A 72,089-nucleotide genomic window follows, 5' to 3' on the forward strand; every position below is an offset into this window, starting at 1 on the left:
TCACAGTATTCAGGTTTAGCTGATGGTCTACACTGCATCCTAAAGCAAAGCATTCTTTTTTTTTTTTTGAGACGGAGTTTCGCTCTTGTTACCCAGGCTGGAGTGCAATGGCGCGATCTCGGCTCACCACAACCTCTGCCTCCTGGGTTCAGGCAATTCTCCTGCCTCAGCCTCCTGAGTAGCTGGAATTACAGGCACACGCCACCATGCCCAGCTAATTTTTTGTATTTTTAGTAGAGACGGGGTTTCACCATGTTGACCAGGATGGTCTTGATCTCATGCAAAGCATTCTTAAGATAGAAAAGGTATTTTTGTAGAGATTCTAAAGTTGGGAGGTCTAGTTTATCTTAACAGCCTTTGTTTCTTAATAAATGTTAAATTCATGTTTTAATTATATTGTTGGTAATTCTGTAAAATGATATAATAAGAAACAGATTTTGTTGGAATTTTCCTGAATTATTTTGTGAGAAAAAAGCACTTATGACAAAGATTGGTCTTTTAAATTCTTGTTGTTGTTTTAAATTCCACTTGTTGTTTGTGCTGTTAATGAACTGCTCTTCAATGACATTCTGTTTCATAAAATTCTTCTTAACTGAAGCAAATGATATGGTGGAAGGAAAGAGCAAGATGTTTAAATTCCCAGCACACCTTAACAGAAAAACATGATATACCTTCCTAAGTCTCAGATGGTGAAATTGACTGTCTAAATTTCAGATGTCGAAGTATACATTACGGTGGTTATCAAATTAAATAATGCTAGACCAAAATCTACTTTGCAAACTGAATTTTGAGAGTTGAACATCTACTATATGTTGTTTAAATTAACTCAGTACTGTACTTGCTCACTTAAATAGCATTGACTTTGGAGTCTGACAGAGCCAGGTCCAAACTCCATCACTCTCACTTAATTGAGTGTCATCTGGGTATTTAACTTAATCTTTTTGGCATCTAACTGTACATTTTATGACTGTTATGAAAACCAAGTTAATAATTAAATAATTTCCCAAGCATTCCCAAATATATGTTTCCATGTTCAGTAAATACTAGTCAATCTCTCTCCACAGTAAACTTACCAAGTTTGTTTACAGACACACACAAGCTGCATACATAGTTTAGGTGAAGATTTTAGCATTATGAACTTAAATAAACTAGAACGAGTCATAAATATCTAAAAAGAAAGAAATTTCAAAAAATATTTTTTAAAAAGATAATAGTTGAGGCCGGGTACAGTGGCTCAAGCTTGGAATCCCATCACTTTGGGAGGCCAAGATGGGTGAAGCTCTTGAGTCCAGGAGTTTGAGACTAGCCTGGGCAACATGGCAAAACCCCAACTCTACAAATAATGAAAAAATTATGCAGTGAGCTTAGATCATGCCACTGCATTCCAGCCTGGGTGACAGAGTGAAACTCCATTTCAAGAGAAAGAAAGAAAAGAAAGAAAGAAAGAAAGAAAGAAAGAAAGAAAGAGAAGGGGAGAGAGAGAGAGAGAGAGAGAGAGAGAGAGAGAGAGAGAGAAGGGAAAAAAAAGAAAGAAAGAAAAAGAAAGGAGAAAAAAAAATTAACCTGGTGTGGTGGCAAGTGCCTGAAGTCCTAGCTACTTGGGAGGCTGAGGTGGGAGGATCACCTGAGCCAGGAGGTCAAGGCTGCGGTGAGCCATTATTGTGCCACTGCACTCCAGCCTGGGTGACAGAAGGTGCGTAAGTGCTCACAAGGGGCTAAACCCTGGGATCTGATGGCAAACTAGTTATTTTTTTTTCTTTTTAAGAGTCTTGCTCTGTCACCCAGGCTGGAGTGCAGTGGCATGATATTGGCTCACTGCAACCTATCTCAAAAAACAAAACAAAAGAAAAAAACAGTTGATATTTACACAGGGCATATTTTAACATCTTTCGAATTTAGCTTCCTTTAAGAATGAACATTAGGTCAGGCACAATGGCTCACGCCTGTAATCCCAGCACTTTGAGAGGCCAAGGTGGGCGGATCACAAGGTCAGGAGATGGAGACCATCCTGTCTAACATAGTAAAACCCCATCTCTACTAAAACTGCAAAAAATTAGCTGGGCATGGTGGCGCACGCCTTTAGTCCTAGCTACTTGGGAGGCTGAGGCAAGAGAATCTCTTGAGCCCAGGAGGCAGAGTTTGCAGTGAGCCAAGATCATGCCATTGCACTCCAGTCTGGGCAACAAAAGCGAAACCTCAAAAAAAAGAATGAACATTAATCGGCCAGGCGCAGTGGCTCATGCCTGTAATCCCAGCACTTTGGGAGGCCGAGACAGGTGGATCATCTGAGGTCAGGAGTTTGAGACCAGCCTGGCCAACATGGCAAAACCCGGTCTCTACTAAAAATACAGAAAAATTAGCTGGACATGGTGACACACACCTGTAATCCCAGCCACTCGGGAGGCTGAGGCTGAAACATTTCTTGAACCTTACAGGAGGAGGTTGCAGTGAGCAGAGAACATTCCATTGCACACCATCCTGGGTAGCTTAGGAAACTATGGACTAAAACAAGATTAAATATGAAATTTTAAAAGAAAAATGACTATGTGATTTTATTTATTTGAGACAGAGTCTCACTCTGTTGCCCAGGTTGGCATGCAGTGGCACATGAACCCGGCTCACTGAAACCTTTGCTTCCCACTTCAACCAACTGTTCTGTCTCAGCCTCCCGAGTAGCTAGGATTATAGGTGGGCACCACCATGCCTGGCTAATTTTTGTATTTTTAGCAGAAATGGGGTCTCACTATGTTGGCCAGGCTGGTCTTGAACTCCTGACGTGGTGATCTGCCCACCTCACCCTCCCAAAGTGCTGGGATTACAGGCATGCCCAGCTGAGTACGTGATTTAAATATATATATATTTTTTTAATTAGGCATTTGGATATGAGTTAGCATATCAGGGGATAGTAACATGAACTCTAGTAAACTCTAGTCACTCCCTTGGACCACACCCATATATATAAACACAGGATACCAGTGGTTTATCCAGATCAAGTTCTGAACTGATACTTTGCCTAGAACCTTTGTATCATTTAAAAGCAACTTACGGTAACACGGTATCTTAGGATCTGAAGGCTTTTACAAAGTTACCATTTCATGCATAACAAACCAATGTAAGTTAATCACTTGAGCTGATAAACAGTTCAGGTATTTTTCTAGGTAATTCCAAACATGCTTGGCATTAGCACCACAAATTTCATGTCAATTGATTTTAACTTTGTTTATGAAACTTCAAATTTACTCCATTTCTGGAGCATCACCTTGTTTTCACCTTATTTTTTACGTTTATATAGGGCTGAAAATTTATGGTATACCTATCTTTTAAAAATAACACATTAACCACCAAAAATTGAATTGTGATTTTTTAAATGTTTATATGAAAATTCTTTATAATAATGATAAAGATGGAAAATACGTCTGATATTGAGATGAAAATTAAGCTGTTGACTGTCAAGTAGAGCATGGGCTTTGGAGTAGGTCTTTGGAGTGTGATTAGTTGTTCTAATATGTAATTACTCTAACTCTTTGGCTTAATTTTATAAGATAAAGGAGGAGGTATGGGAGTTAATGTGTATTCTTTCTTACAAAGAAAACATTTAAAAATATTTACAGACAAAGGAGAAAGCTAAGGAATTTTCTCCAGAAAATTTCAGAAATCACTGAAATTTTTCCAGTGACTTTTGTCAATAGATAAACATTTTATTTATTTATTCATTCAGTCAACAGATATTTATGTGCCCACAAAGTGCTAAACCCTGGGATCTGATGATAAACTGGTAATTTTTTTTTTTTTTTTTTAAGACAGAGTCTCACTCTGTCACCCAAGCTGGAGTGCAGTGGCATGGTCTTGGCTCACTGCAACTTCTGCCTCCCAGGTTCAAGAGATTCTCCTGTCTCAGCTTCCTGAGTAGCTGGGATTACAGGTGCCCGCCACCATGCCCAGCTAATTTTTGTTTTTTGTAGAAATGGAGTTTTGCCATGTTGCCCAGGATGCTCTCAAACTCCTGGGCTCAAGCAATCCTCCCAGCTTGGCTTCCCAAAGTGCTGGGATTACAGGCCTGAGCCACCTCGCCTAGCCACAAACTGGTATATCTTATTCAGACATTTATAGCATTTCCAATTTTATACACATATTTGTATAAATATGTATGTAGAACACCTTTAGTAGTAAACTCATTAATTATTTAAAGACTTTACTTTTCAGAGTAGTTTTAGGTTTACAGCAAAACTGGGCAGAAAGTACAGAGGGTTCCCATATACCTCCTGCATTCCCTCCACCAGCCTCCTTCACTATCAACATCCTGCACCAGAGCACCATATTTATTACAACTGATGGACATTTATTAACACACCATTATCACCTAAAGTCCATAGCTGACATTAGGATTCACTCTTGGTGGTGTATTTTCTATGGGGTTTGACTTATATATGACAGGTATACACTATTATAGGATCATACAAAATAGTTTCACTCACAGTCCTAAAAATCCTGTCATCTATTTGTCCCTCTTTCCTCTGCTCCATAGCAACCATGGATCTTTATACTGTCTTCATACTCTTCCCTTTTCTCAAACTGTTGTTTTAAAACGAGGTTTGGGTAAACATAGTTTAACCAGGGTCAAGTATAATATAACTGATCTTTAATCTACTGATTATATTCAATTTAGCAAATTTGTTAACTCTTAAGAATATCTACTTTCACATTTTTTTGGCCTCATTTTCTGTGTTCTTATTTATCATACTGTATAAAATCCTTCGTTGTAAGGTTCCAGAAAACGTTTTTGAAAAAAATGCAGAATATAACAAAATGCTTAAATTAAGCAATTGGTGTAGTTCCTCAAATCTAACAGGGCATTTAATTATAAGATGTAGCATTATTTTATATATCACTAAGATGCACTATTATTTTATATTTGAGTAAGAAAAAACACACGCCATTGGCTGGGCGCAGTGGCTCTCGCCTGTAATCCCAGTACTTCGGAAGGCAGAGGTAGGCAGATCACCTGAGGTTGGGAGTTCGAGACCAGCCTGACAAACATGGAGAAAACTTGTCTCTGCCAAAAATACAAAATTAGCCTGGGGTGGTGGCACATGTCTGTAATCCCAGCTACTAGGGAGGCTGAGGCAGGAGAATTGCTTGAACCTGGGAGGTGGAGGTTGCGGCGAGCCAAGATTGTGACATTGCCCTCCAGCCTGGGCAACCAGAGTGATTCTCTGCCTCAAAAAAAAAAAAAAGAAAGAAAGAAAGAAAGAAAGGATGAAAACGCATAAATAATGTAAACTCACCTAGGCTGAAGAAACAGTCCTAGCATCTTGTTGGAATGACTTAAAATGAGGACAGATAGTTACCTTACTACCCAAAGTGACATTTCTTTCCATTTTAGAGCTGTACAATTAAAAATTTCTAGTAGCTAGCCACAGTTAAAGTATTTAAAAAGAAAGGCCAAGCGTGGTGGCTCACGCCTGTAATCCCAGGAGGCGGAGGTTGCGGTGAGCCCATATTGCACCATTGCACTCCAGCCTGGGCAACAAGAGCTAAACTCCGTTTCAAAAAAAAAAAAAAAAAAAAAAATTAGCCTGGTGCTGTGGCAGGCACCAGTAATACCAGCTACTCGGGAGGCTGAGGCAGAAGAATCCCGGGAGGCGGGGGTTGCCATGTGCCGAGATCGCGCCCCTGCACTCCAGCCTGGGTAAGAGTGAGATTCCATAACAAAAAAAAAAAAAAAGGAGAAATTAACTTAGTGATTTATCTAATTTAATGTAATATGTCCAAAATATTATCTATTCAACATGCAATCAATATAAAATTTACTAAGGAGATGGTCTTCCATCTGGTGTACTGTTTACACTCAACTCCAAAGAGGGGCCAGCTGCCTTTCCAACCGTCACTTAGCCACACGTGGCTACCGTATTGGACAGCAGTCTTAGGGGATTTCAATATCAACGGATTCTTTAATTCTGAGTTTGAGAATTTCTTTTTATAATACACACGGTTGCTAAGGCGCTTAGAGATCTGTGAGGCGCATGGAGATTATTTTACTCGCGGGTCCGTTTTGATCCAAGATACCACTGCATTAAAAGCAGTTAAGAGGGAAGAAGGCAATGGGCAACCCTCGCGCCCAGGAACGTGGCCTGGAGGAGGGCCTGGCTGCTCCGATCAGTGCCGGGCGGGGAAGCTGCAGATACCGCGTTGGAAGTTGGATTTCGAGACGAGCTCCGGCAGTTGCCCGGAATCCGTGTCTTTTTTCTGGGGTACTCGGGAGCAGCAAGGCGGGAGGCAGGGAGAGCAGCCTCCCGGCCAGACACAAGGTCCCGAGCCGCCACTGCTGCCGAGGCAGCCGGGCCCAGAGCTGCAGCGCTTCCCGCCTAGGTGGGCGGCAGCGGGAGGTAGGAGCAAGAGGAAGCCCGGCCAGCGTCCCGCCGGCAGCTGAACACACTCTCCCCGGCGCGCTCGCGCCGGCGCCGCAGCGGGCGCGCGGGCGGCAGGGTGGGCGTGGAGCGGTGGGGGTACCGCCCCTGGGAGAGGCGGGCGCCGCGGTTCCGGGGGCGGGGCGCGCCGGGGAGTGGGGCGTGAGCCGCCGGTTTTGATTAGTGCGCGGAGCTGCGGCGGCGGAGCCAGGCGGCGGGGCTGCTCGGCCGGGATCCCGGCGGCGAGACGGGGAGGCGGCGGAGGTGCGGGCGCGCAGGTTCCGGCAGGCGGCCGCCGGGGTCGGAAGAGGCGAGCCGGAGCGCGGGGCCGCGGTCGCCCGGACCGGAGCCGGGAGACCGCAGCGCCCGCAATCTCCCGCGAGCGCGGCGAGGACAGCGCGCGGGCGAGAACGCGCGGGCGGGGGCGCGCAGGCCCTGCCCGCCCCTTCCGTCCCCACCCCCCTCCGCCCCTTCCTCTCCCCACCTTCCTCTCGCCTCCCGCGCCCCCGCACCGGGCGCCCACCTTGTCCTCCTCCTGCCAGAGCGCTGTCTGTGTTGGCAGCCGGAGCGGGCCGGGCCGGGCCGGCGGGCCGTGGGATGGCGCTGCTGGACCTGGCCCTGGAGGGAATGGCCGTCTTCGGGTTCGTCCTCTTCTTGGTGCTGTGGCTGATGCATTTTATGGCCATCATCTACACGTGAGTGAGGGACAGCAAGAGGGGCGCGGGGCAGGGGTCCGGGCCTCGGGGACAGGCGAGAATGGGAAACGTTTGCGCTTTAGAGGGGACTGAGCTCGGATGGGGGTGGAGAAAGCTGATCCTCAGGCTGTTGTCCCCGTTCCTTCACCCCTTGGACCGGCGGTGGCGGTGGGCTTCGCGGGGGAAAAGTGTCGGGTGACGGAAGGGTTTGCTGGGTTGCAGGCGACTCCACAGCCCGGCGAAAAGAGACTGCTCTTACGTGTCAGGCGGAAGGTGGTGGCTCGGTTTGACTGTGCTGGGGATTCGTGTGATTTTCATCTGGGCCGAGATGTATGGTGTATTGTTTTTTTTCTCCCGACCTGGGCCACGTCTCTGTTAGGGTGTTGATTGTGTCCACTCTTCTGGGAGCTGCTCACAGCTATCTGGACACCTCCCTGTGGATTTTCTTCTTCCTGGAAAGGCTCTATACGCTTAGGTAGGTGTGAAGCACCTGTCCGCCCTGAAAAATGTCCACAAAACCTCTGAGCTGGCGTGATAGCTTTGAGTCCTGTCAGTTTGGACATCTCAGCGTGGTTTTCTTTCCTTTTTCCAATTCCTCGTTTTATCGTTTTATGTGGATTTGTGCTCTATTCTCCGCCAGCCACATTTTTTCATTTTTGTTTAACAAATACTTCTTGAGGCCTACTAGATAATTCACTGTTCTTGGGCAGGGGACACGGTGGTGAGCAGGACAGAATTCCTGTCCTCATGGAGCTTACATTCTAGAATGAAGAAGCCGATAAAATCCAAATAAGGTTATGAGATTTTTAATTTATTTTTTATTTTTTTGAGGCGGAATTTCGCTTTTGTTACCCAGGCTGGAGTGCAATGGCGCGATCTCAGCTCACCACAACCTCCGCCTCCTGGGTTCAGGCAATTCTCCTGCCTCAGCCTCCTGAGTAGCTGGGATTACAGGCACGCGCCACCATGCCCAGCTAATTTTTTTTGTATTTTTAGTAGAGACGGGGTTTCACCATGTTGACCAGTATGGTCTCGATCTCTTGACCTCGTGATCCACCCGCCTCAGCCTCCCAAAGTGCTGGGATTACAGGCTTGAGCCACCGCGCCCGGCCTAAGGTTATGAGATTTTGATGACAAGTGTAAGTAAAATAGAACTGGGTGATGGGATGGATGGAGACATGGGGTATGTGGCTAGTTTGGTATATCCACTGTTGAAGGTGAAATCTTCCTTTGTAAAGAAATGAAAGAATTATAAAGAGCACATTGCTGATGTTGATTCACTTGGATTTTTAGTCTGGGAAAAAAAAGAACAATTGTATATAGTAATTGTTACTGTGAACTAGAATATAATATATGTTAGTGGAAGAGACTTTAAAAAATTAGTTACTTTTAGGGTTTTTTTTTTCTTTATTTTTTCATTTTGTTTCTCATCTGGTAGACAGTTGTTTTTTTTTTTTGTTTTTTTTTTTTCCTTTTTACTGTGGTAAATGCGTGCCTTTTCTTTTGGAAACAGTGTATTTTATTAGTCTCGTGTGGCATTTCCTGGTACTGAGAAAGATGCTGCTAGGTACAAGATACATTAATATTTCTTTGAAAGTGAAAGAAAACGTACCACTTGGATATTGTTGACTTTAGTTTTTGGAGTTTGTGACCTTAGTCACTGAACAGATTCCAGAGTTCATTTAAAATATATGAGTTCTTTAAAAAATTGTTAGTTTTTACAGTCATGAATTTCTACGATGTAAGGAAATTATGCAATAGAGAGAGATAAAGAAGAAAATTAAAACATGTGCACACCAATACTACATTACCATGTTAACCTTTTGTGACTATCTTTCCAGTTACATTTCTTTGTGTGTGTGAGAGAGAGAAAGAGAAGGAGAGGGGAGAGGGGGAAGAGAGAAAAGGACTATATTATGATTATCATTCTGTAACCTGCTTTAAAGTTCATCTATTTAATAAATGTTTCTAGAGAAGCTGTTTTGTGCAAGGCACTGTTGTAGTTGCTGGAAGTAAGAGCGAAGAACAAACATCCAAGGCCCCTATTCACATGGAACTGTCCTGTAAAATGTCATGACCATTTTTTTCATGTCAATAATGTATGATCTCTGTATCATTTGTAATAGATGCATGATATTTTAGTTTACCGGGTACTAAGATTTCCTTATTATTAATGATGGATGTTTAGGTTATTTCCAATTTATCTAGATTGCAGACAACACTGTGATGAATTTATATGCATACATCTTTGAGAAATGATCTCATTAGTTTAATTTCCAAAAGGGGAATTACTGGGCCAGAAGTGGTGCACATTTTAAACTTTGATATATATTGGCCCCGTAGAAATGTTATGTATATTGACAGTCCTGGTAACATTGTATGATGGCCCCATTTTGCCTTACAAACACTAAGTAGCAGACATTTCACTGTTTTTTGTTTTCCATTCCTTTAATTACTAGTTACATTGAGCACTTTTTAAATATGTTTATATGCTAGTTACATTTAGATGTAAATTACATACTCATAAGCCTTTGCCTGTGCTGTCATCTGTTGCTAAATTCATCTTTGTGATATAAAGGTTGTTTTTCTGTTACCTGTCATATATAGCATTCTTTTCCCCAGTCTTCTTTTTGTCTTTCAACTTTGTACATATATTTGACATGGAGAAAAGTGTGTGTGCATGTGTGTTTTAGACAGACAGATCTTTCTATTTCTTTTACATTTTCTAACTCTGTTACAATTTTTGTATCTTCTTTATTCCTCCAAATTATTATATATGTCAGTCTCTGTTTCCTTTTATTTTTTTCTTAATTTTTTCACGTATTACTTTTTTTGTTTTTGTTTTTTTGTTACATATATTACTCTTAATTCACCCAGTATTTTACTTTGTTATATGAGAGCCAGAGCCCTAATTATAGTTTCGTCTAAATATTTAGGTGCTTGTCCAAAATTACTTATTAAATGATTATTTGATTATTCCACTATTTTGAAATATTTTTATTACAGACTACATTTTTCTTTATACTTGGCTATGTTTCGAAGCTTCCATTGCCATTTCATATATGTACTAGTTTTTGTACCAGCATCCATTGTTTTTGATTTGTTTTGTTTTTGAGACAGGGTCTCACTCTCTCACGAAGGCTGGAGTGCAGTGGCACAATTTTGTTTTTCCAGGCTCAAGCCATCCTCCTACCTCAGCCTCCCAAGTAACTGGGACTGCCACCACACCCAGCTCATTTTGTTTTTGGTTTTTTTTTTTTTTTTTTTTTGAGACTGAGTCTCGCTCTGTCGCCCAGTCTGTTGTGACCGTGTGCAGTGGTGAGTGCAGTGGTACGATATCAGCTCACTGCAACCTCCACCTCCTGAGTTTAAGCAATTCTGCCTCAGCCTCTTGAATAGCTGGGATTACAGGTGAGTGCAACCACACCCAGCTAATTTTTGTATTTTTAGTAGAGACAGGGTTTCACCGTGTTGGCTAGGCTGATCTCAAACTCCTGAACTCAAGTGATCCAACTGCTTTGGCCTCCCAAAGTGCTGAGATGACAGGCGTGAGCCACCGTACCCGGCCCATGTTTGTGTTTTTTTGTAGAGATGGGGTTTTGCTATGTTGCCCAGGCTAGTCTGCAACTCCGGAGCTCAAGTGATCCACCCACCTCGACCTCCTAAAGTGCTGGGGTTACAGGCATGAGCCACTGTGCCTGGATTTGATATCTTTCTTATTGAAGTAAAAATAATTCCCAGTTTAATAGTGAGTTGTTTTCAAGCAGAGACAAAGCATTTTTCCCTCTTCTTCTCTCTACCATACTTGATAAAATTGCAAATTTGACATTTCAGCATTTTGAAAAGGAAGGTTAAAGAACTTTGGTAATAATGTTTTGGTTAAAGAGTATTTTATTAAAGAATATAATTTCTGAATACATGTCCTATGTCTTGTCACATTTTTTCTTGAAATTAGGTGAAGTATAAATATATTAAAATTAGCTGATATTAATACTCTCCTAAAAACTTAAGCTGGCAATTAGTGGAAATGGAGCCTATTTTCAAAAATTTATATAGCTCTATATCTGGTTGTCAGAGTAAAGAGTGTAATCTGGCCAGGCACAGTGGTTCACACCTGTAATGCCAGTGCTTTGGGATGCTGGGGCGGGTGGATCACCTGAGGTCAGGAGTTCTAGACTAGGCTGGCCAACGTAGTGAAACCCTGTCCTTACTAATAATACAAAAAAATTAGCTGTGTGTGGTTGCACATGCCTGTAATCTCAGCTACTCGGGAGGCTGAAGCAGGAGAATCACTTGAACCTGGGAGGCAAAGGTTGCAGTGAGCTGAGATCATGCCATTACACTCCAGGCTGGGCAAAAAGAGCAAAACTCCATCTCAAAAAAAAGAAAAAAAAAAAAAAGGAAAGAAGAAAGAGTATACTTTGGGAGGCTGAGGCAGGTGGATCATGAGGTCAAGAGATTGAGACCATCCTGGTCAACATGGTGAAACCCTGTCTCTACTAAAAAAAATACAAAAAATTAGCTGGGCATGGTGGCGCGTGCCTGTAATCCCAGCTACTCAGGAGGCTGAGGCAGGAGAATTGCCTGAACCCAGGAGGCGGAGGTTGCAGTGAGCCAAGATCGCGCCATTGCACTCCAGTCTGGGTAACAAGAGCGAAACTCCGTCTCAAAAAAAAAAAAAAAAAGAAAAGAAAGAAAAAAGAGTATAATCTATGGGCTCCTAGTTTTTAAATATGTCTATATAAATACTGTAATACAATTGCTAAGAAAAAGTGTAGAATATTTTAAAAACTAACTTGTTATTTAAAAAAATTAAATACAGCGTCTAATGGTATCTCGTTGATTCAGTTTTTTAAATTGCATCTTCTTAAAATGAGATAAAGAGATAACTATTGACCAGTGTTTTTAAATGGAACTGAATTTTATTAATACAGTGAACAACTCTTGTTCAGTGAGATTATTTGTTCTGATTTCACAAATGTCTTACAATTCCTGTAAGCCTACAATTTAAAAAGTTTTGTGACAACTTATAAACTAGAAAACCATTATTTCCAGGGTTTTGAAACCATCTCTGCTCACTGGTGTCTCTACCTATAGCTTTGCTCCTTCCCAGTTTTAGTATGGAACCAATCCTTAGTCATTTCTTAACGTATTTGAGATGGCAGATGTTTGTAGGATTTCTGCCTACAATGTTAAAGGTAATGTTCAGATTAGAATAATTCCAAATTCAAGAGTCTTATTCTTGAGATTGAAAATTTCCTAAAAATAACTAAAGATTATAGCCTTGGCAAGTTAAATAGTCTTTATGGGCTAAATTTGTGTGTGTTTAAGCCCTAGTGTGGTTTGATAGCTTGGGGCCCCAGGTGAAATTGTATGAAGTCTAGAACTGGTGGTATTCTTTCCCTTTTAGCCCCTGGGAGCCATGTAGCTGCTTGATGGATCAGTGATCTAAGCAGAAAGTTTGCCTCATGCTCTCTCCCCATCCCACCCACCTCGGATCATTATTATTTCCCTGTGTACATAAGGTCTTAATATTTAGCCCCAGGCTTTATCTTTTGACTGGAGGTGCCAGGCTAGTGTGGAAATAATTTGTGTGTCCTTAAATATTATTTACCCTCAAGTAAAACAGAGGTCCTTTTACCTGGAGAGGGGTGTGTGTGTGTGTGTGTGTGTGTGTGTGTGTGTGTGTGTGTATTTTTTTCTTCTTCTTTGAGATAGGCTCTCAGTCTGTTGCCCAGGTTGGAGTGCAATGGCACGATCTCGGCTCATTGCAACCACCCCATCCCAGGCTCAAGTGATTCTCCTGCCTCAGTCTCCTAAGCAGCTCCCAAGTAGCTGGGACTACAGGCATGCCTGGCTAATTTTTGTGCTTTTTGTAGAGATGGGGTTCCACCATGTTGCCCAAGCTGGTCTTGAACTCCTGGACTTAGGCAATCCACCTGTCTCAACTCCCAAAGTGTTGGAATTACAGGCGTGAGCCATCGTACTTGGCCCCCTGGAGACTTTTTAAGACTTTAAAAAGTTAAAAAAAAATTTTTTTAAGTTAATTCTACTTTCTACAAACATATTTCCTTTATTTATTTATTTATTTTTTTGAGACAGTCTTCTGTGTTGCCCAGGCTGGAGTGCAGTGGCTCACTCATGGATCACTGCAGCTTCCACATCCCAGGCTCAAGCAATCCTCCCACCTCAGCCTCCCAGGTAGCTGGGACTACAGATGCATGCTATCATGTCCTGCTAATTTTTGTTACCCAGACTGGTCTCAAACTCTGGGCTCAAGTGATCCCTCCAACCTCAGCCTCCTGAAGTTCTGGGATTAGAGGCGTAAGCCACTGCTCCCACCTAAAATATGCTCTTTCTAATGTATAGCAACTTCAATACCTGATACATAGTTTTTGAGTGGAATTTGCATCCTCATTATATCAGGATAACTGTAATAAACTACCTCTCAGAAACTGTGTTTTTAATGTAAGTTTTAGCATTTTGGAATATTATTTTTAGTTAGTATGATCTTTGCCTTAAATTCATGAATGCATTGGTGTTCTGAGCCTTAGTAGGATGTAAATGGAGAATGTCTTTTCTGGGTTTAGTCCCGAGGATGCCCTTGGATTGTGGTCAAACGTTGATCAGTCAGGATCATTGCTGCAGGGCTACTTTCGGGAAAATGAATGAGGCAATTCAGCAATTAAGCCCCTTTAACCTGAGCCTGGGAAGATACAGAATTAGACTATAGTGTGGTAGCTTTAAAGAGCAAAGTGAGGGGCAGTGTGGGGGAGGGAGAGCATCAGGAAGAATAGCTAATAGATGCTGGGCTTAATACCTAGGTGATGAGATGATCTGTGCAGCAAACCACCATGGCACATGTTTCCCTGTGTAACAAACCCACACATCCTGCACATGTAGCCCTGAACTTAAAAGTTGAAGAAGAGAAAAAGAGCAAAGTGGAAATTGTAAGATTTTAATATTCAGTGATGGTTCTATTGATTCATTATCCTCCCCTTTCTCTCTGACATCAGTGCAGTACACCTTCATATCTACCCTAGATATTGAAATTGTGTCTACTCGCTGGTATCTCTAGCTGCAGCCTTGCACCCCTTCAATTTTTATTTCTTATTGTAGCCTTTATGCTTCTGGGTTACTAATCTTGGATCACAGTAGCTTAAAATCTTACCATGATAGACACGCACAGCTCTGTAGGAGTTGGGCCATCCCTATGTTCCTGTTTCTTCAGCAATGTTGTATTCCTGGCATTTCCCTGAATGTGCAGTGTGCTTTCTCTGGAATTGTCTTTCCTTCCTTTCTTTTTTCTTTCTCTTCCTTCTTTCCTTCCTTTTTTCTTGTTTAACTCCTACTCATTCAAGTCATTTTAGACTTTAGTTCCTTATTGGGTTAGGTGGCCCTTATGTCTCTCCAAGGTACCTTAGATTTGCCATCTAAATTGCAAATCTGTGTTCAGTAGTCTTTTTTCCCAGTTAGATTGTATAAGCTTTTGTGGGTAAGGCTTAATGTCTTCTTTACTACTGTATGTTGGGCGTCTACTGGGCATTCAGTTATTACTTGTTGAGTGAATGATCTCTGAGCTTCGGTAGTATTAGTAGATTTTTGCTCGTTCATTAATTCAGTCTCAGTTTGAGGCCATTGTGATTTGAGGCAGATGGTCAGAATTTGATTTTCAGTAGCCATAGACGTTAATGAAATTCATTGGACCAAATGGACTCTTTATTTCACTATGCCTAAACAATTAAAGTAGAAACAGACCTATGTCCATAACTTAAGTTTATCCATAGATTTGTTGTTACATGTGACCCCCTCCTTCCCTTCCCCAAGATTTCTGAAGGCCTGCCTTGCCATATGTACCTTTACATTTAGATCTGTGTCTTTGGAAAATGCAGAGCCCACGGCTGTCCTGAGTGGGTTGACAAAGACAAATCAGGAGTATCCCCTACTTTTCCTCCCGCCACAGAGTTTTTTTTTTTTTTTTTTTTTTTTTTTAGATGGAGTTTTGCTCTTGTTTCCCAGGCTGGAGTGCAGTGGTGTGATCTTGGCTCACTGCAGCTTCCAGCTCCCAGGTTCAAACAATTATCCTGTCTCACCCTCCCAAGTAACTGGGACTACAGACATCCACCACCATGCCTGGCTAATTTTTTGTATTTTTTTGTAGAGACGGAGTTTCACCATGTTAGCCAGACTGTCCTAAGCTCCTGACCTTATGTAATCTACCCGCCTGTGCCTCCCAAAGTGCTGGGATTACAGATGTGAGCCACTGCACCCCTGCCAGAATTTTCTTCTATACACAAAATAGTTTAAGCATTGAGTTCAGATTGAAAAGGGGTAGCTTTAGGGAATTATGTGGAAGAGGATAGAGACTGTCTCGTTAGTTTCCCTTTGGTGGGAAAAGAGTGGACTTTGAGTTGTTGGTATGTTTGAGGATGTTCTGTATTTCTGAGCGCTTTCTGGTCGGTTCATATCTTCTGCTTGGTGCCTTTCTTAGTTGTTAGCAGCAAAATACCATGCTCTACCCATTTCCTATACACTAGAACTAACCCTGTCATCACCAAAGGGTTAATGAGTTGGGTTTTTGTTGTTGTTTGGTTTAGGAAATTAATAAAGATCTCCTGTTTGTTGTCTTTTTTTTTTTTTTGAGACAGAGTCTCATTTTGTTGCCCAGGCTTGAGTTCAGTGGCTGTCTGCAACCTTCGCTTCCTGGGTTCAAGTGATTCTCCTGCCTCAGCCTCCCAAAGTGCTATGATTACAGGCATGAGCCACTGTACCTGGCCATCTTTTGTTTTCTATGGTGGTGGCATCTTTTATATTCTATACTGTGTAAGTCCATTGTCTAGTGGACAGAGTTTGTGTTTTCCTATAGAGCTAACTCACTATTGGTTATTTTGCCTTCTGTGGGAGATTTTATGTTAGCACAGTTAAGCTTGCACTGGAAGGTGTGCTTTGCATAGCTGATTAAGCCCATTTTGAAGCAATATTTTTTTGAAATGAGAAGTGCTGTATGTAGTAAATTGGTCATGACACATACTGATGATAAACAGTAATACAAAGGTCACTAGTCACTAGAAGTTGCTGGCATGGACTATGTGAAGTAAGGGACTTGCTGATATAGCAATCAACCTAATTTTACATGAAATATTAACAAGCTTTGTGATATGGAGCAGGGAAGATGAATTCCTAGAGTCAGATAAATTGGTTTAGCAGAACCACACAGCAGAATTATAAAAACAACACATTCTAGGGCTTAAACAAGGTGAACTTTGCCCTTGTGGAATTCACATTCTTCCTTAGAAATGAGTGAAATTCTCTTTTTTGTTTTTAGAGACAGAATCTCACTTTGTCACCCAAGCTGGAGTGCAGTGGTGCAATCTTGGCTCATTGCAACCTCTGCCTCCTGGGTTTGAGCGATTCTCGTGCCTCAGCCTCCCAGGCAGCTTCGACTACAAGCACGTACCATCACGCCCCACTAATTTTTGTATTTTCAGTAGAGATGGGGTTTTATCATGCTGACCAGTCTGGTCTTGAACTCCTGGCCTCAAGTGATCTGTCTGTCTTAGCCCTGCAAAGTGCTGTGATTACAGTTGTGAGCCACTGTACCCAGCCGAGTGAATTCTTATTTTTTTGTTCTTATTTTTATTTTCTTTTATGGTAGCTAGTATGTAGCTACTGAGTGAAATTCCTGTGCCTCACTTGTGAAGAGCTGTATTGAGGTTGCTGCAGAGGCTGCTTCTCACCATCTGAAGGGGAAGGAGCCCACCCTTCTTGCTAAAGCCAAATTTGAACACAAAACTGTAAAAGAAGTTATTTAAAAATCACACACACCATTAAATCAAAAATTGTTGAGTGAGAAGGAGCAGGGGTTGAGACTAAAAGATAGGAAGGATAAAACAAATAAGCCAAAATGATGAAAAACACAGTAACAGTTGTAGACACTAGGATGTTGGGAAACCAAAATCAGCTAAGCTCAAATAAGGCCATCCCATCAGTTCAGAGCTTGAAAACCCTTAATTGCAGGGAGGCAATTAAGATTCATCAAGCTGCTGGGTGCGGTGGCTCATGCCTGTAATCCTAGCACTTTGGGAGGCCAAGGCAAAAGGGTCCCCTGAGGTGAGGAGTTCGAGACCAGCCTGGTCAACATGCAAAACCCTATCTTTACTAAAAATATCAAAAATTAGCCAGGCATGGTGACACATGCCTGTAATCCCAGCACTTTGGGAGGCCAAGGCGGGAAGATTGCCTGAGGTCAGGAGTTTGAGACCAGCCTGGCAAACATGGCGAAATCCCAACTATACAAAAAAATGTCAAAAATTAGCCAGGTGTGGTGGCGCGTGCCTGTAATCCCAGCTACTCTGGAGACCTACTCATGAGAATCACTTGAACCCTGGAGGCAGAGACTGTAGTGAGGCAAGATTGCACCACTGCCCTCCAGCCTGAGCAACAGAGCGAGTCTGTCTCAAAAAAAAAAAAAGATTCGTAAGGCTAAAGCAGCTGTAAAGGCCAGCAGAACCCCTGAATATTTCTTCCTGTCCCTTGGAGTTCTTTGAAGTGTTCCCCAAATAGATGTCCTTCTAACTCACAATGGAAAGCAGGACCCTGAAGGCCTCTCTTTTTCCCATGATTCATCTCTCACAACCTTTTGGACTTTAGGCAGGTCTAAGTTACTCTGAGAAAACAGCCCAGATAGTACCTGTGTTCTTTGTCACAGCTGCTAGCACGTATGGCCCTGCAGCAACATGCTTTGACCACCTCCGCTCCCTGACCTTGATGGTAGTGCTGCCTTAATTACATTAATTTTTTTTAAGTATATAGAGTGATTCTATCTCTTGATTTTAAATTGAGTTTAGAAATAATTCCTCAGGAAAGTGATGCATGTATTGAAAAATTATGGCTGGGTGCAGTGGCTCACGCCTGTAATCCCAGCACTTTGGGAGACCAAGGTAGGAAGGTCACTTGAGGTCAGGAGTTTGATACCAGTCTGGCCAAAATGGTGAAACCCTGTCTCTATTGAAAATACAAAAATTAGTTGGGCGTGGTGGCACACATCTGTAACACCAGCTACATGGGAGGCTGAGGCCCGAGAATCACTTGAACCTGGAAGACAGAGGTTGTAATAAGCTGAGATCGCATCACTGCAGACTCCATCTTCAAAAACAAGAGAAGCCAGGACTATGCAGCATCTTTGCCCAAGCAAGAACTCAGCTAATAGTTTAAAAGGAGAACTCAGCTAAAACAAAACAAAAAGCAAAAGCCAAAATGAACAGTAATAGCCATTTTTGATGGGTAATAATTAATGATATTTAATGTTCCTTACTGTCATACCTAACATCGCTTTACACTTTTGGATGATGTCTACAGAACATTAAATTTGTTCTTTGTTGTTGTTGTTGTTTTGTTTTAATAAAGATGGGGTTTCACCATGTTGGTCTGGCTGGTCTTAAACTCCTGACCTCAGGTGATCTGCCCGCTTGGCCTCCAAAGTGCTTGGATTACAGGCCTGAGCCATCATACCCGGCCAAATTTGTTGTTAAGTACATGTAATTTTCAATATAATGTTAACCTAAATATTGGACATAATTTAAAACCGTGCATGAGATGTGTTCATTCCATTTCTCCTCTTTAATTTCTCTTAATACACAAGAGTTGGTTTTATTTATTTGTTTATTTTTTAAAGCTCACCTTAATGACCTAATAGAAATATATAGGAAAGAGTCTTTCAAAATTTTCCGGTCCTTCCTTTTTGGTACGTGAATCTCATCAATATTTGATATTTCTAAATCTCTTATCAGAATTATGGTAATTCAGAGAAGTGCCATTTGATGGAAATTGTCCTTGAAATTAGCAGGTTTTTTTTCTTTTAATTGGATAGTAATAGCTATCATTGTACATTTACCTTGTGGCTTGATCTCATATATTCCTCACAACTACCAATGAGATAGGTACTATTATCCACACTTTAAAAAGTTATGATAAAGAAGTAACTTGTCCACAGACACACAGCCAGCAGGCTGGAATAGAAACCCAGGCAATCTGCCTGCAGCCCAGGTTCTGTATCTTATATACTGCCAGTGTATGTATACTGCCACAGGTAACCTAAAAGGACCCTGGAAGTAATCCATAGAGGTAGGGTATCTGTACAGGAATTTCTCCAGTTGCTGTGAATCTTAGTTTCTGATAATTGGCAACATTTAGGTCACTGTAGAGAGAGCGCCTGTCCATTCTCGTCTACTCTTTCACATTCTTACACCACTCGTACTGCTCCTTCACAGGCCCCACAGTTTGAGTCAACTCATAACAGCTGATCTTTCTCAAAGTTCCCACCTTGGCTTTTTTTTTTTTTTTGCGATAGGATCTCGCTCTATCACCTAGGCTGGAGTGCATTAGTGCTATCATGGCTCACTACAGCCTTAACCTCCCAGGCTCAAGCAATCCTCCTACCTCAGCCTCCTGGGTAGCTGGACCACAGGCACGGACCATCACGCCTGGCTAATTTTTGTATTTTTTGAAGAGATGGGGTTTCACCCTGTTGGCCGGGCTGATTTCGAACTCCTGAGCTCAAGCAATCCTCCTGCCATGGCCTTTACAAGTGCTGGGATTATAGGCCTTTTTTCATTCTTCAGTCATTCAGTCTTTCTAGACCTGTGGTTGTCAACTTTGCACTATGGAGTCACATCGAGGGCTTAAAAAAAAAGAAACAACTGCTGTCTGGATCTCACCCCTATAGACATGGTTAAATTGGTTCAGGCATCAGTATTTTTAAAGCTCCGCAGGTGACACGGATGTGCAGCCTAAGCTGAGAATGACTGCCCCAGGCTGTCTGTCCACAGTTGTGTCCAGCACCTGCCACCTCTTGGCTTCATTTACTTCTCCGCATAGCCCAGAGCCCACACAGTTCATCACTTCATTATCTTGCCTCTTGCCTCACTTCATATCTGTCTGCCCTGTTATCCTGAATCCATCCAATAATTATAGCTGCTCAACTTTGAAAATCCTGCAGAGGGTGATCACACAGCCATGTGGACTAATACTACTTACTGCACATTGGGAGTCTCAGGACTCAGCTAAACCTGTGTGTGGTGCTGTCTGGCAATGCTTTTTTTTTTTTTTTTTTTTTTCTGTATTGAGCTCTGACACCCATCACTTACAAAACCTCTCTAAATCTTCTCTGTTCTACCACATTCTTGGTAGATGACTTTAGCTCCTAGTTTTTGTTTTTTTGAGACAGAGTCTCGCTCTGTAGCTGAGGCTGGAGTGCAGTGGCACGATCTTGGCTCACTGCAACCTCTGCCTCCCAGGTTCAGGTGATTCTCCTGCCTCAGCCACCTGAGTAGCTCGGATTACAGGTGCACACCACCTTGCCTCGCTAATTTTTGTATTTTTAGTAGAGACGGGGTTTCACCATGTTAGCTGGGCTTGTCTTGAACTCCTGACCTCAGATGATCCACCCACCTCGGCCTCCCAAAGTGGCTGGGATTACAGGCTTGAGCCACCATGTCTGGCCTTTCACTTGTTTCTGATGCCTTTCTGGTTTGTGTGCCTCTCTTTCTTTTGGATTTTTATAATATTTTTCCCTTGCCTTCCATATCCCCTGCCTGTACTTTATTCTCTTAACTTCTATAAATACGAAAATGATCCTGATTGCTTCCTTTTAGCCTTTCATGGTTATTTCTTGTCTAAGGGATGAGCTCCAGGCCTTTTCAGCCTTGTCTGTGAAGTCACGAAGAATTTATAGCAGAGATGAGTCTTAAAGCAGTGCTGCTCAAGCTTGAGTGTGCCTGTGAATCACCTAGAGATCTTGTTAAACTAAAGATTCAGTTTCAGTACTTCTGGGAGGCGAGGCCTGAAATTCTGAAGTTCTGAAAAGCTCCCAGGTGATGCCAGTGCTGCTGGTCCATGGATCACACTTGGAATATGAAAGTCTGGAAAGACTGCCTCCTAGGGATAGTTAGATGCTTCCGTCTGTCTTCTCCCAAAGTGTTCTAAACATGCTTTGTTGATAGTCTGTTTTTGTTTTGTTGTTTTGTTTTGTTTTTTTACAAACTGGACAGAAGCCTTTATTCACAACTTTTCATAATTCACTTTCTAAAAAGACACAGACCGCGAGACACAGCGAAAACCCCGGGGGGCCGATGCCAGTGTCTTCCAGGTGGGAGCAGAGCCGTGCTCACTCGAGGGCCGATGTCTCCGGGGGCTCTCGGGCAGCACGACCAGACGCACCACTACTGTTCAATCCAGTTTTATTTAGAGCCACCTCCTCTTTTGGGGCCATCAGTCCTTATTTCATGCCAGATTTTCACTAGAGGCTCCCTGTTCTTCCAAATCAGTTCATGACCATAAGTAACATACCATATTCCAAAAAGAGCTCCTCCAAGATGTGCTGCATGATCAAAAACTTTCCATCCCAGGATCAATCCTGCTGTATCCATGGCGATAATGGCTTTTAGGCGATAATGGCTTTGCAGAGTCTTGTACAGACTTTACTTCTGAATGAGAGGTGGCCTATGCACGTGAGAACCACCTCTCCTATTAACACATGGAAATGCTGTCATGATTAGACACTTAATATACCCAGAGCCTGAAAATAGGAAAGGGAAATCTCCACATTCCAGAAATGAAGAGGGAATGTAAAGCAGTGGGTTGGTCTTGTCTGCCAATTTGAATCCCAGCGGGGATTTTATTTATTGGTATTTCTTCTCATTATTGACCATATTTTCCTGATTCTTTACATGCCTGGCAATTTTTTAATAGATGCCAGACATTTTGAATTTCACTGTGTTGGGTGCTGGATTTTTTGTTTTTCTGGACTCTTGACTCCAGCTCTTCAATTCATTTTCCCTCCCTTCCTTCTTGCCTCTTGCCTCACTTCATATCTGTCTGCCCTGTTATCCTGAATCCATCCAATAATTATGCTGAATCCATCCAATAATTATACCCTTCCTCCCCTCCCTCCCCCCTTCTCCCTCCCCCCCTCCCTCCCTCTCTCCCTCCTTTCCTCCCCCCTTCCTCCCTCCCCCCTTCTCTCCCTTCCCTCCTTTTCTTCCTCCCTCCCCCCTCCCTCCATTCCCCTCCCTCTCTTCCTCCCTCCCTCCCTCCCTTCTTTCTTGTCTCTCTGTGTTGCCCAGGCTGGAGTGTAGTGGCACAGTCTCAGCTCACTGCTGCCTCTGCCTCCAGGGTTCAAGTGATTCTCCTGCCTCAGCCTCCCAAGTAGCTGGAACTACAGGCATGCACCACCACACCTGGTTAGTTTTTGTATTATTAGTAGAGACGGGGTTTTACCATATTGGCGAGGCTGGTCTTGAATTCCTGATCTGTGATCCACCCACCTCGGCTTCCCAAAGTGCTGGGATTACAGGTGTAAGCCACTGCACCCTGCCTGTATTTTTTTTTTTTTTTTTTTTTTTTGAGATGGACTCTTGCTCTGTTGCCCAGGCTGGAGTGGAGTTGTGCGATGTTGGCTCACTGCAACCTCACCTCCCAGGTTCAAGTGATTGTCTTGCCTCAGCCTGCCCTCAGCCAATCAAGTAGCTAGGATTACAGGCACATACCACCATGGCTGGCTAATGAGTTTTTATATTTTTAGTGGAGACGGGGTTTTACCATATTGGCCAGGCTGGTCTTGAACTCCTGACCTCAAGTTATCCTCTTGCCTTGGCCTCCCAAAGTGCTGGGATTACAGGCATAAGCCACCATGCCCACCCTACCTTAGTTGTTTTCTGTGTCATAGGAATCACTATCCTCCTTTGCTTGATGTCCAATACCTTCAAAACTGTTGTCTCCTGTGTTTTTTTACGGATTGTTTGGATGTTTCAGGCAGGAGAGGATAAATCCAGTTTCCGTTTCTTCATCTTTTCCAAAAGTTGAAGGCTCGTGGGGTGGTGGGAAGAGTAGGGTTTTTAGTACTAGTGTGAGGACAGAGACAGTGCGGCACTCTAATTGCAATAATCCCAAACTGTAAGCAACCAAAACAGCCATGAATAGAAAGTAAAGTGTGGTGTATTAGCAAAAGGAATACTATCCTGTAACGAGAGTGAATAAATGGTAACTAAATGTAACAGCATGGATGAATCTCACAAACATAACGCAACCCAAAGAGGTCAGACGTGAAGATACATGCTGTGGGATTCCATGTACGTAAAAATTTAAAGGCAGCGAAACTGATGTGCATTGTTAGAAGTCAGGATGGTGAGTACCCTTGAGAGGAGGGCAGTACATGGGAGGAGACACGGGGGGACCTCTGAGGTTCTGCTAATACTGTTTTGTGATCTGGGTACTGGTTACATGAGAGTTTCACTTTGAGAAAACTCTTTAAGCTGTATGTGTGATTTTATAATATGTACATTATGCATCAATAAAAAGTACCCCCCTCACCACCACTTCTCCAACAAAAAGGTCAAGGCTGCAAGCCAAATGCATTATAGGAAGGTAAGAACTGGATTCCCAGCATAGAACCTGGAAAGCAAGTCATCTGCCCTAGGCTGAGGGTGGAAATGGACACCCGCGAGAAAGCCTGTGCAACGTGTAGGAATCATAGGCTGAAGTTCATATTGTCTAGGAAATGCAGAAACCCTGATCTGAGACACTAAAAGTAAAACTGGTTGGAAACCAGTAAAACCTGTTAAGACTCTTCTGAGCCACTTATAATACTGGCCCACTTTAAGGACTCCACCATCGAGGCCACTTTTGAGACATTAGGCAATTGATCATAATGCCTGTTCGTCTATCCTTCCTTCCTTCCTTCCTTCCTTCCCTCCCTCCCTCCCTCCCTCCTTGCTTCCTTCTCCTCCCTTTTTCCCTTCCTCTTCCTTCCTCTCCCTTCCTCCTTCTTTACCACCCAGCCTGGAGTACAGTGGTGTCATCTTGGCTCACTGCAACCTCCACCTCCTGGGTTCAAGTCACTCTCATGCCTCAGCCTCCCGAGTAGCTGGAATTATAGGCGTGTGCCACCACACCCAGCTGATTTTTCTATTTTTAGTAGAGATGGGGTTTTGCCATGTTGGCCAGGCTGGTCTTGAACTCCTGACCTCAAGTGATTGCCTGCCTCATTTTCCTAAAGTGCTGGGATTACAGGCATGAGCCACTGCACTGGCCCAGAAGGCTGCTTCTGACCTTGGAAACTTTCCTTTATTTTGAAAAAAAAAAAAATCACTGGGATTTAAATTTTTTTGAAAAAATTACTGAGATTTAAAATTTTTTTTTTTTTTTTGAAAAAAATCTCTGGGATTAAAAAAATTTTTTTGAGAAAAATCGCTGGGATTTTAGAGCTTTTTATTCTGTCATCCACATCTCAAACTCTCTCATGGTTTCTCTGTAGAAATCTGTAGATTGGTTTCCAGCACAATGGTCATGGCCAAAGGCGTTGTTTCTGTCTGTGGAATGATGCTCCAGAGCAAAGCTTTGTTGACATCTGTAAGAGTTTTGTAAGGAGAAGAGCTTCTGGGCGTGTGCAACCAAACTTCCCCATTAAGCCACAGCTCCTTGACAGTAGGGAATCCACCTGTTGCTTGTTGCTTCTCCAGTGCATACGATAATGACTAGTGTACATTTGGGGCTCTAAATATGTTGTTCAGTAAGTGACTGCAAAGTAGTCATGGAGTACCACTGTGTGCTGAGCCAAGTGCTAGAGGTGTTTTGTTTATTTGGTGACCTAATGAATATTCTTTTATTGTTTTGGCAAACATTTCAAGTAATTTGTACCAAGTGGCTTTGTTGGTTGCATTACGTAAGTCAAAACGTTAAGTCAAAACGGTATTCTGCAAGGTAGTATCTTGATCCCTGGGGTTGCCTGTTCGGTTTTGGAAACAAAATATTAGAGAGAGACAAGGACAGAGGGGAGGCACAATTTTTTTTTTTTTTTTTAAGGTTCTGTGATATAGTCTGGCTTATTTTGAGTAGAAATTTCAGATACAGTACTTGACAGTTCTCTTCATCCATAAACCTAGAGAGGGCTTTGTGGCTGTTGGGAGAGTCAGAATGAGTCTATGATAAATTACCCCATTCTCAATACAAAAAGTTCTTCAGAGGAAAGGAGGTGTATCTAAGAGTATTCAAAGTAAAACATCCTGGGAGAAGGGAAAAATAGGATCTACTCTAAACTTTACCCAAATGTAATCGCCTCTAGACTATTCAGTACTTTAGATGACTTTGTTGCTGCTGTGTTTAATCTAAAGCCTTGCCACAGGCACTGAGATTATTAGTGGGCCAGATTTCTTTTTTTTTTTTGAGACAGAGTTTCGCTCTTGTTACCCAGGCTGGAGTGCAATGGCACGATCTCGGCTCACCGCAACCTCCACCTCCTGGGTTCAGGCAATTCTCCTGCCTCAGCCTCCTGAGTAGCTGGGATTACAGGCACGTGCCACCATGCCCAGCTAAAGTGGGCCAGATTTCTGTTATTTGGTCAGCATTTCACCTGCATGTTTTGTTACAGTTTAATGGCACTTAAAGATCACACAGGGCGACCAACAGATAAAAATCACTGGCATTTTAGAGCTGCTTCTTCTGTCATCCACAGCTCAAACTTTTTCGTGGTTTCTGTGTCTTTGCCTGTCCCTATCTCTGGGCTGCATTCTGGGTAGTTTCTTATAATCTAGAGTCCAATTCTTTCATAAACTGTGAGTATGCAAGATTCTGTGTTACTTATCTTTTGAGTTTCTGATGTCAGTGTCATTTCGAGAACTTGTGTGGTTCTTTTCATATTACTTGTGGTCAAATATGATGATTCTCCTCATTTCCTTCTCTTCTCTTGGGTTTTGTTCAGGTACACAGGTAAGTTTCATTCTCGGCCCAAACCCATATGGTGAGGTGTTCTCCAATAAGACTTTTTTCTTTTTTTGTTTTTGTTTTTATTTGAAAACATGCTCTGTCGCCCATGCTGAAGTGCGATGGTGCGATCTCAGCTCACTGCAGACTCTGCCTCCCAGGTTCAAGCGATTCTCGGACCTTAGCCTCCCGAGTAGCTGGGACCACAGGTGCATACCACCGTGCCTGCTCACATTTTGTAAGTTTTAGTAGAGACGGAGTTTCACCATGTTGACCAGGCTGGTCTCAAACTCCTGACCTCAAGTGATCCGCCTTTGAAAGCGCTGGGATTGCAGGCATGAGCCACTGTGCCCGGCCTGTCTTTTTTCTTATATTCTGTTTCACTGAGGATTGAATCCAACGTTAAATAGCATCCGCATCTTCCCTCTGTGGACCAGGATTTTTCTGCTTGCCTTTCAGGAGTCCAGATTTATACAAAGCTCAGAACAGTTGTCCTGTCATTCTTATCTCAGGCTTCTCTCCATCTCCAGGTCACCAGGGACCAATAGATGGTCAGGAGGCAAGCATGGACTCCAACATTCACTGAGAGATTTTTTCTCATTTCTGATCTTAGAGCCTCTTCTTTATTTTCCTAATGATTAAATTATGTATTTAAAAACATGCTTTTACTACACTTGTATTAAAAAGGAAGAGAGAAAAGTATCTATTAATATGTACATATATAATAGATACCATAAATATGTATATATATTTATATTTTGACTTGTACATGCATTTTTAAAACCTCTGGAAGGACAGTGAACTACTAATGCTGGGGACGCAGTAATGGAAACAGGAAGATGTGGGGGCATTGGTGACAGATTTCTTTTATGAGACCCTCTTAATATTTTTGGTGATTTGAACCATGTGAATATATTACCGGTTCAGGGGCTGAACATGGTGGTGGCTCATGCCTGTAATCCCAGCACTTTGGGAAGCCAAGGCAGGAGGATTCCTTGAGCCCAGGAGTTCAAGACCAGCCTGGGCAATATAGGGAGACACCATCTCCATAACAGAATAAAAAATTAGCCTGGTGTGGTGGTGTGTACCTGTCGTTTCAGCTACTGGGAAGGCTGAGGTGGCAGGATTGCTTGAGCTCGGGAGTTGCAGATAATCATGCCACTGCACTCCAGCCTGAGCAACAGAACAAGACCCTGTCTCATATATATACATCTGGTTCAGTCAACCGATTGTGTAATATAAATTTTTTCCCCAACAGTCTAGATGTTCTTTACTGGGTGGGTTTCAGGCATCTAGTCTGATATTTTGTTGGAAATAAAAGTGATTACTTCTATGGTTTATCCTTTTTTTTCTTTTGAGATGGAGTCTTGCTCTGTCACCAGGCTGGAGTGCAGTGGCACAATCTCAGCTCACTGCAACCTCCGCTTACTGGTTTCAAGCAATTCTTCTGCCTCAGCCTCCCGAGTAGCTTGGGACTACAAGCGTGTGCTACCACACCCAGCTAATTTTTGTATTTTTAGTAGAGATGGTTTCATCATGGCCAGGATGATCTCAACCTCTTGACCTCGTGATCCACCCACCTCCACCCACCTCCGCCTCTCAAAGTGCTGGGATTACAGGCGTGAGCCACCACGCCCAGCCCCTTCTGTGGTTTATATGCATTTTAGATCATGGTTTTGCCTGTGTCTAGTCCTCTAGATAAACTTCGTAGATCAATATTTTCCAAACTATCTGTGGCAAAGCAGTTGTTCTTTAAATTTTTCCTATCTGGCCAGGTGCATTGGCTCACTCCTGTAATCCTAGTGCTTTGGGAGGACAAGGTGGGCCGATCACTTGAGGTCAGGAGTTTGAAACCAGCCTGGCCAACATGGTGAAACCCTGTCTCTACTAAAAATACAAAAAATTAGCTGGGCATGGTGGTGCACACCTGTAATCCCAGCTACTGGGGAGGCTGAGGCAGGAGAATCACTTGAACCTGGGAGACGAAGGTTGCAGTGGCTGAGATCACACCACCGCACTCCAGCTTGGGTGGCAGAGCAAAACTCTGTCTTTAAAAAAAAAAAAAAAAAAAAAAATCCAATCTGTCATGAGCTGATATTTTGGTAAACTATGCTAAAAATAAATTGCCAATCACATGCTTGATGTCATGGCAATGTTAAATTGCTATACAAGTTTCTAAAAGGTTTCACTTAATTGTTTCTCATTTGCAAACCAGTAAAAAGCAACTGCTAGACCAGACCTCACTTTAACGCTGTGATAGATAGTGCTCCAGTATTTTCTGGTACTTGGTGTATCAGAAGTTGTTGTGACCCTGTTCTTTAAATTTCTTGTTGATTTTAAACTTTTTCCATTGTAAACCCCGGGTGTGTGTGTGTGTGTAAAACTGTTTGTATAGCTTTGTCTAAAACATTAGATGTTTGCTGCAGCACACACCTGCCTTAGTTAGAAACCAAGCCTGTGGCTAACTGATCTGGGTTGTGGCACTGGTGTCCCTCTAAAAGTCATTCCTAGTTTAATAGTGGATTTTATGAAATCAAGATGCATTGATGCAAGTATTTTTTGATCATCTAGAAGTTCTCATTAGTTGATTTTCACAGTAAGTCAGAGCTGCCATCTGGCTGGCAGCAATTGTAAGGTACCGTTGATGTCAGAGATGTTAAAATGTGGAAGAACGTATGTCTTAGAATATCTTGCAGATGGACCCATGATCGTTCTAGTGTCTAATTACTGTCAAATGCTTGGAGACTTGCTTATGAGAAGTATTTGCCATGTACTAGGAGGAAGCCTTCAGTGGCTTCCTTTAGAAACTTCTCCACTGTACTGAGTGGCATCTTGTGACAGCCTGATGTTAGCTGGGGCACGTTCTCTCTTCTCCATCATTGTTTCTTTTTTTTTGAGACGGAGTCTTGCTCTGTCGCCCAGGTTGGAGTGCAGCAGCAGAATATTGGCTCACTGCACCTTCCACCTGCTGGGTTCAAGCAATTCTTCTACCTCAGCGTCCCAAGTAGCTGGGATTACAGGCACCTGCCACCATGCCTGGCTAATTTTTTTTTTTTTTTTTTTTGGTAGAGATAGGGTTTCATCATGTTGACCACACTGATCTCGAACTCCTGACCTCAAGTGATCTACCTGCCTTGGCCCTGCAGTGTGCTGGTATTACAGGTGTGAGCCATCGTGCCTGGCTGGCATTGCTTCTTTCATTAGGAGCCCTGCTGTGCTACAGCATCCTTGCAATGGACCAGCAGTGAGAACGTTGGCCAGTTGGTCACTTACCTGTTAACTGGTGGCACTGGTATATCTTCCAGTGTCGTTAATAGACATTTTTCTCATCATTGAGTTTTTTCCTTAGGTTCAGCTTCCTTCTGTTCTACCCCTGCCATTCTGACCTTCTTAATATTGGGAGTTCCAGTTATCACATTACTTGCTTGCCATGCAGTCTGCTTGACACTTCTTTGCATTGTATATTATCTCACTGCAAAGAAATTTCTCAGAATGTTCTGGTTATTTTTTCCATAATTTTCTGCTGCAGACGGGGTTATATTTTACCTGCTTTTGTAGTTCTGTGGCCACTTCAGTGGCAATTTAAGATGAAGAGCAGTTAATCTTCAGGCTAACACTGCCATTCATTTCTTCACCATGTATTTCATTGAATGCCTGTGCTATACCTGGCTGGCATAGTTCTGTGAATACAGCAATAGTCAGAGAGTAAGTACATCAAGAGTATTCAATCTTTTGGCTTCCCTGGGCCACATTGGAAAAAGAATAATTGTCTTGGGTCACACAAAATGCACTGACACTAACAATAGCTCATGAGTTAAAACAAAAATCGCAAAAACATCTCATAATGTTTTAAGAAAGTTTACAAATTTGTGTCAGACCGCATTCAAAGCCAGGCTTACCTGGTTCTCCTTCCCTTCATGTTCAGATCTTCTTGTAGAAAGATGTCAGCTTTCAAAAATCTTAACTTAGAATTTAGTGATTTATTGATAGCTTGTAAGTGCTTTGATTGGATACATTTCATACTAATGTATTCTATAGAAATAATTTATTTATCATTTGCCTTTTAGCCGATTACACCTCAACAAGAAGGCAGCTGACAAACAGCCTTATAGCAAGCTCCCAGGCGTCTCTCTTCTGAAGCCCCTGAAAGGGGTGGATCCTAACTTAATCAACAACCTGGAAACATTCTTTGAATTGGATTATCCCAAAGTGAGTACAGTGTTGAATTCATTAGGAATGGGCTAGACCATGGTTTTTTGTTTTCTTTTGTTCCCTTCATGATAAACATTTAGGGATTTCAACACTATATAAGGTGAAGGTACTAAAAATTCATGATGATGTTGGCCTCATCAAATATAAGCTTTAGTAGTAGTCATCCCAGAACAGAAATTGAGTTGAGGAAGGGGTCTAACCAGCTATATGTCCATGTGAAGTAGAGATCCCTGAGTATACCTTCTAAAACTCAGGCATTGTCAACTGCCTGGTAGTCTGAAAATAAAAACATTCTTCCATAAGAGTTGGACGTGAGCGGTAGCAAGAGGAGACGAGGAGACAAGGGGAGGGAGAGAGCAGTGTTAGTGGTCTGAATGGATTGCAGAACCACTAGAACCGAACATGACTTCCCCGGAGACATTGGCTTTGACCCCAAAATAGATTACAGTTAGTGGTAAGGTAGGGTTTCATCTTACCTCATTTATAATTTCCTTACTGCTCTGATTTTAATAGCTAATTGTATTGCTTCTACCATTTAACTATGTAATCTGTATATCTATAAACTCAGTATACTCCCTTAATTAGGGAACTTCCAGTTTTCTTGAGATGAAAGTATTTTTATCACTTTCCTTTAGTCCACCTGTAGTTTCTTCGGAGAACTTAATATTCTCTGATTTTGCACTTAGCTTTACAGCAGTTTTCTATTAAATTGTGTATTTGAGACACTGCCTTTGAAAGGGCATTTTGGTGGTAACAGATCACTTGGGAGAAGAACGTGTCTTTAAGCTTCTACCCACTTGACTCTCAGTACAGTTTAATTTCCCTTTGCGGTCTCTGTTCACTTGCCTCAGTTTTTACCCTATTGCCTCAGTTTTTCCGTAGCTATTTTTGCTACTGGGAGAGTCAGCCCTCTTAATTTTTTTAGACAGGGTAGCTCAAACAGAAGGAAGATGATATGCACACTGTACTTCTCATGGTGACTGGTTTTCATGTTCTTATTTCTTTTCTTTTAGCCTTTATTTTTCTCGGTAGCACCAATGAAAAGAATAGAGAAGACACAGATGTGATAGCCTTAATGCAGCCCCTATTAAGTAGGTAGACATGAGTATCATTCAGTTATTTTTTTTTAGTGTTTTTATATTATTGCTTTGGAGTTTTGAAGTTTAGAAGCCAATTTTGGAGTATTAGAAGCTATTTTAAAGCAAAAAATTATATATTCTAGTTTGTGTCTGTTTATATGTTTAATAATTTTAGATTTGAATTAAATACATGTGTTAACCATTCAATCAAATATGTAATTTTTAAAAAAGTAATATACATAAAAAGTTAAAACAAAAAAAAGCTATAATTGTATATACTTTTTTCAAACTAAAAAATATAAAAACATGGTTTTCTGTAATTCAGAAAGAATGATATAAATAAAATTAATTGTAAAATAAGCTTTGCAGTAAGAAAAATGGAAGGTTTTCAAGCTCCATAAAAGTAAATGCAAAGGAGAATTAATATTTATGAATTAAAGAAGTTTTTCATTGATTATGAATAAATCTTAGAGCATAGCTTAGAATCAGATGCATTATCATTGTGAAACTGAATCTCACATTTCAGTTTTTTAATCATCATCTTTCACTTTCCATTCAGTCACTCTTAAAATGAGTTATGGAATTTTTATGTTGTAGCGCTTTTGAGATGATAGTTACGGGATTTAAATGTTTGAGGAAGTTAGTGAGGAGTTTAGTTGTAGAAATAATTTTTTTTTTTTAAGACAGTGTCTTGCCGTGTCACCTAAGCTGGAGCACCGTGGCACAATCATGGCTCACTGCAGCCTCGGCTTCTTGGGCTCAAGCAGTCCTCCCACCTCAACCTCCCTAACAGCTGGGACTTTGGGCATGTGCTGCCACACCTGGCTAGTTTTTGTATATTTTGTAGAAAGAGGGTGTTGCCATGTTGCCTGGGCTGGTCTTTGACTTCTGTGTTCAAGCCGTCCTCCCACCTCAGCTTCCCAAAGTGCTAGGATTACAGGCCTGAGCCACCAGGCCCCACCAAAAGAATTTTAAAAAGTAACCCTGGGAATATATATATCCCTTGACTATGAACATTTCTAATGACCCCGTAACTGATTTCTTCTGAATGAAGATTTTGGCTGGGCATGGTGGCTTGTGCCTGTAATCCCAGCACTTTGGGAGGCTGAGGTGGGAGGATTGCTTGAGGCCAGGTGTTCAAGACCAGCCCGGGCAACACAGTGAGACCCCAACTTCAAAAAAATAAAAATTAAAAAATTTTGGAAATTACAGTTTAGAATGACCTCAAGAGCTCTTGGTTTCACTTAGAGTAGTAGTTCTTTTTCCGTTTGGTTATCTCATTGAAGTTGGTTGAGGAGAAAGTTATTTTGACATTCATTGTAAAATGAGTAACAGCATCTACAGGAGCTTGTTTTATTCTTTGTTAGTACAGAATTTTATTTTCTAGTTATATAAGTGTATTTAGCTGTATAAATAGAAAGTTTGGAAAGCAGGGGGAAAGTGCAAAGTACCTGCAATCTAAGGGAAATGTTTGATCTCACAACATTTTATTTACTTTGTAAAAACCAAATACAATGGCAAATGTTCTACAGGAGACAAAAGTCACTGAAATCACACATATCTGAGTGTGAACAGACAAGGCATTTGTGTCACCAGGGAGTCAAGGAGACACAAAATAAACATTTGTATGACTGCCAGGCGCAGCGCCCTTTCTTATTTGCATTTTGCCTGGTGTGAATGTCGTTTATTACCAGAATATAGAAATGTCATTTTGGACATAACTTTCTCCTCTAGTATTCGATGGGGACCATCAGAGGCCATTTGGGAGAAAAATAATAGAGCATACGTTGAAGTTTTAAAATTGTGTTTAATTTTGGACATGTGTAAAAAAATTTGCTGCTACTGGTACTTGCTCTGAATTTCTAGGTTTCAGTTTTGGTGAGACTATATTAGTTGCCCTGAAAGATCTTTGTGCTGTATATATCTTACAAATCTACTTTTATACTGGTACTCACTCCTTAGGAAGACGTAGAATGAGAAGGTGATGCAGTTCATTTTCTACAACACTGAGCATTCATTTGGCACCAGTATAGAAGGGATTTGGGGAAAAATTAAGCAGTAGCAGGAAGATTTAGTAATCTGCATCTAAAATGGCTTGCTGGCTTTACTTCAGTAAATTCTGGCCATGTGAAGAATACCTAAATTAACTATCAGTTATTAACAGAGTGAAGCTATCGTAACTATGATTTTTTTTTTCTTTTTCGCAATTACGGAATTGATTGTTGTTTGTTTGTTTGTTTTGAGACAGAGTCTTGCTCTGTCACCCAGCCTGGAGTGCAGTGCCACAATCTCGGCTCCCTGCAACCTCCACCTCCTAGGTTCAAGTGATTGTCCTGCCTCAGCCTTCCAAGTAGCTGGGATTACAGGCATGTGCCACCATACCTGGCTAATTTTTGCATTTTTAGTACAGATGGGGTTTCACTGTGTTGGTCAGGCTGGTCTCGAACTCCTGACCTCAGGTGATCAACCCACCCCAGCCTCCCAAAGTCTGGGATTACAGGCATGAGACACTGCTCCTGGCCCACAAATTTCTTTATTGGCAATTTTTGCTGAGATTATATGTACTGGGCAAACAATTGTTTTTATGCTCATAGGCACTGTAAACATTTTATTTCTACTTTTTACTTGTGTATGCTTATCAGTGGAAGTAAATAAAACAGACTTTGTCATTATCTTGAGTTAGTTAGCTTTATGATGTTTTCATGGTCATAATTAACCTCCCTTCTGTGCTTAAAAATGTTCAACCAGTTTTATGTTGTCTTTTTTTGTTGTTTTTCTTTTTGTTTTTGTTTTTTTTTTGAGACAGAGTCTTGTTCTGTCACCCAGGCTGGAGTGCAGTGGCATGATCTCGACTCACTGCAGCCTCCGCCTCCTGGGTTTAGGTGATTCTTCTGCCTCAGCCTCCAGCTGGGACTACAGGCATGCGTCACCACACTTGGCTAATTTTTTGTATTTTTAATAGAGACAGGGATTCACCGTGTTGCCCAGGCTGTTCTCAAACTCCTGAGCTCAAGTGATCCACCAGCCTTGGCTTCCTGAGATGCTGGAATTATAGGCATGAGCCACTGTGCCCGGCCATTCAATCAGTTTTAGAAAAGATTTGATAGGAAATTTGTCATTGAGTCAGCATGAATTTATTGCCACTTCTGAAAAAAAAATCCCTACTTAGGATACATATCCTACAAATAACAAAGTAGTACTTTTGTATGTTACGGACAAATACTTTAAAAATTTGGTTGTTACTGAATGGAAATTTAGGGTTTCAGCTCAGGATTTTATAAACCTGGCTACATGTCAGATCACCCCAGAGATTCTGACTCAAAAGTCTAGAATAGGGGCCAGTACTCTTTTTTTTTTTTTTTTTTTTTTTTTGAGACGGAGTTTTGCTCTTGTTACCCAGGCTGGAGTGCAATGGCGCGATCTCGGCTCACCGCAACCTCCGCCTCCTGGGTTCAGGCAATTCTCCTGCCTCAGCCTCCTGAGTAGCTGGGATCACAGGCACGCGCCACCATGCTCAGTTAATTTTTTGTATTTTTTAGTAGAGACGGGGTTTCACCATGTTGACCAGGATGGTCTCGATCTCTTGACCTCGTGATCCACCCGCCTCGGCCTCCCAAAGTGCTGGGGTTACAGGGTTGAGCCACCGCGCCCGGCCAAGTTCTCTTTTTTAAAATAAATACCCCAGGGTAGTTTTTTCTTTCTTTTTTTTTTTTTTCTTTCTTTCTTTTTTTTTTTTTTTTTTTTTGAGATGGAGTTTTGCTCTTGTTACCCAGGCTGGAGTGCAGTGGTAGGATCTTGGCTCACTACAACCTCCGCCTCCCAGATTCAAGCAGTTCTCCTGCCTAAGCCTCCCAAGTAGCTGGGATTACAGGCATGCACCACCATGCCCGGGTAATTTTGCATTTTTAGTAGAGATGGGGTTTCGCCACGTTGGACAGGCTGGTTTCGAACTCCTGACCTCAAGTGATCCACCTGCCTTCGCCTCCCAAAGTGCTGGGATTACAGGCATGAGCCACCGTGCCCAGCCGTTTTTTTTTTCTTTTTTTTTCTTTTGAGACAGGGTCTCACTCTCACCCAGGCTGAAAGGTAGTGGTGCAGTCTTTGGCTCACTGTAGCCTCAACCTCCTGGGCCCAAGCAATCCTCCCACCTCAGCCTCCCAAGTAGCTGTGACCACTGGCATGCCCCACCATGCCCATCTAATTTTTACATTTTTTGTAGAGGCAGGGTCCCACCTTTTTGCCCAGGCTGCTCTCAAACTCTTGGGCTCAAGCAGTCCTTCCACCTGGGCCTCCCAAAGTGCTGGGATTACAGGCATGAGTCGCCGTGCCCAGCTCCCAGGGTAATTTTGACACAACCAGGCAAGTGTTAAGAAATACCTTTCTAGGCTGGACATGGTGGCTCACACCTGTAATCCCAGCACTTTGAAAGGCTGAGGCAGGCGGATCGCCTGAGGTCAGGATTTCGAGACCAGCCTGGCCAGCATGGTGAAACCCCGTCTCTACTAAAAATATGAAAATTAGCTGGGTGTGGTGGTGGGCGCCTGTAATCCCAGCTACCTGGAGGCTGAGACAGGAGAATCACTTAAACCCAGGAGGCGGAGGTTACAGTGAGTTGAGATCGCCATTGCACTCCAGCCTGGGTGACAAGAAACTGTCTCAGAAGAGAGAGGAAAAAAAGGCTTTCTTAATTTACTGTTGAAGTCTAAACAGCACTGCCGAAAATAAAATTGTGGATATTTTGGGTATTTTCATAGGTATAAAGCTAAGCATGCATTTAAAGATAGTAAGTATGTCCATTCAAATCAAATTCTGTTTTGTTTCAAAAAGTTACGAAACAAAAACTATAATCTTACTTTGTCCTTTTCATCTGAAGAATTTGGAAGGGCCCTTTAAATTTATTATAATGGGATTTTATATGAAATTTGTTGTACCTTCATGAAATAATATTAAGTGTAGAGACAAAGCTTCTAGAGAAAGGGTGTGTTTACTTTATTTGATTTCCTTTTGATGTCACTTTTTACTCTGCTAAGCACACTGTGAACAGAGTGAATCTTCAGTAATGATGGTCATGGACAAGCTTGACATCCAGTTAATTCCTAGGACAGTCCTATCTGGGAATGGCAAGACTGCAGTTAACGGGCACTGCCAGTCTCTTCCTTATTTCTTCTGCTTGCAGTTAGGCTCCTAATCAGGAGAAGCTTCACTCCATTAAAGCAACACTTGTTATCATAAGTGTTTGCATCCATTGTGAATGCCCTCTTTTAAAACTTTGGATAATACAATGGCTTGTTTCTTTCTGTGCTTTTTGTTCAATCAGTAAATGCTAGTAAGTGCTTATTTTTTTTAAGAATTTAATTTGCATGCAATGCTCTTTGACTAGTATGAAGTGCTCCTTTGTGTACAAGATCATGATGATCCAGCCATTGATGTATGTAAGAAGCTTCTTGGAAAATATCCAAATGTTGATGCTAGATTGTTTATAGGTAAGTAACAAATAAATTCTTTAGTAACCATTTTGCATTGATACTATTAATTATCAGTAATCTCTGCATTTAACTAAAGATTAAAGTGTTAGCCATGTTTGTTAGAATACTGAAAGGTGTTTACATCCTTTTGAGAAAAGTTATAAAAACAAAGATTTTTTTCATAGATGAACAAAATCACACACAAAAATAATATTTTTTCTGTTAATCAGACATGAGGGTCTGTTATTTTTGTTTCTTCAGTATTTTAAATATGTGGCCTTTTCTGTATCTTACTGACTATAATTGGAGTGAATGATAGAACTCACTTTTATTATACTACAAGAAGGATATTTTTCCAAAAGCCTATAGGCTTTTTAAAGACTTGCCATTATTATTATTTTTTTTAACATCAGCTGATGTGGTCTCTCTAAAAAACAAGTAAGTCATATATAATGATATCAGATCTTTGCTATTTGAAGATAGGGCAGTGATTTAAATTATTACCTTAAAATGCAAATTTGAAAATTAATATAAGTTTAGCATACCTACAAATTAATCAAGACCATTACAAATCTATCAACTCCTAGTCAGAGATGCTCATTCTTCACATGCGCTATCTTAAATTATTTGCTGTCAATATTTATGTTTTTCTGTGCGTATTTTTTTTTTTTTTTTTTGGGATGGAGCTTTATGCTTTTGTCACCCAGGCTGGAGTGCAATGCCACCATTTTGGCTCACTGCAGACCCCACATCTCGGGTTCAAGTGATTCTCCTGCCTCAGCTTGCTGAGCAGCTGGGATCACAGGCGTGTGCCACCACGACCAACTAAATTTTTGTAGTAAAAACAGAGATGGGGTTTCACCATGTCTGTCAGGCTGGTCTCGAACTCCTGACCTGAGGTGATTCACCCGCCTTGGCCTCCCAAAGTGCTGGGATTACAGGTGTGAGCAATGCCTCCCAGACATTTGTATTTTTATTGAATAAATCTTTATTAAATTTTTGTAGTCTTACATGGCTAACACCTTAAATCTTTACTAAATATAATCTGTTTATGAATTTATACTGTTTTAATTATAGTTTCAAAATGACGCCTATAGGCCAGGCGTGATGCCTCATGCCTGTAATCCCAGCACTTTGGGAGGCCGAGGTGGGTGGATCACGAGGTCAAGAGATCGAGATCATCCTGGCCAACGTGGTGAAACCCTGTCTCTATTTAAAAAAAATAATAGGCCGGGCGCGGTGGCTCAAGCCTGTAATCCCAGCACTTTGGGAGGCCGAGGCGGGTGGATCACGAGGTCGAGAGATAGAGACCATCCTGGTCGACATGGTGAAACCCCGTCTCTACTAAAAATACAAAAAATTAGCTGGGCATGGTGGCGCGTGCCTGTAATCCCAGCTACTCAGGAGGCTGAGGCAGGAGAATTGCTTGAACCCAGGAGGCGGAGGTTGCGGTGAGCCGAGATCGCGCCATTGCACTCCAGCCTGGGTAACAAGAGCAAAACTCCGTCTCAAAAAAAAAAATAATAATAATAATACAAAATGACATCTATAGCTTTTTCCCCCTTAGGATTATTTTTTACATTGACAAAATTTGTGTATCTTTTTGGTGTACAGCATGATGTTTTGAAATACACACACACACACACACACACACACACACACACACACACACATTGTGGAATAGCTAAATTAATTAATGTATGTATTACTATACATATTTATTCATGGTGGGAAATCTCAGCAGTTTTCAAATATACAACATGTTGTTGTATGCTTTCTCACATACTTATAATTTATTTGCGGTGAGAAATCTGCTCTCGGTCATTTTGAAGTATACCATACATTGTTGTTAGCTATAGTTGCCATGTTGTACAATTGCCATTAAATATTGACTTATACTTAACTGCTAAGGCAAGGACCTAAGAATTTAAAAAAGTGAAACAGTAAATTTTTAAAAATAAATGATACAGTTTTCCTTTTGAGCATGGAGTTTTTTCTTAAATATATTATTATGAAAAATAGAGAATGTTAAATAATGTGAAAATATATTCATTTTAATTATTAAATATGCAAGTACTTTTTATTATACTAGAAAGTATTTTTAATGTTCTATAAATCTTTTACTACTGTACCTTTACATTTGTAGGTGGCAAAAAGGTTGGCATTAATCCTAAAATTAATAATTTAATGCCAGGATATGAAGTTGCAAAGTATGATCTTATATGGATTTGTGATAGTGGAATAAGAGGTGAGGTTTTAAAATTTATTTTATAAAACTGTTAATTTGAAGATGAAATGCTAAAAGTAATCTGCAGATTCCTTCATGAGTCCTTTTTATTTGCCTAAAAGACTAATTTATTTCATCATTATTTCATGGTAATATGTCCAAGTATATTTACTAAGATTTTGATTTTTTTTAATCCTAAACTAGAATGTTACATGTATTAAAATGTTTTTATTTTGAAGAGAAAATTTCAACTATTAAATTAGTCGTGGTTCATTATACAATCTGCAAGCTTTCCTCATGGGTGTAACTTTTCCCTTGTTTGCCTGACACTTATCTTTAATGTGTTTTGGCTTGCATAATACACTGTCTCACAAAGGTACAAAAATTAATAGGTGCATATCTTACTAAACACATATACTTATTAGACTATACAGATGGCTTTTTACTTAAATGACTTTAGCAAGAAGCCTTTTATATATTAAAATTATAATTTGCATTTTTAAACACTTATAGTTTCAGTGTGCTATAACATTTTGTTGTATTCTAATTACCTTAAGTTTCTCAACCCCAAAACTATTCACATTTTGGGCTTTGTTGTGGGAGCTATCTTGTAGGATGTTTAGCAGCATCCCTGGTATCTACCCATGAGATGCCAGTAGTACCCCCTTCTCAGTAGTTAAAAGCAAAGATATCTTCAGATGTTGCCAGATGTCCCCTGTGGGGCAGAATTGCCCCCAGTTGAGAAGCACTGACCTAGAATGAGTATTTAAGGTCCACATATGGCTGGGTGCAGTGGCTCACGCCTATAATCCCAGCACTTTGGGAGGCTGAGGCGGGCAGGTCACGAGGTCAGGAGTTCGAGGCCAGCCTGGCCAACATGGTGAAACTCTGTCTCTACTAAAAAAAAAAAAATACAAAAATTAGCCAGGTGTGGTGGCACACACCTGTAGTCCCACCTACTTGGGAGGGAGGCTGAGGCAGGAGAATCGCTTGAACCCAGGAGGCAGAGGTTGCAGTGAACTGAAATTGCACCACTGCACTTCAGCCTGGGCAATGACTGAGACCCCATCTCAAAAAAAAAAAAAAAAAAAGTCCACGTACAACTTTTTGTTATACAGTAGATTTAGTTCTTAAAGACTTGGAGGAAATGAAAAATAAGGTCATGTAACATGATATGTTTGCTATTTAAAGATTGGCCAATAATTAAAATTTTTCATTAGCTTAAAATACAAATTAGAAAATGAACATAAATGTCGCATTCCTATGAATTAATCAGGACCGTTACCACTCTGTCAGCTCCTGGTCAGAGATGATGTTCATTCTTCTTATTTGCTATCTTAAATTATATATTATCATGTTTTTCAGTGTACAGATCTCTGTTCAATATAATCACATTCCATTCCCATTAGTGCTATGAAATCTGTTACTCACAGCAAAAGTAGTCTCATCTCCTATGGTTGGAGAGTAGAGAAGCCAGCACAAGGACTGAGGTCCTTTATTTTATTTTATTTTTTGAGATAGAGTCTCGCACTGTCACCCAGGCTGTAGTGCAGTGGCGTGATCTCAGCTCACTGTACTCTCTGCCCCCTGGGTTCAGGTAATTCTCCTGCCTCAGCCTCCAGAGTAGCTGGGACTACAGGGGTGCGCCACCACGCCCAGCTAATTTTTTTTGTACTTTTAGTAGAGATGGAGTTTCACCATGTTGGCCAGGATGGTGTTGATCTCCTGACCTGGTGATCCACCTGCCTCAGCCTCCCAAAGTGCTGAGATTACAGGCGTGAGTCACCGCGCCCAGCCAAGAACTGAGGTCTTTTATCCTCTGCTCCTGAACCTTTTCCACTAGGACACATTGTCCTTATTCCAATTTAGAAGTTCCAACAGGGGGTTACCTTATCAAAGTATATCCTATCTCTGGTACATAGTAGGTATATACTGGACTAAGAAAAATGTATAAATTAGGCCTTTTTGAAATTTTGTATTCTCAGAAAGGTGGTTGAGATTCATTTTATTTGATCCATATGTTTAAAAGAATGTATTTTTGTTAAGAATTTAATAACAGTTCACAAAATATATTTTATGTTAATGGACATTCTACTAAAAAGAAATTTTTTTTTCTTTCCCCCTCTCTGCCGTTTTTTTTAAATTGTAGTAATTCCAGATACACTTACGGACATGGTGAATCAAATGACAGAAAAAGTAGGCTTGGTTCACGGGCTCCCTTACGTAGCAGACAGACAGGGCTTTGCTGCCACCTTAGAGCAGGTGAGTATGGTGGTTATAAATCAAGTTCATGGTATCAGACCCCTAATCTCCTAGAAGCTTGAGACTATGAGAGTTGGAATTAGGTATCTCAAGTTAACTGTAGTAAGTCCATTTGGGAACCTGCTATGTTTTAGAATCCCTGAGTTGAGAGCAGCTGTTTTCCTTAGTGAGGAAATTCTTGGGTCCCTGACCATACCCTGGCAGTGAACAGCTGTGCACAGGAAATGCCTGTGGTCTTATCGCCAGCTGGACACAGCCTAACCTCCTGGCTTGTAGTAGTCACTTCCAGTTTTGGAGTTCAAGTCTTTATATTGTTCTTTCAAACATTCGATCTGAAAAGAACCCCCCCCTTTTTTGGTAAACAGAGTCTTGCTCTGTTGCCCAGGCTAGAGTGGAGTGGCGCAATCTCTGTTCCCTGTAACCTCCACTTCCCAGGTTCAAATGATTCTCCTGCCTCAGCCTCCCAAGTAGCTGGGATTGTAGGTGTGCTACTACACCTGGCTAACTTTTGTATATTTAGTAGAAATGCGGTTTGACCATGTTGGCAATGCCAGTCTTAAACTCCTGACCTCAAGTCATCCGCCCGCCTCACTCTCCCGTAGTGTTGGGATCACAGGCGTGAGCCGCTGTGCCCAGCCCTGAAAAGAACCTTTTAAAATCACAAAGTGTTTCAAATGTACAGAAAAGAAAATTTATTCATGTAAGTCCTTATAAAATCCATTTGATGGTCTTTTTAAAACATATTTCTAATAATTATCTGAGAAACTTATGTTTTCATTTTATTTTTTCTCCGACTTAGAAACAGGAACATGCGTAGGAAACTATAAATAATGCAAAAGTAGAAGATGCAAAACAAAAAAACCACCCACTGCCAGGCTCAAGTGGCTCACGCCTGAAATCCCAGCACGTTGGGAGGCCAAGGCGGGCGGGTCACCTGAGGTCGGGAGCTGGAGACCAGCCTGACCAATATGGATAAACCCCATCTCTGCTAAAAATACAAAATTAGCTGGGCATGGTGGCACATGCCTGTAATTCCAGCTACTTGGGAGGTTGATCTGGGAGAATTGCTTGAACCGGAGAGGTGGGGATTGCAGTGAGCCGAGATCGCGCCATTGCACTCTAACCTGGGTAAGGAGTCTATTTTTTTCTCTTTTTTTTCCCCCCTCTGGGCCCTTTAGAAAACATTGTTGAGATACTACTCTAAAAGTAATTTGTATCATATTTTTGTGACTTTATAAGCTTTTCCCATATCATTAATACCTTTTCATAAAAGTAATTTTTACTGCCAGGTGTGGTGGCTCACACCTGTAATCCCAACACTTTGGGAGGCCAGAGTGGGTGGATCGCCTGAGGTCAGGAGTTCGAGACAAGCCTGATAAACATGGAGAAACCCCACTTCTACTAAACATACAAAATTAGCCAGGCGTGGTGGCAAGTGCCTGTAATCCCAGCTACTTGTGAGGTTAAGACAGAAGAATCACTTGAACCTGGGAGGCAGAGGTTGCAGTGAGCCAAGATTTGGCTGTTGCACTCCAGTCTGGGCAACAGGAGTGAAATTCCGTCTCAAAAAAAAAAAGGAAGTAATTTTTATTGAATGTATTTCATATGTGTGTCCCATGCTTGACTTAATCATTCCTGTACTGTTAAACATTTGGGAGGAATAATTTGTTCCAGGACGGATACCTGATATCAGTCTTCAAATATGTCAACTTGCTCTTAAGCATATCTGCATTTATATTCTTTTGAATTGCAGTCTTATGATTGCCACATATCTGAAGGGGTAAAGGTACATTGTGGGAACTTGCATCTAACCTTTGGCAGTTTGAACCATGAGCTCTTTCTTAATATTGCCTATAAATATGTTTGTCTTACTGCAAGAAATTGTTAGTTTTAGATATCAGTATTTTTTTTTTTTTTTTTTTTTTTTTTTTTTGAGACGGAGTTTCGCTCTTGTTACCCAGGCTGGAGTGCAATGGCGCGATCTCGGCTCACTGCAACCTCCGCCTCCTGGGCTAAGGCAATTCTCCTGCCTCAGCCTCCTGAGTAGCTGGGATTACAGGCACATGCCACCATGCCCAGCTAATTTTTTTGTATTTTTAGTAGAGACGGGGTTTCACCATGTTGACCAGGATGGTCTCGATCTCTCGACCTTGTGATCCACCCGCCTCGGCCTCCCAAAGTGCTGGGATTACAGGCTTGAGCCACCGCGCCCGGCCGATATCAGTATTTTTGTTTAGAGAAAGAAATGGAGTAGCTGCTTTAAAATAAAATTCAATATATTCTAATATACCAAATTGTATTTTTGTCTTAGAAATAGCCAACTTGATATAGATGTCAATAACGTCTCCATGATGCATATATCAGTAAACATCTCCCACAATACACTTATTTCCTTAGTGTAGGTTTAATCTCTGGAAGTCACTCTGCCATACTTAGTTGGCATTGAATGAATCATTCTCAGCTATAAAGAAATCCTCAGTGACTAACATCTCCTTGCTAAGACCTCACTTAATAACTGCTAAGGAATTAAGATGTGTGCCTCTGTTCTTCGAAGTCAGGTTTGATTCAGTCCCACAAACACTAGGGCTTCACTGGAGTCTGGGTTCAGGGTAGGTAGCAAGAATCATAGTCTTAATTGCCTCTTAGAATTCTCTTGCTCTGTACTGTGTGTGTAACTCCTGACACCGAGAAAGACCACTACTCTTTATTTCAAGCTAATTAGAAAAGGCACCATATCTGAGGTGTAATAATAAATGGAGTTTTATATCTGCGAAGTAAGGTGATGACAGTCTTTTCTCCATTGATTTATTAGCTTATATATCTTGTGACTTCAGAGTATATGTAGAGAAAAAGCAGTAGGGGATGAGAGCGAATTTTAGTATCCCTGTTATGAAAAATACATTGAAAAAAAATGGAAATTGGGAAGAATCTTAGTAACTAAGAGAGAGGCTGGTTACAAGAGGATGCAAGAAAAGGAATTAAGAAATAGGATTTTCCTGAAGGTTGATATACTTATTGGTGGTGTGTGTATGCATGCATGTATATACACACATATATACAAATATATCTGTATATTAATCCAAGTAAACTAAGTAGGTGTGTGTATATTTACGTGGACAGACTAAAAACAAGATACATTAAATATTTGTTAATATTTTATATGTGAACGAGTGATATTTTTATCTTATTTTTTTATCTAAGTTTTATTTGGATGCATTTTTTAGATTACTAACTGTGCTTGCTCTATGAAAGCAATATTGTGTACCATTTTTTTTTTTTTTGAGACGGAGTTTCGCTCTTGTTACACAGGCTAGAGTGCAATGGCGCGATCTCGGCTCACCGCAACCTCCGCCTCCCGGGTTCAGGCAATTCTCCTGCCTCAGCCTCCTGAGTAGCTGGGATTACAGGCACACACCACCATGCCCAGCTAATTTTTTGTATATTTTTAGTAGAGACGGGGTTTCACCATGTTGACCAGGATGGTCTCGATCTCTCGACCTCATGATCCACCCGCCTCGGCCTCCCAAAGTGCTGGGATTACAGGCTTGAGCCACCGCGCCCAGCCTGTGTACCATTTTTTTATTCAGGTAGTTTACCTAAGAGTAATAGGGTATTCACTCAGTCATACTTTTAAAAAATCACTGGGAAAAACAGTTTATACACACCATGTTTTTAACGTGAAAATCTAATCGTATGCATTTGTGGTTTTTTTGGGCAGGTATATTTTGGAACTTCACATCCAAGATACTATATCTCTGCCAATGTAACTGGTTTCAAATGTGTGACAGGAATGTCTTGTTTAATGAGAAAAGATGTGTTAGATCAAGCAGGAGGACTTATAGCTTTTGCTCAGTACATTGCTGAAGATTACTTTATGGCCAAAGCGATAGCTGACCGGTAAGACAACTAAATGAAGCCGTAGTATTTTTATTACCTAACTTCTGTTGGTTTATTCTTTTTGTTCAACCTATAGATTAGGGTTAATTTAATTTTACTTTTTTGCTAATAAGCACAGAATAGGTCAGTAATACTATTATTTTGTTTGTTTTTAAGACGGAATCTTGCTGTGTCACCTAGGCTGGGGTGCAGTGGCACAATCTTGGCTCACTGCAATCTTTGCCTCCCGGGTTCAAGCAATTCTTGTGCCTCAGCCACCAGAGCAGCTGAGACTACAGGCATGCACCACCACACCCAGCTAGTTTTTGTATATTTAGTAGAGATAGGGTTTCATCATGTTGGCCAGGCTGGTCTTGAACTCCTGACCTCAAGTGATCTGCCTACCCCAGCCTCCCAAAGTGCTGGGATTACAGGTATGAGCCACTGCTACCAGTAGATCAATTTTAGAGAGTTATTTATTTTCTAATTATAGATTTGTAGCTATTTACTAATGAATCAAGTAAGTGTTCTGATTCCTCTACATTTTTCAAATTAATGTGTTTTAAAGTGATTAAAAGGAAACTTCTCTGTGATTAGAATTTTTACTATATAGATATAAATTTCTATGTGTTTTAGAAGAATTAAAACTATTAGTGCAGTCATAAACCAGGAGGTGAAAATTTAAAGACTTACCATTTCAAAATTTGAAATTTATCAGTGACACTTTGCTAAGAAGCCTCTGAAAGATTTATATGACTGGCTTAGCATTTCTCTATCCCAAAATATTTGTTTGTTTTTAAAGGGGATCACTGCCTTGAGTGATAATTTTTTAAAAATTTTTTAAAAACTGAAGTGTGTTTTAAGTAAAAATTCTGTCATGATTGTGTTCATGTGTTTCCTAGTGTCTCCCATGAGATCCATAATACCACTTTCTGTGTGCATTTCTTGTTGAATATTCACACAACTTTGTTGTTGTTTGGTTAGTAGTCACCAGAGACTAATCTATCAAATACAGAAGCCTCTCCATTTTTTTCTGAATGACTGCATTTTAAGTTTCTTAAACCGTAAAGTAAGGCGGGTACAGTTTCTTCTAATTCTTAGATGGTACCATCATGGGCCAATGTAATTGCTGAAACATCCATATGTATAGTAGAACTTAAATAGTGTGCTAATCCTGAAAACTGGGCTCGCCTTGAATACTAGCAGTTGCCTGGCCTTGATAAACGCATAACCAGTTATGCTTGCTTGTCTTCATCATCATAACTTATTTTCTAATTGTCTTAATTTTCAGAGGTTGGAGGTTCGCAATGTCCACTCAAGTTGCAATGCAAAACTCTGGCTCATACTCAATTTCTCAGTTTCAATCCAGAATGATCAGGTAAATCAACTGTTTTCTTTTTATATTTAGTTAAAAGGAAAGGTTGGGGTGGTGATTTTTAAAGGGTTTAATATAGTTAAATAAATATACCTAAAGTTTAGATTTTTGTTTAGTTCCAGCAAATAGAGTTTAGCTTCTGTGTTTAAGGTAAGTTTAATGTCGAAATATATGTTCTTTGCTGTATAACACTGAAAGCACTCAATAGAGAGACGCTGAGGCTGAATTTTTTAATATGCTGAGTCTCTGTTTTCTAACTTTCTATACTGATTAAATTTTATAATCTGCATTCATCAGTATGTAGGCCATACAAATGAATTTATAGGCATTTTTCTTTGACATCCTATACAAAAATAAAAAAGAGAGTCATGAAAAAAAAATTTAGGTTGGGTGTGGTGGTTCACGCCTATAATCCCAACACTTTGGGAGGCTGAGGGGAGAGGATCTCATTTGACCCCAGGGGTTCAAGACCAGCCTGGACAACATGGTAAAACTCCTGTCTCTACAAAAAATGCAAAAATTAGCCAGTGTGTATGGTGTCGTGTGCACCTGTGGTCCCAGCTACTAGGCGGGATGAGGTGGGAGGATCACTTGAGCCTGGGGGATTGAAGCTGCAGTAAGCACCACTACACTCCAGCCTGGGTGGCAGAGCCGAGCCCCATCTCAAGTTAAAAAAAAAAAGTTTAAGGAAAATGAGCCGGGCGCGGTGGCTCAAGCCTGTAATCCCAGCACTTTGGGAGGCTGAGGCGGGTGGATCACGAGGTCGAGAGATCGAGACCATCCTGGTCAACATGGTGAAACCCCGTCTCTAGTAAAAAGTGCAAAAAATTAGCTGGGCATGGTGGCGCGTGCCTGTAATCCCAGCTACTCAGGAGGCTGAGGCAGGAGAATTGCCTGAGCCCAGGAGGTGGAGGTTGCGGTGAGCCGAGATCGCGCCATTGCACTCCAGCCTGGGTAACAAGGGCGAAACTCGGTCTCAAAAAAAAAAAAAAAAAAAAAATTTAAAAAAAAAAAAAAAAAAAAGGAAAATGGCCTTTCTATCACAAGGTAAAAAAGTCTATTATTTTGGGGGGAAAAAAACGAATTAGTCTTGTAACCAGACTTTGTTTTTGTTTTTGTTTTTGTTTTTATGTTTTGAGACGGGGTTTCACCATGTTGGTCAGACTGGTCTCAAACTCCTGACCTCAGGTAATCCACCCACCTCGACTCTCAAAGTTTTGGGATTACAGGCATGAGTCACCGTGCTGGCCTACCAGACTTTGTTTAAAAGAAAATCCTTTTTGTTTTTCTAGGTGGACCAAACTGCGAATTAACATGCTTCCTGCTACGATAATTTGTGAACCAATTTCAGAATGCTTTGTTGCCAGTTTAATTATTGGATGGGCAGCCCACCACGTATTCAGATGGGATATTATGGTATTTTTCATGTGTCATTGCCTGGCATGGTTTATATTTGACTACATTCAACTCAGGGGTGTCCAGGTATGTGTAGGCATGAAAAGGTTGGCAGTCACTTGGTGGAACTAGAACTGTTTTAATTTAGAAAAAGTTGAAGAAGATCTCTCTGAGCCATTCTTCAGCTCCCCATTGTAGGTTAGTCTCAGGTTTGAACATTACTTTCTCTAGTGGAGTGTTGACACAAAACTTAAGTTGATTTACAACTTTCTATTGGTTATATAATCACTTTTAAGGTTCCAAAAGCATGAAGTTAATCAAATCAGTGAGTATTCAAACTAATAATACATTAAGATAGCAGTTATTTTAATATTTCTTCTATTAACAATTAACAATTTATTGAAGTTAAATCAGTGAGTATTCAAACTAATAATATATTTAGATAGCATTTATTTTAATGCTTCTTCTATTAACAATTAGCATTTTCGGCCAGGCGCGGTCGCTCAAGCCTGTAATCCCAGCACTTTGGGAGGCCGAGGCGGGTGGATCACGAGGTCAAGAGATCGAGACCATCCTGGTCAACATGGTGAAACGCCGTCTCTACTAAAAATACACAGAAAAATTAGCTGGGCATGGTGGCACGTGCCTGTAATCCCAGCTACTCAGGAGGCTGAGGCAGGAGAATTGCCTGAACCCAGGAGGCGGAGGTTGCGGTGAGCCGAGATCGCTCCATTGCACTCCAGCCTGGGTGACAAGAGCGAAACTCCGTCTCAAAAAAAAAAAAACAAAAAACAATTAGCATTTTCTTGAATAGTATAATTTGGTAGTTAAATTACATAAGGAAGCAGACTTGATTTTACATAGTACACTTAGAAAAGTGAAATCTTGGCCAAGCGTGGTGGCTCACACCTGTAATCCCAGCGCTTTGGGAGGCCAAGGTGAGTGGATCACCTGAGGTCAGGAGTTCAAGACCAGCCTGACCAACATGGTAAAACCTCATCTCTAAAGAAAATAAAAAATGAAAGAAAAAGAAAGGGAAATCTAAGAATGTAATGTTTTAACTCTGTCTTTAGTTTGACAGTGAGTGAATTTAAAAAAATTTTTTTTCCCCATTCCTAGGGTGGCACACTGTGTTTTTCAAAACTTGATTATGCAGTTGCTTGGTTCATTCGTGAATCCATGACAATATACATATTTTTGTCGGCATTATGGGACCCAACTATAAGCTGGAGAACTGGTCGCTACAGATTGCGCTGTGGAGGTACAGCCGAGGAAATCCTAGATGTATAACTACAGCTTTGTGACTGTATATAAAGGAAGAAAGAGAAGTATTATAAATTATGTTTATATAAATGCTTTTAAAGATCTGCCTTCTGTAGTTTTATCACATGTATGTTTTGGTATCTGTACTTTAATTTATTTTTGCATGGCACTGCATCTGTGAAAAAAAAAAAAAAAACACATCTGTAGTCTTGGCCAAATGATACAGTTTATTTTGTGGAAGTAGAAAATCAAGAGGATTGGTTCTAGGAACCTGGGTTTGTTCTTCATTGTTGTTTATTTTTTTAAAATAAATAAATATAGAGATGCTCTGCAACAAACACTATGACAGTATCCTTCAGTAGAGAAAGTTTCTTATTTGTGAGTACACTCTTTTAGAACATTTACGGGCGGGATGGTAGCAGCTTTGCTTTAGAGTTTAGGAGAGACTAGAAGGAATGACGATTCACGTCCAAAGCGAATGGTATTATGCAGTGAGCGACTCATGTTGAGGTACTAACTGAGAAACTTTTTCATGCTCTATGCCTACCTCTTGTAGTTGTTGCAGAGCAAATATAAATTGTAATAAGGTAGCTAGGCCTTGCAGAAACAAGCAGAAAAACTTAAAATAATAATAATAATAAAAGAGCTGAAGTCTAGTATTTATAAGAATCTGTGAGAGAGATTTTTTTGGTCTCACTGCAATGAACCAAAAGTGGCTGAGTTTGGTTTTTAATTGTAGCCATGTATTGAAGGCATCCTTTGACCAACTCTTGTTGGTTCTGTCTTGAACCATTGTTAATCACTGTGCTGTAATTAGTATAGCTAAATCTTTTCCTTCCCTGCTCCTCCCCCAGCCCACCCTATCTTTCCTTAACATTTTTTCAGGGGGGGTTGGGAGTGGTTTTGTTTTAGTGTGAGTGGATGTTTTGATAGTTGTAAGGAAAAAAATGCATTTCAGACACATTTCACACATGAGCTATTTTCTTACACAGTATGTCTTATTGTTAATAAGAATGTAATTTCATGATACAGGTATTTAATATCTTTTTTAAGTCAGTCAATATTCTAGCCATCAATAAAAAAATTGCAGTAGAGTATTAAGAGGGGACAAGATGAGTTTACTCTTAAAATTAATCAGTATCAAACTAAGTCTACTGTATGTGTTTTTTTTTTAAACTACTATAGTTAGTCTAGTCTTATTTAAATTGGGTTTTTGTATTCGCATTTATATGACAAAGTAGATTGGATCAGCGCTGGTTGTAAATGCATGCTGAACCTCACTCTTTTCTCCCCATCATGCCGCTAAACTTGCTCGTCAGGTTGTGCTTAAATTGTGGTGAACTGGACTTGTTTTTGTTTTGTTTTGTTTTGTTTTAAAAAAAAAAAATGTAAGGGACAGTGCATAAGCCTTTCCTTTGTTTTTGTAGTGGTTTTGCTTTTTCTTCAAGATCGGATGGCATGTCGTCCATAGGAATGCCTACTGCAGGGCTAACACTGGCAATATGGCAGCTTTAAATTCTAAGTTACAACAGTCTCCATGTCAAAGCATAATGTGTAGCATATTAGCAATAACTACATATTTATCGAAAACACTTTTTCACTTTACTGAGCCAATTCATTTAATTGTGTAATGTCTATATCCATGGTTTCAATGGCAACATATATATAAGTATGTGTACACATTATGTTTATGCTTTTCTCTGGGCCAAACTGCTTCATCCTTTTTCTTTTCTTTCATTCTTTTTTTTGTTTGTTTTTTTTTTTTTAGCCTTATGATGAATTTGTTTGAAGGGCATTTTCTTTATGAACAAAGGCTTGGATGCATATTCCTTTCTTTCTGTGAATGGGTATTGTTCCCTGAGGAAAGTTGCACAGTGAAAACCAGTCTGGTTGTGACCCACTACATGTTTTATTGTTTTTAATCACGATTACCTGAGTTGAACTTTGCTCACCGTGTTCGTCCTTGTTGGTCTGTTTAATGAAGTTTGGTTGATGCCATCCTTTGCACTGCCAAAGTGTAATCTTGTGTATTACTTAGCTTTCTGCTGATCTCAGTATGGACAGTGTAACAACAAAACCAAAATGGCTGGACAGACTTCTTGTGTTTTGTAAATATAAAATAGGACTGTTCTGTAGGTGTGTTCAGTGTGGTAGTGGAGTATTTTCTTAATGTAAACCTTCACTTAAACAGAGTGATTCTTTGTTTAGCAAGCTTGGAGTGATGATAAAATAGTAAGAAATAAATGTTGAAGACAGCATCACAACAGAACTATAGGAGTCTAAATTTAATAAATAATCTTTAAAAAAAAAAAAATCCAGTGTCTAGGATATACCATGTTTTATTATTTAAAATCATTGTCTTAAATTTTTTTGTTCAAAAAAATAAAAATTTGAATACATCAAAACATTAGCTGTAGTGTATTTTCTTGCTCTTTACTTTTATATATTTACAAATAGCATGCTCCACCATTCACATCAGAATTATTAGAAGAGTTCTGTCAAGTATTTGTTTTGAAATCTTCCTTCTACCTGAGCTACAAGCAGTCCTATGACTTAAAGTATGGCTTTATACATTGGTTGCTTGTTAAAATCACCTGGAGTATGGCTTTATACATTGGTTGCTTGTTAAAATAACAGACACACACACACACACACACACACACATCCTGGGCCCTACCCATGGTTCTACTGTAAGAATACTGGCTCATAATGACATTCAGAAAAGAGCCAGTGGGCTGGGCACAGTGGCTCACGCCTGTAATCCCAGCACTTTGGGAGGCTGAGGCTGGTGGATCACCTGAGGTCAGGAGTTCAAGACCAGCCTGGCCAACATAGCGAAACCCCATCTTTACTAAAAATAGAAAAGTTAGCTGGGCATGGTGGCACGTTACTGTAGTCCCAGCTACTTGGGAGGCTGAGGCAGGAGAATTACTTGAACCCAGGAGGCGGAGGTTGCGGTGAGCCGAGATCGTGCCATTGCACTCCAGCCTGGGTAACAAGAGCAAAACTCCGTCCCAAAAAAAAAAAAAAAAGTCAGTGGTCCTTTTGCGGCCCTCCCTTCCCCTCGGGCTCACAACTTGAACTTACCCTTTTAGATCTTACCACTCTAATGGCTAGGAAAGGTAAATCCAAAAGAAGAAATGGAATGGTATTTACTTGAGACGCAGGTGGAAGATGGACCTTATGTACTTTCCAAGGCCAGGTTTCTCCCAAGCTGGAGGCCTTCACAGGCTTGTTTTACCACCATCCCATGAGAAAAGAATGTTCTTAACTGGAGAACAAATCCCAGGGTAGGAATAATCTGCTATCAGCTGAGTATTTTTGTCTCTCCATAGTTCATATGTTGAAACCTAATCCCCAATATGAGGGTCTTTCAAGGTGAGGCCTTTGGTAAGTGTTCAGAGCCTTTATGATGAGATTGCTGCTCATAAAGAAAACCCCAGAGAGCTTGCCTCTTCCGCCATGTGAGGATATGGCAAAAAGGTGACCAGGTATGAACCAGGAAGTCAGCTTTTACTAGCCACTGAATCTGCCAATGGCTTGATCTTAACCTTTCCAGCCTCCAAAATGAGAAAGTTCTGTTGTTTATAACCCACCCAGTCTATGTATTCTGTTATAGGAGCCATAAGAGACTAAGACACAATCTAAAAGGGACGTGGCCCAGTAAACAAACTCATTCCTCCTTATTTGTGTACATCTAAAGCTACAGTTTAAGAAATGATCAACACAAAATTGAGTATGTCTTAGAATTTAATAGCTAGGTGGAGCTTCACGCTTATTTTAGAGTGAAGAAGCTGAGACACCCACGGTGAGAGCTGTGATCATACGGTTAGGAAGGTATGGCCCTGGTGGCAGAGCTGGGAGTAGCCCCTCTATCTGGTTCCAGTGTGGTGTTATTTCTCCACTGGATCACATTGTTTAAATTTATACACTCGCTTTAACATTTGCCTAGCCCTCAAGGGGGAAAAAAATCAGTTTTAATAGCCATCTGTATTCTAACTCAAAAAATTGTTCTAGGGAACCAGATTCAAACCTGCAGAACAAGAATGTAAATTAAAGCTCATTTAAAGTGAAATGTTTTACATACATGATTGATAGAGAAGATTAATACATACCATAAGACTGTGTTCATGAGAATGAAAATAGTTCAGACCTTTTCTTCTGACGTTTATCAGGATCTAGTGCTTGGGTTATTTTTTATTCATTTCAAGTTATAGTTTATGACCGTATCAACTTCATCTCATTGAAAAGAAAGCAAACATCACAAAATGGCAAGCACCTCTCTGCAGAGCTGCAAGGATATGTGTTTAGTTGAATAATTTGCTTTAAAAATATTGATACCTAGAAGAAAGTTTAAAATCGCTCTTAGTATTTTCTAAAAACAAAAATGCATACCTTTAAGAGATCCCTGAACAGCTACTTGCCTTAGAACCAGAATGTGCTAAGCCTTTCATGCGGCCCCTCCTCAGATCCGGGAGACATTGACAGAGACTGGGGTGTCTGTGGAATGCTTTCATGTGGTTGTGCTGTTTCGACTAATCGTCGTTAAGACATCCATGTTAATAGCATGGACTTGTAATTATCTAATTTAAGCAATTTAGGGATATCATTTATTCCTCTACAGGACTGAGTATCTGTGCCCCTCCCCTGCTGCCTGCACACCTCCCAAAGGGTCATGCCACCTTTGTTTCCCAACCCTTGTCATCAGCTGTGAAACCTCTATCATTTCCCCTCATGACTGACCAACACCAGGCCAACCTAAGGAACATGCTGGAGAAACCCAGCCGACGATTATTGTGCAGCCCTGGAGCAGGGGAAGGGAATGGGTTAGAAGTGGTGACTTGGTAATTTCCATAGAGGTCATGGCTGAGACAGTGAATATAACCAAAGTCAGTCAGCGGGTGACAACTAAAGACAGAATTGTGGGGACCTATTTAGAGAGAGAACGGAAGAAAACATCTAGGAAAAGAGGCTGCCAAACCTGGGGTCCAAGTGGGCATTTTGGTAGCTATGGGACTTGAGATAGCTTCCTTCATCTTTCTGAGCTGAGCTTTCTTATAGAATGGAGATATTAAAGCACCTTCTGAGGTGGTAGAGATGACTCAACGAGGTCATATTCATAAGCATAGGGATATTTAGTGCCTTTTTCTTCCCAAAGAAAAAGAAACAGTAAAAGGTGTGCCACAGTTACCTTGGAAAGAGATTTCAAGAAGGAAGTGGTCCCGGGAGGGGCTGTTGACCGGAAAGGATGAGAAGAGGCGGATCAGTTCTGGGCAGGAAACTCCCTGCAGTCGCCAGTGTGGGTCTCCACCATAGTCATTGTCTCAGATGCTGAGAGATGAAGTGTCTGCGTGGGAGTAATACAGCTTCTTTATAAATGATTTTTCTTGTTTTACGCAATACTGGTTTTTTTTGTTTGTTTGTTTGTTTTTTGAGACAGAGTCTTGCTCTGTTGCCAGGCACCAGGCTGGAGTGCAGTTGCGTGATCTCGGCTCACTGCAACCTCTGTCTCCCAGGTTCAAGCAATTCTCCTGCCTCAGCCTCCCGAGTAGCTGGGATCACAGGTGTGTGCCACCACACCCAGCTAATTTTTGTATTTTTTAGTAGAGACGGGGTTTCACCATGGTCTCGATCTCTTGACCTCGAGATCCACCCGCCTCGGCCTCCCAAAGTGCTGGGATTACAGGCGTAAGCCACTGTGCCTGGCCCGTTTTTGTTTTTGTTTTTGTTTTTTAAGAGACAGGGTCTCGCTATGTTGCCTAGGCTGGAGTGCAGTAGTTATTCACAGGTGCGATCCCACTACTGATCAGCACGGGAGTTTTGATCTGCTCTGTTTCTGATCTGGGCAGGTTCACCTCTCCTTAGGCAACCTGGTGGTCTACTGCTCCCGGGAGGTCACCATATTGATGACGAACTTACTGCGGACACCCAATCGGCACAGCGCACTACAGCCCAGAACTCCTGGACTCAAGTGATCCTCCAGCCTCAGCCTCCCGAGTAGCTGGGACTACAGGCACATGCTACCGCACCCCGTAATGATAGATTTTCTACAGTGAGAGACAAAGGGGTGGGGCTTTCAAAGCCAGAAATTGCTCCTGACCCTGAGAGCACCCATATGACTCTGATGCCAAGGAAACATTTTAAGAAAGGCAGCTCCCAGGAAACCAGTTCAACAGAGTGGAAGCAGAAGTCAGATGCCTTAGGTTTGGCTGCATGTGGAAAAGACATGAAAGCTATGGGTACAGATACTTGGAAACTGCAACAATGATGCATTTCCACCCAAGGTCCCAGTAATACTAAAACCAAAAAACTAAGTCGGACTTGAATTTGTGAGAAATGTTGGGTCAGTGAGAGATGATGTTGGGTCAGTGAGATGATGCCGGGGAATTGCCCATTCCCATCTTCCAGTCTCCTGACTTTATTCTAGACCATCTCCCAACAGCATAATCAGCATCCCTGAAGCAGGTGTGGGCACCCCAACCCTGCCCACAGTCCACCCCTTTTCATTTTGTTCTGATTCACTTATTTTTGCCCATATTGCTTGTTTTGCTTCATGCTTTGTCTCTACATTGACTTAGAGCTAGACTTCTGACTTTGGCTGCTTTCTCTGACCCCATGTTCCTCAGTCTTACTCAAAGTCCAGGAAAAGGTGGTCCTTAGTTTTCTATCCCTGTTTCACATCACCATCTCCATCCTGAGCTCTCCACCCTCAACCCAACGTCTCACTCTCAACCAGCCCACTCTTTTCCACGTGGAACCAGAGCTTCCTTGCTGTTTGCTTACCCTGAAAGTTTCTCTCCCTTCATCATCACTTTCTCTGCCCATGGGGATCCTCTCTTCCTTTATTGTTGGGTTTTTTTTTTCTTTTTTTTTCCTTTCTTTCTTTTTTTTTTTTTTTTTTTTTTGAGACAGAGTGATCTCACTTTGGCGAAATCTTGGCTCACTGCAACCTCCACCTCATGCATTCAAGTGATTCTCGTGCCTCAATCTCCTGAGTAGCTGAGATTTCAGGTGTGCGCCACTACATTCAGCCAATTTTTGTATTTTTAGTAGAGATAGGGTTTCACCATGTTGGCCAGGCTGGTCTCAAACTCCTGTCCTCCAATGATTCGCCTGCCTTGGCCTCCCACAGTGTTGGGATTACAGGCATGAGCCACTGTGCCGGGTCAAGATACTCTCCTTTAAATCTCAACTCACATTCAATTCAGGACCTTTCCAGGGTTCTGTGTGCCCATGTTTTGTCCCTTTCATTTTGTCAGGCATTTCACTTAGGTGTCTGTCTGCAGGTCATTTCCAGTTTTCAAGGGCCTGGACTTCGCTTATCTTAGTAGTCCTTTTTGTGCTTTTTTTCTCTTTGTACCCTTCCCTTCCCTACAGTGCATTCACATAATAGTCACTCAGGAAAGGTCTGTTGTTGACAGTCAAGCCAGAATCAAAACATTAATTCTGGCTCGAATGTCACTTAATACCTTTTCTCCCTCTCATTGTGTTCGTAAGGCGTTTGCTATTTCATGCCCCCAATCCTCCACCCTCACCTTACTTAACTAAAAGATTTCTCTGCACGTGAGTAAATTACTAAAATTTTGTTGTTCCCTTCTGGAATCTTCTAGTTCAGGTTTGGGGTTTTTGTTGTTTTGTTTTGTTTTTATAACTTTGAGAAGCCAGCAGTTTTTGGAAGGAATCAAGAGGTGACCTGTCAAATCTCTTATCGACATCTTATAAACCCATTGATTCCTGCTGTGTTTCATTTTTTAAGTCACACATTGGTTTTGGATCATAAAAATAGTACATATTTCGGTGGCTCAAGCCTGTAATCCCAGCACTTTGGGAGGCCGAGGCGGGTGGATCACGAGGTCGAGAGGTCGAGAGATCAAGACCATCCTGGTCAACATGGTGAAACCCCGCCTACTAAAAATACAAAAAAGTAGCTGGGCATGGTGGCGTGTGCCTGTAATCCCAGCTACTCAGGAGGCTGAGGCAGGAGAATTGCTTGAACTCAGGAGGCGGAGGTTGCGGTGAGCCGAGATCGCGCCATTGCACTCCAGCCTGGGTAACAAGAGCGAAACTCCGTCTCAAAAAAAAAAAAAAAAAAAATAGTACATATTTATTTTAAACCTGAAACATAAATGAGCAAAAGCACTTCTAGGTAGATAAGAGAACTGGAAGCAAAACATATCCACATAAAAACTTGAACATTCATCACAGCATTATTCATTATAGCCAAAAGGTAGAAAGAACCCGGATGCCCATCAGCTGATGAATGGATAAACAAAACTTGATCTTATACAGGCAATAGGATATTATTCGTTCCTAAAAAAGAAATGAAGAACCAAGCACAGTGGCTCACACATGTAATCCCAACACTTTGGGAGGCTGAGGAGGGTGGATCACTTGAGGTCAGGGGTTTGAGACCCACCTGGCTAACATTGTGAAACCCTGCCTCTACTGAAAATGCAAAAATTAGATGCACGTGGTGGCACGCTCCTGCGATCCCAGCTACTCAGAAGGCTGAGGCATGAGAATCGCTTGAAACCAGGTGGCAGAGGTTGCAGTGAGCCGAGATAGCACCACTGCACTCCAGCCTGGGAAACAGAGGGGCACTCCATCTCAACAACAACAACAACAAAAAAAATAGAGACAGGAAATAGATTAGTGGTTGCCATGGGCTGGTGGATGAGAAGAATGAGGTGTGGCTACTAACAGTAGTTATTACTAACAGGGTTTCTTTGGGGGAGATAAGAACGTTTGCAAAGGAAAAATAAATATCACTCTCAATGTATTATTTCCTTCCCACATCCTGGCATGTACTGCTGAAGTTCTTTCCAGAGAAGGTGTGCGCGTTTCTCATTACTTGTCAACCTTGCTAGGAGTCAGAAATGCTATTTTCTAAATCTTTTTAAATTTGACAGATGAAAATGTTGGACATCATTCTTTAAATATGTAGCTTTCGGGGGTGGGGAGGTGGGAAGAGATAGCATGGGGAGAAATGACAGATACAGGTGAGGGGACGGAAGGCAGCAAACCACACTGCCATGTGTGTACCTATGCAACAATCCTGCATGTTCATCACATGTACCCCAAAACCTAAAATGCAATTAAAAAAAAAAAGAAAAGAAAAAATAAATAAATAAATAAATAAATAAATATGTGGCTTTTTAATGACTGGCATGATTGAGCATTTTTTATGTATGATTTTTAGCCATTGGAATTTCTTCCACTTCTTAATCTTATTTATTTATTTACTTTGAGACCAAGTCTCACTCTGTTGCCCAGTATGGAGTACAGTGGCATGATCTCGGTTCATCACAACCTCCACCTCCCAGGTTCAGGCAATTCTCCTGCCTCTGTCTCCCAAGTAGCTGGGATTATAGGTGCCTACCACCACACCCATCTAATTTTTGTATTTTTAGTAGAGATGGGGTTTCACCACTTTGGCTGTTCTTGAACTCCTGACCTCAGGTAATCTGCCTGCCTTGGCCTCCCAAAGTGCTGGGATTACAGGCTTTAATCTTATTTAAATGAGGATCCAAATGTTTTCTTATTGCTTGTTCCACATCTTTTCTTTTTAGCTATATAAAATAAATGTGACATTGCCAAGCTGAGCCCTTCACTCTTCTAGAACCTTCACATTTAGGATGGTGTTTCCTCAGGGGAAGATAGAACAGGCCTGGGAATAATTGATTAGCATTTGTGCAACTAAATGGCCCATGGAAGTTGTCTAGAGTAGACAACTTCCATGGGCCATTTGGGAAGACCAGTCTTCCCAAATTTGCCTTCCCTCCTTCTTTTCAAATAAAACCGTTTTCAGCTTTGAAGTAACAGTGTTTTCAGAGTCCGTATATACCTGCATTTCTGAAATAAAGCTGACTTGGCCTTTGGGTACTGTTTTTCAGATACGTTTCTGAACTTCATTTGTTACTATTTTATAATATATTTTCTAGTCTTCAGAGTTAGAATATGCTAACTGTGCAAAGTCAGTTGGGCCTTTTTTTTTTTTCTTTTTTTATTTTTGAGATGGGGTTTCACCATTGTGGCCAGGCTGGTCTCGAACTCCTGATCTCAGGTGATCTGCCCACCTTGGCCTCCCAAAGTGTTGGAATTACAGGTGTGAGCCACCACACCCGAGAATATGCTAACTGTGCAAAGTCAGTTGGGCCGTTTTTATTCCTATGCTCCAGAAAAAAAAATACTTAGCTAGGAATTATCTGTTCCTTAAAAGTTTGAAAGAGGCCAGGCACAGTGGCTTACACCTGTAATCTCAGCACTTTGGGAGTCCAAGGCAGATAGTCAGGATTTCAAAACCACCCTGGCCAGCATGGTGAATCCCCGTCTCTACTAAAAATCCAAAAATTAGCCAGGCATGGTGGTGAGTGCACATAATCCTGGCTACTCAGGAGGCTAAGGCAGGAGAATCACTTGAGCCCAGGAGGCAGAGGTTGCAGTGAGCAAAGATCACACCACTGTACTCCAGCCTGGGCAACAGAGCGAGACTCCATCTCAAAAAAAAAAAAAAAAAAAAAAAAAATTTGAAAGAATGTATCCATAAAATTTTATGGGCCTGGGATGTTGATAATATTTTCAGTTTATTTCACTGATAATAATTGGTTAATCAGTTCTGTGTTTCCAGAGTCAGTTTTAGTCCTTTATACTTTAAAGACACATGTAGCATGTTCATAATTCTCTTCCAATGTTTTCTTTTCCTGGTCATATACGCGGTTGAGCAGGAGGTTTGCAGCCCCTGCATCAGCTGCACTTGGGCCTCTGTGATCTAAGAGCAGAGCTGCGGGCAAGTTCATCCCTCTCATGTGTCTATCAGCAGCTTCCTACTGGGAAGGAAACATGACCCTGTTCCTCCTCCTCTTAAAACACTGTAATGGCTTGATGTTGCCATCAGGATAAAGCCCCAGCTTTTCTCACAGCAGAGAGGCCATTTTAGGTTTGGCCCCGCCAACCCCTCCAGCCTTGTCCGTCAACTCTTTTCCTAACCTGTTCCTATAAACCCTCCTTATAGGAAGTGTCCCCCAGTTTCCTGATGCCTGGCCTTTTCTGCTCTGGACCTTGGTGCTTGCTGCTTTCACCTGGGTCCCCCAATTCCTCTAAGTAAGCCCTGCTCTGCCCTTGGTACTCAACTCAGAAGCCAACTCCCCCAGGAGGGCTTTTCTGACTGACACTCAGGTGGGTCTGCACCTGTGTCTGTGCCTCGCCAGCCTCACCCTTCTGCCCTAGCACTTACACTAATTATTTTAATTACTCCTTTAGTTGTTTGTGTTTGTCATTAGACTGGAAATGGCAAGGGCAGGGAGGGTCCATAACTTACTTGACTGTGTGCCAAACAACGAATGTAGGGTCTTACACGAAGTCCTTTTTATGGAACAAATTAATGAACAAATAAAGGTAAGCATGCCTGTCTCAGTAGCGTTGAGCCTACAGCTGATCACAATGGCGAGGTGTGCAAATTGTGCAGCCAGACTTGCGTTCACTTTCCCGCATCGCCATTTGCATCCGTATCACATCCCCGTGCCTCAGTGGATACCAATGAGAGAAGTTTTGTGTTGCTGTGATATGGATCTCAAGTACTAGACTCTGTCACTAAGCAAAATGAAAGTTTGGCGGCCGGGCGCGGTGGCTCAAGCCTGTAATCCCAGCACTTTGGGAGGCCGAGGCGGGTGGATCACGAGGTCAAGAGATCGAGACCATCCTGGTCAACATAGTGAAACCCCGTCTCTACTAAAAATACAAAAAATTAGCTGGGCATGGTGGCGCGTGCCTGTAATCCCAGCTACTCAAGAGGCCGAGACAGGAGAATTGCCTGAGTCCAGGAGGCGGAGGTTGCAGTGAGCCAAGATCGCGCCATTGCACTCCAGCCTGGGTAACAAGAGCGAAACTCCGTCTCAAAAAAAAAAAACAACAACAAAAAAAAATGAAAGTTTGGCTATCCATTAGATGAAGTCACTTTCTTTCTTTCTTTCTTTCTTTCTTTCTTTTTCTTGAGATGGAATCTTGCTCTGTTGCCCAGGCTGGAGTGCAGAGGTGGGATCTCAGATCTTGGCTCACTGCAGCCTCTGCCTCCTAGGTTCAAGTGATTCTCCTGCCTCACCCTCCTGAGTAGCTGGGATTACAGGCACCCACCACTACACCCAGCTAATTTTTGTATTTTTGGTAGAGACGGGGTTTTACCATATTGCCCAGGCTGGTCTCGAACTCATGACCTCAAGTGAGGTCCTCCTCCTCAGCTTCCAAAAGTGCTGGGATTACAGGTGTGAGCCATCACACCTGGCCCAAAGTCACTTTTCTTTCCTCAATACTTGAAGAATTGTTTATCCTCTTGTGGAGAGGGTTGCATGATCTTTTTTAGGAGAATTGACTTTTTAATTTAATTAATTTATTTTTTTAGCTCCCACTATGTGGGAGGGGATTCCAGAGAGCTGGAAATCCTGAGAATTGACTTTTGCCCTTGATGATTCAGAGCATATTTTCTAGTGTTTGAGGAGAAAATCAATCTGATTTATTTGAACTATTATTAATAGTGCTATTGTAGCCATTCTGACAATATATAATATTGTTCAGAATGTTAAACCCAATGGATTGATGTGCCAAGCTTAGGAAGCAGCTGCAAGACCTCATTGCATAGACCTGTGTTCCTATAAGAATAGCCCACAAAATCTGAAAGCTAAAGTGTCTGCAGCAGAGCATTGCACATACAACCTGGAATCAGATGTGCCTCCGTCATCGGCCGCATTCAAGGGGTTTTACCAGGTTGGAATGCTTCCAGCTGTTATTCATTTAGTGGACAACTGGTTCTACATAAATCAAAGACAATTTCCAGGGTCTTCTCTTCTCTGGGCACTGAGAGTAGTGAGCACATAGGTGTCTGCAGCAGAACATTGCACATACAACCTGGAATCAGATGTGCCCCCACATATAACCCTGTTGCCCAGGCTGGAGTGCAAGGGTGTGATCTCGACTCACTGCAACCTCTGCCTCCTGGGTTCAAGCAATTCTCCTGCCTCAGCCTCCCAAGTAGCTGGGATTACAGGCACGCAACACAAAACACAGCTAATTTTTGTATATATATTTTTTTTCAGTAGAGATGAGTTTCGCCATGTTGTCCAGGCTGGTCTCATGTTACTAGCCTCAAGCAATCTGCCTCCTGGCCTCCCAAAGTGCTGGGATTACAGGCCAGCTCACGTGGAACAGCAGATGTTGATTCACAAGTAAGAGATATAGTACCAGACAAAGTCAGGCAGAGGAAAACTTGTTGAAAAGTTAGCAGAAGGTTTTCTCTTCATATTTTTTCTCCTAAAAAGTAGGATTTTGAATTTTGTCACTAGGGTGTCTGGAACTTAAAATTTTTACTTCATTTTCATGGATTACCCCAAGGGGCAAAAAATGTATGGAGGAGTACCATTGAGACTGAGCCAAACTCCTGGGTGGAGATAGGAAGCACTGTCCCGCAGACTCCCACTGATTCGGGCCAACAGTGCTGTACTCGCCCATCCTTGGGAAATTCTGGAAAAGTGACAATCTGTATTGGCTGATCACTTTTGATTTTCAGTCCCTCCCAGCTAGGACGATTCAACCACCAAATGGAGATCCAGACAGAGCTCAGAGCTCATAGTTTGGTATCTAGAGATGGGGATCCAAATATGTCTGCCTTATTCCCTTGCTGTGACCATCTCTGGGTGAAACTGATAAATTTCACTGATGTCAGTGGCACTAGAAAAAAAGGTTTCACTTCTTGCATCTGAGAATAGAGACTATAACCCCAGAAACCTCAACAGAAAGTCCCAGCTGCCTGCCTCATTACTGCTGGCCCATCCAGTGGCAATCAGTTCACTATGGCTTGAAGAAATCCAACAGCTGACTTGCAAAGGAAACATGCAATTTCCTGGAGATGGACAAAATTGCATGACAGAAAATACGGCTAACGTAGAAGCAGAATTAATAAGAGAAAGAGAAGTAAACTTCAGTTAAAACCTAATGAGGGGGAGAAACATAATGAGAACGTTTAAGAAGATACAATTAGAGCATAAAAAATGAAATTACGGAACTAAAAAGTGTGGTTTCTAAATTTAGAAATTCAATGTAGAAATGAGAGAATGATTACTTCTGAAAATCAGATTAGTGTTTAGTGGGAACCCCATAACCAAGAGTAAAACAAAACAAAATATACTAAATACTAAGAGAAATACACAGATACAAGACAGAGGACCATTTAGGTGAAGACTTAATTGTCTAATATAGGATTTTCAGAAGGAAAAAGAAAGAGATGGAAGAAAACCAAAGACTTGCTTCTTTAGATTTAAACAACTTCCCTCATCCCAGGTGGGTAAAATGAGAAGACACATTTGCAGTAAACTGTTCTAAAAGAAGAAAATGGGAAAAAATTGAATAGGGTTAAGTTTCTTAACCCCAAGGATAAATTTAATGGTCATCAGCCAGAAATAACAAGTTATTGACAAAGGAAAGGGAGTTAGACCATCATTGGCAATACTGAAGGTTACTGGGGGGAAATGTGATAAAATCTTATATCCAGCCAAAATCTTATTATATGAGGGCAAAAATAAGGTATTTGGGGGCATGTAGGACCGCAGAAAGTATACTACCCATGTACTCAATCTCAGGAAATTAGTCAAGAAAGTACTAAAGAAAATACGGATGCAAAATTCCAGCTAGATAAGAGGAACAAGTTCTGGTGTTCTACAGTATCCATAGTTCCTGTAGGTCTAGTGTTCTGTAGGATCTGTCTAGCTAACAATTATCTATCACACAGTTTCAAATAGGTAGAAGGAGGATATTAAATGTTCCCAACATGAAGAAATGATAAATGTTTGAGAGGATGGATATGCTAATTACCCTAATATGATCACTTTATATTATATGTATCAAAACATCGCTATGTACCACAGAATATGTGCAATTACTATTTGCCAATTTAAAATAATGTTTTGTTTTGTTTTGAGATGGAGTCCCACTCTGTCACCCAGGCTGGAGTGCACTGGCACAATCTTGACTCACTGAAACCTATACCTCCCAGGTTCAAGTAATTCTCCTGCCTGGGCCTCCCAGGTAGCTGGGATTACAGGCATGCACCACCACACCTAGCTCATCTTCATATTTTTAGTAGAGATGGGTTTTCACCATGTTGGTCAGGCTGGTTTTGAACTCCTGACCTCAGGTGATCAGACTGTCTCAGCCTCTTAAGGGGCTGGGGTTACAGGTGTGAGCCACTGTGCCCAGCCTAAAATAATGGTGGGTTTTTTTTGTTTGTTTGTTTGTTTTGTTTTTTTTTTTTTTTTTGCTTGTTTGTTTGTTTGGTTTTAACTCAGCAACAGGGAAAGACAAAGAATGCAAGAAAACAGTGGTGAATAATGAACTTGTAATTGTCATACTCTAAATAGATGCTAACGTGACATGGAATAATGAGAATTTAAAATCAGATGAGACTTATTATGGAGAAAAATTTAATGACCTTGGCTAAAATTCCAAATTGTCTCAAAGCCTAGGAGGAGGGGTGTGAAAGGAGAAAGTGGGGAAGTAAAAGTGCTTTTAAGCTTTGTTGAGTTTATGAATTGTGAAGGAGGGGTTACAATGCTATTCTACAGTGCACAACAAATAACTTTACAATTGCTTCTGGCTGGGGTGGTGGCTCACACCTGTAATCCCAGCCGGTAATCCCAGCACTTTGAGAGATCTGCAGGTAGATTTCATGAGGCCAGCAGCTCGAGACCAGCCTGGACAACATGGCGAAACCTGTCTCCACTGAAAGAAAAAACAAACAAAAATTAGCTGGGCATTGTGGTGTGTGCCTGTAATCCCAGCTAGTCGGGAAGCTGAGGCAGGAGAACTGCTTGAACTCAGGAGGCAGAGGCTGCAGTGAGCCTAGATCGCACCCCTGCACTCCAACCTGGGCAACAGAGTGAGACTCTATCTCAAAATAAATAAATGAATAAATAAATTGCTCCTTGGACATGGCTATTCTGAAAATCCTTGATCTGTTCTTCCATCAAGGATTTCTTATTGGCAGTAGTATCCTTTCTCTCTCTCTCTCTTTGACCTAGAAGTCTCCGTTCCCTACCTTCCAAGTTCCTCTCCTTTTTTCTGTTCCTCTCCATATTCATCTCACTTTTTACGTAGGGAAAATTAACTACAGTTTGCAAATTTAGGTTCTCTGCAGCTCCAAGGCATGTCGAGCCTTCAAAGTCCAGTTCCAGAATGTGGGCTTTGTCCTGAAGGCAGCAGGAAGTAATTGGAGGTTTTAGAACGATTTCTCTGGCTGCTAAGTGGAGGATGGATTAGAGAGAATGAGCTTGAAGGCATAGACACCCAGCAGGAAGGTTGTCGCTCTAATCCTAGTGAAGAATTCTGTTTCTCCCCCATTCCTATGACCTAAATGTGGCTGAAACATTTTCTTTTTAGTTTTGTACAGGTCAGATGGGAATGTACCACTCACACACTGCTCACTTTCTACAGTGGGAACTCTTTCATGTTTCATACCAACCCTAAGTTTTCCTTAGTGGGGCGGACTGCCCAAAGTCCCAGGAGGCTGACACCTAAGAAAAGTCCGGTCTGGGTACAGTGGCTCACACCTGTAATCTCAGCACTTTGGGAGGCTTTGGCAGGTGGATCACTTGAGGTCAGGAGCTTGAGACCAGCCTGGTCAACATGGCAAAACCCCGTCTCTACTAAATATATGAAAAATTAGCTGAGTATGGTGGTGCATACCTGTAATCCCAGCTACTGAGGAGGCTGAGGCAGAAGAATCACTTGAACCCAGGAGGCAGAGGTTGCAGTGAGCTGAGATCATGCCACTGCACTCCAGTCTGGGTGACAGAGCAAGACTCTGTCTCAAAAAAAAAAAAAAAAAAAAAAAAAAAAAAAAAAAAAAAAACGTGCATATCAGGGTCACAGCCCACTTGATCTGACTTCCTGCCTTCTCTTGACTCCTCCAGAATGTTGCTCTCCAATCTGTTCCTGCCTATGACTGGCTCTCAGTCCTACTGACTTTACCTCCCTGCTCCAGTTTCCTACTCAGATTTGATGACCAGCTTGGTATTCCCTGCTGCTTCCTAACACTCAAAGCTTCATTCTGTAGTATGTTGAATGAAAACATTAGTTGAGTTCATAGCCTCATCAGGCTATTGCCAAAGTTATGGCATTGATCGGAAAGAAGTCAGCCTAGAAGAATTGGTTTGGGGGAATTCACGTGACTTAGAGGATCCCAAGTCCCAGTGACTGTCTCTTGCCACCAAATGCAGCACTACTTCCTTTTCCTCTTCTATCAGGGAGCCTGTAAGCTCTTTAGGCTGACTGACGGCCCCTTGGACTCCATGTTAGCCTCTGTGACCTGCATAGACACTCCAGATGAGTTCCTGGAAAATCTGAAGTAACTGGAAGACTATGAAAAGGGGAAGAAATGATCAACGCCTGCCCTGCGGGGTCTACTTAACTTTCAGACATTCTCTATTCCTTATTCCTGCCTCAATTGATAAGGCTATTGGACTTTGTAACCAACCTTGGCCAACCTCGTGACACCACACCCTATGACCCCCTCCCAGCTTCCAAACCTACGATCCCCTCCCAGTTTGCAAAAGACCACCCTAAACTCTAACCCCTGTAACTTTCCACTGCCTTCCCCACAACCTATAAAACCAACTCCTATCCCACCCCCCTTCGCTGACTCTCTTTTCAGACTCAGCCCACCCACACCTGGGTGAATAAACAGCCATGTTGCTCACACAAAGCCTGTGTGGGGGTGGAGGGGGCTTTCTTCATTCAGAGCGCATGTTTTAACAGAGCCCACATTGACCTGGCTAGAGGGAGTTCCCTTTGCCAAGTCTCTTCATACTGGGCATTCTTACCATCTAATTGCCTCCAGACAAGAGCCAGCACACCCTTGGGGATCCAGAACTAGGATGAAAGATAAAACGTCAAAAGGATGTCAAGTATTTGCTCATTTTTATTAGCAAAACCCTGGAGAACGCCTGTCCGCTTAAAGACTGGACCACGGAAAGAGGGACATAGACAAAGGTTAGGCTAATTTTTTTTTATTTTTTATTTTTATTTTTGAGAAAGAGTCTTGCTCTCTCACCCAGGCTGGAATGCAGTGGCGTGATCTCGGCTCACTGCAATCTCTGACTGCCAGGTTCAAGCGATTCTCCTGCCTCACCCTCCTGAGTAGCTGGGATTACAGGTATGCACCACCATGCCCGGCTAATTTTTGTGTTTTTAGTAAAGATGAGGTTTCACCATGTTGGTCAGGCTGGTCTCAAACTCCTGACCTCGTGATCTGCCTGCCTCAGCCTCCCAAAGTGCTGGGATTACAGGCGTGAGCCACTGCACCTGGCCCCTAGGCTAATTTTTAAAAATATGGTATTCTTTCCAGATATTTTGGGTGAAAATACCAGCTCCAGCAGTGAGGAGTGATTATAATTGTTTTTCTCAGTTGGCTGACAGGAAACTGTGATTCAAAAATAGACCACACCAAATGATGCCAAGAGGCCAGAAATTTCTGCCTACAATGTAGAGTAAGGAACACAAAGTCAGGAAGATGGGGACTTGGGAATGGATTTATCATATGTGATTCATCCACCTCAAAATTATGCCCTTCTAGGCTGAGCATGGTGGCTTAATCCCAGCACTCTGGGAGACTGAGGCAGGCAGGTGACCTGAGGTTGGAAGTTCAAAACCAGCCTGGTCAACACGGCAAAACCCCATGTCTACTAAAATTACAAATATTAGCCAGGCCATGGTGGCAGGTGCTTGTAATTCCAGCTACTCAGGAGGCTGAGGCAGGAGAATCGTTTGAACCTCAGAGACAGAAGTTCCAGAGAGCCAAGATCATGCCACTGCACTCCAGCCTGGGTGACAGAGCAAGACTCCATTAAAAAAAAAAAAAAAAAAAAGACCAGATGCAGTGGCTCACGCCTGTCATCTAGATCATCCTGGCTAACACTGTGAAACCCCATCTCTACTAAAAATACAAAAAATTAGCCCGGCATGGTGGCATGTGCCTATAATCCCAGCTACTCAGGAGGCTGAGGCAGGAGAATTACTTAAACTGAGAGGCGAAGGTTGCAGTGAGTCGAGATCACACTCCTGCACTCCAGCCTGGGCAATAGATCAAGACTGCATCTCAAAAAAAAAAAATTATGCCCTTCCAGTAAAGACTAACAATACACTCATATCACCAAACCACTAAGAAATGCATTGGTGCAAGGAGAGCCAGATTCGTTGTAAAGCAATTGTAGGCCATGGACGCAAATTGGATGAACTGCACTTCCTATGAGATGACGGTCTCCCTAATTCCAATAAGGGTGATGGAACCAGGCGCAGAACACACAAGCAAGGCCAAACGCCAAACAGGTATATACTTGCCCTCTTCCCCCCAGCTTCTCCAAATAGACAGCTATTCATGGGAGTAGATGTACACTTAGGGAAGCAAAATATCTAAACCTTTGGCTTTGAAACAATGGGAGACTAGAATGCTGTCATAGACTACCAGTCAGTGGCGGCCTCATGATACGATTATAAAGCTTTGATTGCAATTAGCCTCTAATAAGACCCCAAACTCATCTTTCGGTTGAGTGTACAATTGGAATAAATAAGTTCAGCAGTTGCCATAATTTCTAAATTGGCTTCCTAACCCAAGTCATGAGGGCTATTATGGTAAGAAAAGCAAATTAGGCCTTTAGAGCAGCACTGTCCAACAGAAATGTAACGTGAGCCACGTCTGCATTTTCTAGTGGCTGCATTTTTAAAAAGTAAAAAGAAACAGGTGAAATTAATTTTAAAAGCACAGTTTACTGAACCCATGATAACCAGAATAGTATCATTTTAATACGTAGTCGATATAAAACTTATTAATGCACTTATTTTTATATGAAATCTTCAAAATATCAACCAGGCAAGGTGGCTCACACCTGTAATCCCAGCACTTTGGGGGGCCGCAGCAGGCAGATCACTTGAAGCCAGGAGTTTGAGACCAGTCTGGCCAACATGGCAAAACCCCATCTCTACTAAAAATATAAAAATTAGCCAGGCGTGGTGGCACATGCCTGTAGTCCCAGCTACTAGGGAGGCTAAGGTATGAGAATTGCTTCAATCTGGGAGTCGGAGGCTGCAGTGAGCTAAGATCGCACCACTGCACTCCAACCCGGGTGACAGAGCAAGATTCAATCTCAAAAAAAAAAAAAAAGGGCTAACAGAACTTGGAGGCCAGATATACTAGGTGTTTTTGATGGCTTGGGTAAGACACATAGGTGCCTGAAGTGAGAGTTGAGCCCAGAGTTGAGGTTGCAATGAGCTATGATTACGCCATTGCACTCCAGCTTGGGCGACAGAGCAAGACCCTATTTCAAAAAAGAAAAGAAAAGAAATGAGTGTTAACATCTTTCATTATTACATCTAATAACCCACTTAGATAGTTTTCTTTCTCATTTCCACAACTATGAGCTCTGCTGGTTTAGAGGTCTTAGTAACCAATCAAAGAATGTTTCCATCAGAAGACCCGAAAATGATGAAGATGATTATCTGGGCAGATTTGAATTTGGTAATGCTTTCAGTCAATCCCCAGAAATTGACTGGTAGCCATTAGAGGACAATGAGGAATGGAGAATCTTCCTGGATAGAATTATGGGCCTGGGACACCCTTGAAGGAGGCCAATATCCCTGCAGACTATCTTGCTTTGTTCCTCGGGTTGCTTTAGGACTCTGAAAGCAAATAACTCTATTTTGTACTTAAAGCTTGCGTCAGATGCCTTCCCAAGCATGAAGGCCCAGGAATGGCAGTGTATTGGGAAATGAGCTAATTAAACATACGGCTCAGGCCTGTAATCCCAGCACTTTGGGAGGCTGAGGCGGGCAGACAAGGTCAGGATTTCAGGACCAGCCTGGCCAACATGGTAAAACCCTGTCTCTACTTAAAAAAAAAATCACTGGGCATGGTGGCACACTCCTGTAGTCTCAGCTACTCGGGGAGGCTGAGGCAGGAGAACTGCTTGAACCCAGGAGGTGGAGGTTGCAGTGAGCCAAGATTGCGCCACTGTACTCTAGCCTGGGTGACAGAGTGGCTCTGTCTCCAAATAATAATAATAATAAAAACTTGTACAGATCAAGATGAAAAGACTGGCTTTCTGACTGGCAAGTGACCATGGCTTGAACTCCCCAAGGTTGCTACTGTTTATTGCCAAAATTGTAGTCCTGGCCGGGCGCGGTGGCTCAAGCCTGTAATCTCAGCACTTTGGGAGGCCGAGGCGGGTGGATCACGAGGTCGAGAGATCGAGACCATCCCGGTCAACATGGTGAAACCCCGTCTCTACTAAAAATACCAAAAATTAGCTGGGCATGGTGGCGCGTGCCTGTAATCCCAGCTACTCGGGAGGCTGAGGCAGGAGAATTGCCTGAACCCAGGAGGCGGAGGTTGCGGTGAGCCGAGATCGCGCCATTGCACTCCAGCCTGGGTAACAAGAGCGAAACTCTGTCTCAAAAAAAAAAAAAAAAAAAAATTGTAGTCCTTTTATTCTGAGGGTGAGGACGTGTTCTAGTAAGTTCTCTGCATGGAGAAGCACAGAAGCTGATTTTGCTGAGAGTAGGCTGCTCCAACAGAGAACATGCCCATCCTCATTCTTCCAGTTAGTCAGGCTTCCTTCCTCTGGAGGACCGTGTGAAGAAAAACGGAGGTTAACATGTCTGACCACACTTTCTCCCCTTCTCCATGACAGTATGAAGACTGGGGAAGAAGCTGTCTTCCCTCTTCACACTGCCTTTCACATTGCAACATCCTCTGAGTCTATTCGGGGCCATCAGCTGATCCAACAATGCAATCCATTCTGATGAGAAACGAGACAGAAGAGACCTTATTGCCCTTGGACATCATAGTTGACAGACAATGGTCTTTGCTGTCTTCTCTACAATAGTAGATCACATGGCAATCATGTAGGAGGGAAGACAAGTAGCCTGAAAGAGCAGATACGGTATTTGGGGACTGGCAGAATGAAATTAGATCAGCGGAGCCACAGGACCTCAGGGATCATTTGAGAATTTTAAAATAGGAGACATTGGGCATTGAACAATTGGTAAGAGGAGCAAAAGGTGAAATACAGAAAAGGCAGTAAGAACATATGACCTGAAGCTATGAATAAGCAGAGACTATAGGGTCAGATGGAGAGGAAAGCATTTTGCAGCTGGCCACAGTGGTTCACACCTGTATCGCAGCAATTTGGGAGGCTGAGATGGGCAGATGGCTTGAGCTCAGGAATTTAAGATCAATGTGGGCAACATGACAAAACCTAGTCTCTTTTTTTTTTTTTTTTTTTTGTGGCAGTGTCTCACTCTGACGCCAGGCACCAGGCTGGAGTGCAGTGGCACGATCTTGACTCACTGCAACCTCTGCCTCCCGGGTTCAAGCAATTCTACTGCCTCAGCTTCCTGAGTAGATAGGACTACAGGTGCGCGTCACCACGCCCAGCTAATTTTTGTATTTTCAGTAGAGACAGGGTTTCACCGTGTTTGCCAGGATGGTCTTGATCTCTTGACCTCGTGATCCGCCTGCCTCGGCCTCCCAAAGTCTGGGATTACAGGCATGAGCCACCACGCCTGGCCAAAACCTTGTCTCTATAAAAAACACAGAAAATTGCCGGGCGCGGTGGCTCAAGCCTGTAATCCCAGCACTTTGGGAGGCCGAGGAGGGTGGATCACAAGGTCAAGGGATCGAGACCATCCTGGTCAACATGGTGAAACCCCGTCTCTACTAAAAATACAAAAAATTAGCTGGGCATGGTGGCGTGTGCCTGTAATCCCAGCTACTCAGGAGGCTGAGGCAGGAGAATTGCCTGAACCCAGGAGGCGGAGGTTGCGGTGAGCCGAGATCGCGCCATTGCACTCCAGCCTGGGTAACAAGAGGGAAAACTCCGTCTAAAAAAAAAAAAAAAACCACAGAAAATTAGCCAGGCATGGTGGTGCGTGCCTGTGGTCCCAGCTATTCATGAGGCTGAGGTTGGAGAATCACTTGAGCCAGGAAGGTGGAGGTTGCAGTGAGCTGAGATCATACCACCACACTCCAGCCTAGGTGACAGAG

At 41.9% G+C, this 72,089-nt stretch overlaps 1 protein-coding gene across 2 annotated transcripts; it reads left to right on the forward strand.

The window, feature by feature from the left end:
- The first annotated feature begins 6,588 nt into the window (after positions 1 to 6,588).
- UGCG (UDP-glucose ceramide glucosyltransferase) lies at positions 6,589 to 51,417 on the forward strand. 2 transcript variants are annotated; one of them, XM_074395172.1, is made up of 10 exons: positions 6,615 to 7,102; positions 7,482 to 7,577; positions 29,926 to 30,067; positions 36,530 to 36,632; positions 38,761 to 38,862; positions 40,991 to 41,103; positions 44,822 to 45,000; positions 46,271 to 46,357; positions 47,647 to 47,836; positions 48,869 to 51,417. In XM_074395172.1, exons 1-10 carry the CDS (start codon positions 7,005 to 7,007, stop codon positions 49,037 to 49,039), a joined length of 1,281 nt encoding a protein of 426 aa, XP_074251273.1. In that variant the 5' UTR covers positions 6,615 to 7,004; the 3' UTR covers positions 49,040 to 51,417. The 2 variants fall into 2 exon arrangements, with proteins under 2 accessions (XP_039331016.1, XP_074251273.1); XM_039475082.2 differs by lacking the exon at positions 7,482 to 7,577 and having other exon boundaries at positions 6,589 to 7,102.
- Positions 51,418 to 72,089: the final 20,672 nt, after the last annotated feature.

Source organism: Saimiri boliviensis, chromosome 2, assembly GCF_048565385.1.
Source record: "Saimiri boliviensis isolate mSaiBol1 chromosome 2, mSaiBol1.pri, whole genome shotgun sequence".
Lineage (NCBI taxonomy): Eukaryota > Metazoa > Chordata > Mammalia > Primates > Cebidae > Saimiri > Saimiri boliviensis.

Bases quoted from the DNA above. Each gene is read 5' to 3' on its own strand.
- UGCG (XM_074395172.1), top strand. From the start codon at position 7,005: ATGGCGCTGCTGGACCTGGCCCTGGAGGGAATGGCCGTCTTCGGGTTC. The intron at 45,001-46,270 runs GTAAGACAACTA...CTTAATTTTCAG, and splicing joins GCCAAAGCGATAGCTGACCG to AGGTTGGAGGTTCGCAATGT. The intron at 46,358-47,646 runs GTAAATCAACTG...TTGTTTTTCTAG, and splicing joins TTTCAATCCAGAATGATCAG to GTGGACCAAACTGCGAATTA.